At 43.1% G+C, this 72,089-nt stretch overlaps 1 protein-coding gene across 2 annotated transcripts; it reads left to right on the top strand.

Moving 5' to 3' along the window:
• Positions 1-20,903: 20,903 nt before the first annotated feature.
• NAF1 (nuclear assembly factor 1 ribonucleoprotein) lies at positions 20,904-46,754 on the top strand. 2 transcript variants are annotated; one of them, XM_066632583.1, is made up of 9 exons: positions 20,904-21,415; positions 21,709-21,841; positions 23,394-23,484; positions 37,379-37,461; positions 38,496-38,656; positions 41,053-41,104; positions 41,796-41,898; positions 44,875-44,930; positions 45,902-46,239. In XM_066632583.1, exons 1-9 carry the CDS (start codon positions 20,961-20,963, stop codon positions 46,148-46,150), a joined length of 1,383 nt encoding a protein of 460 aa, XP_066488680.1. In that variant the 5' UTR covers positions 20,904-20,960; the 3' UTR covers positions 46,151-46,239. The 2 variants fall into 2 exon arrangements, with proteins under 2 accessions (XP_066488680.1, XP_066488679.1); XM_066632582.1 differs by lacking the exon at positions 44,875-44,930 and having other exon boundaries at positions 45,902-46,754.
• Positions 46,755-72,089: the final 25,335 nt, after the last annotated feature.

Genomic DNA, 72,089 nt, shown 5'->3' with positions numbered 1-72,089 from the left:
CAAAGAGGAAGGGGTGAAACAGAGCTGGGGAGGGTGGTGACGGGCAAGCAGAATGGGGCAGGGAGAGGCGAAAGGTTAGGGGGAGTGTAAAGACAGCTGGAAAAGTCTTTGGAGCCCAGGTCTACCAACCCATATGGCATCAGTAGTGTCCCCAGCATCCTGTGCAAGCAATAAGTCTGAGTAGATAGGAAAACATAAGATCCCAGGATATTTCTGCCCCCCTCCTTTGGCTCATGGGCCCCCCTTCGGACCCTGGGCCTGGGTACAAAATACCCCCTTCACCCCCCTCTCCTAGGCCCTGAACCAATCACAAGGTTAAAGATGTCCCTGGCTGCTTCCAGATGTGTTCTTTGTAGTACAAGCCAGTTGTTTTTCTGACTATAGTCACTTGAGAAATTGCAATGCTTGTTCTACATCACAGTAGATATTAGGTGTTTTACAGCACAATTCTAACTTGCACTGGAACAGGCAGGCCAGTGGCCCTGTGCTTATCCAGCGCACGTTTGGGGCTGTCTGTGGATCAGCCAGGGGCAAGGGGAAACTTTTCCCCTTACCCCAGGGAGAGCTGCAGCAGCCCCAATGGGCCCGAAAGAGCTGAGCAGAACAGAGCAGCCTGGAGCTGTTCTGCACTGCCCGGGGCCTAGGATCTGTTGGTAGTGTTGATAAGTCACTTTGCCTACTGAATGAGAAGAGGTCTAGTCAAAAGAATTAAAGAAAAATACTCATGGATTTATTAGACATTGGTAGACAATATTTACTATACCACAGAATTACCGGCAACAATGGGAAATTGACTGTAGTATGAAAAAGGAAATCAAAAATAAGTATCAGTCTTTTCAGTCTGTGGTCTGTGAACAGGTCTGCAAAAGGGGTGGGTTTGGCAACAGTGGCAGCCACCAAATCCTAGCCTTCTTCCTGGATCCCATCCCGCGGTGCAGGTCCACATGAACCTGTGCCAGAGAATTCACACTACAGTCTGAGGAGACCCCTCCCTATGCTGCAGAGGTTTACCCCCAGGTAAGGGAATGGAAGGGAGATCTCAGCAACTGCCTTCCCCACAGGATGCAGTGGTAGACATTTTAGCGGTGGCCATTTTGGCGTTGCTGCAGCAGCAGGGGGATTGAGTTGTTAAATATGTCTAAAATGAATCTGGTATTTCTAGAAACTAAGCTAATTAGAAAATAATCTACTCTCATACACTGATCTCCTTGACCTGCTCTGAACCCTTGCCCTAATGGCTGATCTTTTGTGTCAGCAGAGTCAGCCCAAGATCTCCCAGCACCTGAAGCAGTGTGCCAAAAGTCACCCCTCTATACCTAATGGTGCACCAGGAGCTGACAGTCTTCGACACTGATAGAGATAAATTGGTTTTGGGTTCTTTAGCTAGGCAGGCGAAATAAGAATTGAGATCTGAGGCTGTTCTGCTTCATGCTTCATGCTTCAAGTGTAAATTCCCACTTACATTCATTTTACAACACTGCACAAACAAGACCCTTGACGAAACTTTGGCTTCAGTTACGGGATTTTCCATAACTTTCCATAACTCCTCTAACCATAGGTCACCATGCCCCAAACATTCTGACATACTTGTTCTACATCTTGACATATCTGTTCTTCCAGCAAAAGTCCCTGGCCTCCAGCTGACAGCCTTTCGGTCATAAACACATTTTTCTTACTTTATCTGTGTAGGCAGAGGACTGCAGGCTTCCAACCATGACGGTAGGCCCAACTATCAATTTACAGAGCAATGTTCATTTCTTAGGTTACATGATTACATATAGGATTACATAGAAAGATTATAAACCAGGTAAACCCTTAAAATTTCCCTCAACCCACTCCTGGATTCAAAAAGTAAGAGGAGACTGGCCTTTCCACTGCCTCTTTCATTCTATTTTCTGTTAGAGTTGCAACCCTTTGTCTGGTAAAGAGTTGTATGGAACCTTGGATGAGCAGGCACACAAAACAGCATCCACCAGCAGAGTTCTTTGAATGCAGTGGTTATATTTCAGAGCAAGGGTTATCACAGGTAGAGTAATCAGTAAACATTCCTAGTCAGCACAATGAGCAGTCAGTCCATAAACAACAAATCCAAATAAGTTTTCCAAGATACACAGTCAAAGTTCATTCCATGGTCAGTAACAACATGCATATACTCACATCCAGCCTCCCAAGTTACTGGCAGCAGTTCAGTAGTCTCCTACTACACTCCTACTGCTGCCCTGGAAGCTCAACAGACCAAACATTAAGTATTTGGAGTGGCCAATCAGTGTAGGCTAAGCCACACCCAGGGTGAGGCGTCACAGGTGTTTGCTGATCCTGCTGACTCCAGCAATCTGCACCTGTTCCTGAACCACCTTGTTGGCTGTGTTTCTGCCTTATCCAGAACATAGACCTGACATCTTCCTCTTCATTTTTTATTCTGAGAAGTGGGAGGAGAAATGATGGGCATTGGTGGGCAGAGAGAGGTGGCTGTCCCTGCCAACCTGCTGTTAGAGACAGGGTGACCAGACAGCTTCTTTCCAGGACATGTCCTTTTTAGCCTCATGTCCTAGAAAAGAAATTAAATGTCCTCCTTTTTCCTGTGAGGGGGCCCTGCAGGCAGCACATAGCCTTCTTGTCATTGATAAATTACACGTGATAAATTATATGTAATATAGTTTCAGATTCAGTAATAAGTAATATAATGTTTAAATTAACTACATGATATCAATATACGTGTGGTTTCAGCTTTTATTTTGTCATGGATTACATCTTTCTTGGGTGTCCTACATTTTGGAGTGCCTTGTCCTCTTTTGCAGTTATCACATCTGGTCACCCTGGCTGGAGACAACCACCTCAACTGATCTCTTGGGCCCTGCCTCACTGTCTGTTTGGTACACTCCTGGAGAAGGAAAGTTCTTGGAGGAATAGTTGTGCCGGCAAGACCTAGTTTGCTATTGAGGCAGGGCAAGGAAAGCCAGAGCAAATTCCAGCAGTTATAGTTCAGAAAACTGAGGATAGGATGGTGCTGTACTATAACGCACTTTGGCACTGGGAAGAATAATGTGCTTGATTTGTAATATACGCTGCTTGTCAATCTGTCTTTACATATATTTGTTTTTTTTCTAGTGACAGGTATTCATCTTGGTAGTTTTATAAAAGAATATTTCTGCAGCGCTTCTCGATGATTCAGAATTTATTCAGGGCAATGTGTGCATCCTTTTTTCATGGCAGTATAATTTTGCCTTTTTCTCGCTGTATGGTATGTGAGTAGACAACAAAAGAACTCATTACCGTAGGCTTCTGTTTCTCACAAGAAGGCATGCCATTACAGAAGCGGGCATGCTAGTTATCAACAATCAGTTGGTGTTTATCGTGAATACAAAAATGCCTGTTCTCCATGATGATGCTGATCAGTGCATGTGGATCTGTTAAACTCATTTCTTGATGAGAAATAACAACTTTGTGGTACTGAAATTCCAAGCAAAGCATTAACATGGGAAAATGTGTTGGAAATCTATTCTGCAAATGCTATAACCTCCAGGGTGCTTTTCCACCAATGGTCTTTCAATACCTTTGTAGGGCCAAACCAAAGAAGACCACAGAGATCTGGGTCACTTTAAATGTTGTAAAATAGCAGCTGAGGGAAGGGAGTCAGACTGGCACTCTCCCCCATAGCAGTTACTATTTAAAGACCAGATATCCATTTGTGCATTTCTGCTGGCTGGTCTTTTTGGCACCAAGTTAGAGCACAAGCCTATGCTTGTTTACTCAGAAGTAAGTCCCATTGTCTTCAGTGGAGTTTACTCTTAGGAAAGTGTGCACTGGATTCTAGGCTTAGGCATTTTCTCTAAACAGTCGATAAAGGAGCAGCCTGAGTACAATGTTAATGGAGGTCACATTTGGAAGACATGAACAGCTTATTTTGTATTTTGAATATCCCTAATATTGGCTAACAAACACTTCATGTTAACGCGACTGTTTCAGATGCTATTCTTTTGAAATCCCCAAAGCATGTTCAAGGGGCTGATTCATATGTGCATGTATAACATCTCTCAGTGTACCATCGCTTGATAACTTGCTACAAGTGAACATGTGAAATGCCACCATTATAAAGTACTGTATTATGTTTGAAGTGATATGAAAGTGGTGTTTAATCTGCAGTGCAAACCATCATGCATCAAGCCAACAAAGCATGAAAGTTTTGACAAAGGAAGATTTCACCTTAGCGGTCAACTTGTGTCTAGTTGGAGCAAGACAGTGGTCAAGTTGTACATATTAAAATCATGAAACATTTCATGGACATTTCTACTGTTCCAGACCGCCACCATAAAATGAATGTTGCTGTAAAGCTAATCATGGGCAGCAGCAATGTGTTCAGCGATTGTTTGCGGTGGGAGTGTCCCAGGAAGAAGAATGATGCTTTCCAGTTTGCCTTAAGGGTTTCGAAGATCCCAGCAGAGGAAGGGCATAGCAGTTGGAAACAATGCCATGATGGTGATGAGGAGGTGGTGGTTGGCTCGCATTTGCAAGCCAACAAAAATGAGTGAAGGAGATGAGGAGGAAGAGAAAAGTCCTGTTTCTCCAGCCCCACTCTTCTTTCCTTGAGGTCTTAAGATTAGATCACAGCAATAGCAGATCCAGTGTTTCCTTGGTCAGCGGTAAGCCCCTATGAACCAAGAGGGACTTGCTGGATAACTATGCCTAGATTCGGGATGCAACCTTCAGGGATGGGCAAGCCCAGTGCAGCTTGACTTAAGAACATAAGATAAGAACAGCCCCACTGGATCAGGCCATAGGCCCATCTAGTCCAGCTTCCTGTATCTCACAGCGGCCCACCAAATGCCCCAGGGAGCACACCAGATAACAAGAGACCTCATCCTGGTGCCCTCCCTTGCATCTGGCATTCTGACATAACCCATTTCTAAAATCAGGAGGTTGCGCATACACATCATGGCTTGTACCCCGTAATGGATTTTTCCTCCAGAAACTTGTCCAATCCCCTTTTAAAGGCGTCTAGGCTAGACGCCATCACCACATCCTGTGGCAAGAAGTTCCACAGACCGACCACACGCTGAGTAAAGAAATATTTTCTTTTGTCTGTCCTAACCTGCCCAACACTCAATTTTAGTGGATGTCCCCTGGTTCTGGTATTATGTGAGAGTGTAAAGAGCATCTCTCTATCCACTCTGTCCATCCCCTGCATAATTTTGTATGTCTCAATCATGTCCCCCCTCAGGCGTCTCTTTTCTAGGCTGAAGAGGCCCAAACGCCGTAGCCTTTCCTCATAAGGAAGGTGCCCCAGCCCAGTAATCATCTCAGTCGCTCTCTTTTGCACCTTTTCCATTTCCACTATGTCTTTTTTGAGATGCGGCGACCAGAACTGGACACAATACTCCAGGTGTGGCCTTACCATAGATTTGTACAACGGCATTATACTAGCCGTTTTGTTCTCTATACCCTTCTTAATGATCCCAAGCATAGAATTGGCCTTCTTCACTGCTGCCGCACATTGGGTCGACACTTTCATCAACCTGTCCACCACCACCCCAAGATCTCTCTCCTGATCTGTCACAGACAGCTCAGAACCCATCAGCCTATATCTAAAGTTTTGATTTTTTGCCCCATGTGCATGACTTTACACTTACTGACATTGAAGCGCATCTGCCAATTTGCTGCCCATTCTGCCAGTCTGGAGAGATCCTTCTGGAGCTCCTCACAATCACTTCTGGTCTTCACCACTCGGAAAAGTTTGGTGTCGTCTGCAAACTTAGCCACTTCACTGCTCAACCCTGTCTCCAGGTCATTTATGAAGAGGTTGAAAAGCACCGGTCCCAGGACAGATCCTTGGGGCACACCGCTTTTCACCTCTCTCCATTGTGAAAATTGCCCATTGACACCCACTCTCTGCTTCCTGGCCTCCAGCCAGTTCTCAATCCATGAGAGGACCTGTCCTCTAATTCCCTGACTGTGGAGTTTTTTCAGTAGCCTTTGGTGAGGGACCATGTCAAATGCCTTCTGAAAGTCCAGATATATAATGTCCACAGGTTCTCCCGCATCCACATGCCTGTTGACCTTTTCAAAGAATTCTATAAGGTTCGTGAGGCAAGACTTACCCTTACAGAAGCCATGCTGACTCTCCCTCAGCAAGGCCTGTTCGTCTATGTGTTTTGAGATCCTATCTTTGATGAGGCATTCCACCATCTTACCCGGTATGGATGTTAGGCTGACCGGCCTATAGTTTCCCGGGTCCCCCCTCTTTCCCTTTTTAAAAATAGGCGTGACATTTGCTATCCTCCAATCTTCTGGCACCGTGGCCGTTTTGAGGGACAAGTTGCATACCTTAGTCAAGAGGTCTGCAACTTCATTCTTCAATTCCTTAATAACTCTTGAGTGGATGCCATCAGGGCCCGGTGACTTATTGATCTTTAATTTATCAATGAGGTCTGAAACATCTGCTCTTTTAACCTCTATCTGACTTAACTCCTCGGTCAGGTGGGGCCGTTCGGGCAGCAGTATCTGCCCGAGGTCTTCTGCCGTGAAGACAGATGCAAAGAACTCATTTAATTTCTCTGCCATCTCTAAGTCTCCTTTTATCTCCCCTTTCCCTCCCTCACCATCCAGAGGGCCAACCGCTTCTCTGGTGGGCTTCCTGCTTCTAACATATTTGAAGCTTTTATTATTCCCCTTAATGTTGCTGGCCATGCGTTCCTCATAGTCTCGCTTGGCCTCCAGTATCACCTTCTTACATTTCTTTTGCCACAGTTTATGTTCCTTTTTATTCTCCTCATTAGGGCAAGACTTCCATTTACGGAAGGAAGCTTCCTTGCCCTTCACAGCCTCTCTAACTTGGCTGGTTAGCCATGCGGGCACCCTCCTGGATTTAGTGGAACCCTTCTTTCTTTGCGGTATACACCTCTGCTGGGCCTCTATTACTGTTGTTTTAAGCAGCCTCCATGCACTCTAGAGAGATTGGACTCTTTTTACCCTCCCTTTCAACCTCCTTCTAACCAGCCTCCTCATTTGAGGGAAGTCCGCCCATCGGAAGTCAAGGGTTTTTGTTAGAGATTTGCCTGGTATTCTTCCCCCAACTTAAGTTAAGTCACAAGTCTCCAATCCCTGTGACTCAGCTCAAAAACAAGTCATAACTGGGGCACTTTCTGAGTCAAACTGGAGCATTTTCACAACTCAAAAAGACTCGAGTCACAAGTCTTTTTGATACATGTGACAGGCACAGGGGAAAAAATGGTGTCTGTGTGGGTGGGTGCTGAGTCCCAAGTCAGTGGCCTCAGACCTGAGTCAATTCCTGAGCCATTGGCACAGCTGACCATCCCTGGCAACCTTCAACACACTTAAGTGAACCAAACGCATGTGCACACAGGATCCAGCTGAATAATGAATGTAGGCACACTTGGAGAGTCTGGTGGAAAGTGTTTTACTTTTTGTGCTGTAATGGCAACTTACAAGAAAAGAAAGCTTCTGACCCACTCTGTTACAGAAGGTAGACAGAGTGTAGTATTGCAGCTCTCGACTTGGTAGAAACCAGATGATTTCATTCTTATTGTTGGGGGCAATAAGGTTCTTCTTGTTCTCAGCCCTTTGGCCTAAAAGCAGACTCGAACTTAGCCAGAGCCATGCCTACTTTCTTCCAGGCCAAAAGCCCTGACATTTGCTCAAGATGGCTAGTAAATTCCAAGTCATGCCTAAATTTAGAATCTCTACAGGTCAGCCAAGGCCAGCCTTTGGGCAGTTTGACAATTTGGATCCCATGCCTGGAGGGGGTGGTGAGCAAACTGGGGTGGTGAGCAAAACTCTCGCAGCCTTGCTCTGTAGCTGACATTCTGGCATGGAAGATTGCCAAGAGAGTACAGAGCATTGCCACTGGAAAACCTTACCTCCTGCCAACCCCTGGGTCCAACTGGCTTGAAATCAGCCCCCTATAAACAGTTGGCAGTGACACCACTGCTGGTGGGTGCCTTGCCACTACTGCTCATCTCTGTGAGTAGTAAGACCCTGTGGGGTGGGGCCCAGCAGCTCCTAAGGATAGCAGCAGATCCCAATGATCAGCAATGTTGGGCTGAGTAGCAACTTTCTGCTTAAATATACTATCCTGATAAAGGTGCATTATTTATCATATTAGCTTTATGGATTTTAAAATATGAAATGGCAATTAAAAGACAAAATTTTGAAGTTGAGGGTGGAGACACCTCCAAGCAGTATTTTTCTAAGACCCCTGGTTTGACACCATGGAAGTGTCTTCCATATGTTTGGTGCTGACCCTGCAGACAACCACTCAAGGCACAAAGGTCTCAGGGGGTGGGGGTGGATAGTGCTCACAGCTGCTAGGAGAGGGCAGCCATGGCAAGCTGACATACTCCCATTCCTCCTCTCTGCACATAATGAACATAGGAGATCATAACTGAATTAATAAATTTAACTGATCTAGTGCAGAACAGGGACAACTGGATTAAAAAACATAGGGCTTTAATCCTAAATTAATTTACAAGGGAATAAGTCCCATTTAACTCAGCTGAACTTACTTCTGAGTAAATGTACACAGGGTCACACTGTAAGCAAGCATGAAGCACTATTATATATGGTGGTAAATGTGATATTTTACTCTGAAATGTAATGCCATGTTAAATAGCACATATCTGCTTTGCAGCTTAGAAGTATATTTATCCACTATTGTATGGTTCAGAATCCAAATCCCCAATAAACATAGAAAAGAGTGTGCTGGCTTTAGTGGTCATGCTCTCCAGCTGCTGCTTCAAACAGAGTGGAACTGAAGATGTGAGGCTTTCCTGTGCTCCCAGGAGGCAAAACTGGGTTTTATTTCCTGCAGATGCTGCATCCAATATGAGAAGCAATCTCACTGCAGTTTTGCTCTGTCATCCATCTTGACACAGCTGTGATTATTTACTTGCTCTTCTCTCTGCTGAGAGCAGTGGGAAGTAATTTAGTAATTTAACCTTTACATAGACTTAGACAAACATCAGGGAATAAAATTACATCAGGGTGGATAGAGATGTGATTAACGTTGTTGGGGAATAAAGAAGAGTTATGTGAAAGGATAAACTGATTGGATGCTTTCTTGTTCCTTATGTATACCTGTAAGAGATACATACTACTACACAGGAAAAATGGCTTCTTTCACATTTATGAACTATTGATTTTTTAAAAATTATTAATAAGGCTGTCCCCCTATTGAAGACATTTTCCTTGATTAATTGTATGGCTTTTAACTGAGAAACTGACTGATCAATCAAATCTGCATGCACACACGTTTTGATTAAAAAATATAGCCAGTATTCTCTGATTCAGAGGCTTGTGCATAGCGTTCTTGTTTCCATAGAAATTAGTGGAGTGGCTCAGTGGGAGGGTATTCATTGTGAACATCAGAGACCTCACAAGAGGTCACTGGATGAGGGTCTACTCTATTTCAATGCTATGGCATATTTAAGTTTTTAAATTAATAGATCTGTCACTTAAGAAAATGTAGTTAATTAACTGTACATCTTAGTCAATCCAGGGGTTCCCAAACTGTGCAAATTTATAGGGGCACCTCAGAATGTCTCTGCAGCCTATTCTTTCCAGCTCTCCCAGACACCACCATCTGGCTTGTGCAAGATCTCACACGATTCTTGCGTAATCCAAGATTGCTGCACCTGGTGTGCTGGGAAGAAGAGGCTGCAGTGAAAGAAGTGCACCATGATCACAGTAAATTTGGGGACCACTGAACAAATCAGTTGAATCTACATAAATGTGCATATAGGCCCAGTCTCCTGGCACCAGAAGCAGCATGATCCTCTTGTGCCATAGCCTGCCATGCAAATGCCATCTGCCCCCTTATCCAGCAGCATACCAGCTACTGCCTTTGCTATTCTTCCTACTCCATGAATTTAAGCCATTTCTGCCCAACGGTGCATATACACAACAGGGTCAAATGTGTACCTGTGGGCTGGGCAGAAATGGGTTAAAAAAGGAAACAGAGCAAAAAAAGGAAGTGTGGAGGAAAGGAGAGTGGAACGTGTGGAGGAAAGAGTGCCTTGGACACTTTATTACTTTTGTCCCCACTTCTGTCCTGTGAAGGAGAGTTCAAGACACTCTAGCCATCTCCTCTGCTCCACAGTTGTCTCACAAAACAATCCTATGCACATTACTCAGAAGTAGTCCCCCTGTGTTCAATAGGCTTTACTCCCAGGTAAGTCTGCTTAGGATTGCAGCCTTAGGGCATGATCCTATCCAATTTTCCAGTGCTGGTGCAGTTGTGCCAATGGGGTATGCACTGCATCCTGCAGTAGGAAGGCAGCCACAGAGGCCTCTTCAAGGTATGGGAACATTTGTTCACTTACCTCAGGGCTGCATTGCGGCTGCACCTGTGTTGGAAAGTTGGATAGGATTGGGCCCTTAGTCATGTTTCTCCCCCTCCCCATGTCACCTTTTCCCAAGCTAAAAAAATCCTTAAAATGGTAGCCTTTCCTTGTAAGGTGAATCCTCCAGCCCTCTGTCTATGACAGTCATCCTCTTTTACCAGAATAGGCAGGCTTATAAAGTGGAAGTTCCCAGGTGCCAAGCCTAGCAAGGTTACAGCAAGTGATTACAGGCAAACCTTAAAACAAGACAAGTTCCTTAAGCATCTATCTCATTGATCCCTATACACTGTGGCCCAAATCCTAACCAACTTTCCAGCACTGGCATAGCTGTCCCAATGAGATGTGTGTTGCATCCTGCAGTTGAGTGGCACTCACGGAAGCCTCCTCAAAATAATACAATATTTGTTCTCTTACCTCAGAGCAATGCTAGAAAATAGGTTAGGATTGCGCTCTCCCTTTTAAGTACAGGTTGAGTTCTAGAGATCTGTGCTTGTCAAAACATCCAGTTCTTGCTCTCCCAGTACTATTGTGCCTACCCAAAAATGCTGATACAGCTGTCCATAACTCGGAGTCCAAAAGCAGATGTTAAGTTCAGTGACACCCCATTACATCTCTATCTCTAAGAGACAGGTGGATCTAAGAGAGAACAGGTGAACTGCAGAGAAAGTAATATTGAAGTCTTAGGTGGGGAAAAAAGGGGCATTCCAACATCACATGGCTGTCAGAATTGCTGTTGCTTTGGACCCAAAGAGTCTTCTACTTAACATGTTCCTTCATACAAGAGCAACATAACTAGATCCAAGACTCATGATTTTCAACCTCTGAGTGTGGTTTCAGTTTATGAAACAACCTGGTTGTCAAGGGAACAGAAAACAAAGCCAGACTGTGCTTCTTATGTTTACTCAGAAAAAAAATTCCACAGATTTTAATGAAACTTGATCCTCAATTACTGTGTACAGGATTGTCGCTTCAGTCTGCAAAACCTTTGAGTAACCTTTGCATATTTACATAGGCATACACCTTTCAAACCTAACTCAAGAAATCCCTCTCTAGACTGGTGCAGCCTTGCCAAAATGGGCAAGGGGGTGGATTGGGATGCTTTGGAGGGGAAAGGGGGTTTAAATCCCTTTAAAACTTTGTAAGCCTCCCTCTCTGCAAGGGATCTCCTTGGACCTGTGCCAGCTCTTTAGCTGGTACAAGTAGGAGGAGAGAAAGAGGGCAGGAAGGCTGCCCACAGAGGGGAGGCACACCCCATCACTTCTGGATCACCCCTCCTCCCTGCAACCCATTCTACTCCCTCCCTGCCCCTGTTCCACCCTCCCCCATCTTCCCTGCCTCAGTGCACTCCTCTAGTGAGCACAGGAAGGCTCCAGCCTTTTTGCTGGCATTCCAGCTGTGTGCCACCCTGCAGGCTGCCAGAGTGCCCTTTATGACTGCTCTACAGCAGTCATTGCCAGTGGAACATGCATTCAGCTGGTGAATGGGCCCCAATAGGGCATGCTTTTGCCCTAAAAGCATGAAAGAACAATTTAAGTGAACTCAGGCAGGTATAGCAAATGTGCTTGCTAAGACGTGTGTACTTCTGCCAAGGCCTACATTTCCAGTCTGATCTATCTAAGCTAAATTCCAAAATGTATAACACAGCTTTTGAGGCCCCAAAGTCCCAACTTCCATCAGACTAACCTTATTGCTTTTAGTAAAATCAAGCAGCTCTTTACCATTGTGTGTAGTTATGCTTTTGGCTATTAGAGTTACAGTTTGGGGTCAAAGGTCACTGTGCCTCACAATGAAATTTATACATGTGCAAAAGTGATGCTATTTCCTCCCCACAAACATTTTACAGCATTGCTGAAAAATCAACATGTGGCAACCTGATTTGTTTTATCAGCAGGGGCTAGGTTAACATTGAATAATTATGGTTTGAGGTCCTCAAGCAGATATCATTTTCAGTCAGCTGGGCTAACTAGCCAGAATGACACCACTCTGACCATATGAAAAGGAGTATGGTAGACAGAACTGCATGTTCTGTTCAAATGCATAGTTGGGGAAAAATTTTAAGATGCTATGGGCCAGATAAAATATTGTGGTATGCCAAAATGTGGTCCCTGGGCTGTAGTTTGGACACCATTGTTCTAGTGATTCAGTGCCCAGTCCTATCCAAATTTCCAGCACCGTTGCCCCGAGGTAAGGGAATAAATGTTTCCTTAACTTGAGGAGCCCTCTACGACTACCTCCCCACCACAGGAAGCAGTGCATGCCCCATTGGCACAGCTGCACCAGCACTGGAAAATTGGATAGGATTGGGCCCTCAGAGGAGTAATTTCAAGAGACTCTGGCCATAACCAGATACCAATGGGCTTTAAGCAAGAGTGCCCTGCTGGAGAACGGATATGATTATTTTAATGGCTGAAACCTTATTGCTTACTTGGAAGTGAACTTCACAGAATTTAGGTGAACTTAACTCCTGTTCACATGTTCCTTTTTTAAATTTTATTTTATTATATTAAAAACAAACAGACAGAAAAAATTAAAAAATAAAGCTATTACCGGTTGTGTAGCAAATGTGGAAATCTCAAACTACATTTCTTTGTTCTGCTATAAAATCATACAAAAACAATTAGTTATCAATTCTTATTATTAAAAAGTACATTTTCAACACAAAAAATAAAACACAAAAGTCACAGCATACACTCGCCCATAAGTTGATCTCACAGATAAGTCGAGGGCAGGTTTTGAGCCAACAATCATGGAATTTTCTATGATCCTTGGATAAGTCAGGGGTTAAACTTAGGGGGGTGTCTGACTATAGTTTTGTCTGATTTTACTTGAGGCCAGATCCTGAAAAATAACCCACCACTAATTGTTATCCAAGAACTGTAGTCTCTAATTTATTAAAAACATAGTAAAAGATCATAAGATACATTTTTATTCTTTTTAAATTCTGGTCTTCATCACCTTTTTGTAAGCACTATCAGAGTAAGTGCACTGTAAACAACATACCAGTAAAACAGTGGTTCCCAACCTGGGATTCATGTACTCCCAGGGACACTCAACAGGACCTTTAGGGGCACTTGAGGAATAATGGTCAAAAAAGGCAGGTCATGCTCCAGAATGCCTTGCAAGACAGGAATGCCTTGCAAGGACCAGCAAGGCAGGAAGGGAAGTAGCTAGTTGGCTGTGAAAGCCCCACCAATAGCTAGTTTTTGGTCATCAATTCATGTATGAACCAGTGATTGAAAACCAGCACAGTAAAAACACTGAAACATAATATGGAAAGTGATCAATCACCCAGAATTTCTCAGCACACTTCTGGGCAAAACAGTGCAGAGGCAGTGCTGCACGGCGAATCAGTGTTCAAGAACAATCTCAGCAGACTTAGAATTGTGGTTATCTTCAAGCTTTATTCATTGCCAGCAATGGGCTTCTCTTGGTGGTTCAAAATGGGAGACACAGAGTGCTGTGGTAACTCTCAGTGCCTCCAGAGAATAGCAACCTTTCAATAGGTGTCCATTGTTTAAATAGTATTTTGGCCTCTTTGTTTCAAAATCCCACACTCTCATTTGCTAGAAATTATGGCATCAGAGTTAGCTCATTTTACAGACATCTGGTTGGCTAGGTTTAACTGACCAATAAGAAAAATAGAAATTTGCATTAAACATGTCCAGAGGCAGCACTGTTCACCCAATTATTACTGTCTTTGCCTATCTCTGCTTATTCTTCTTTTGGCCTGACCTTGACTTCATCTCTTTAACATTCTTAGTACCAGGCTTCTTAGGGCTGTATGCCAGCATTGTTTAAACTAAGTTTTCTCTTATATGTGTACTTTAAGAGATGTTAGTAAGGTATAGTAGTAAACATATATTTATTCTGTACAGGGAAACTTTTAAATAAAGATTTCCCTTTTTAGAACTCTTTTCTTATTTATTTTAATTAAACTTAACTTTTTCTGTCAGCTTTTAGAGGCTTCATTAATGTTTTGCTGACCAGTGGACTTTCAAGAATGTTGGCCAATTAGACAACTTCATAGACAATTTATTACCTCATTATTTTGTTCTTATGCAGGTGTTTCTTTTATCTTAGGGACTCAGTGTTAGTCAGCTGAACTTGATTTACAAGTGTCCTCATTAGTCCAGTCTTGTTAGACAAGATTAATGGCTGCTTAGCTCAGACTTCTTTAAAATGATTTAAGTTATGTCTCTTTATTTTACACATTGTGGTGCTAAGAGATAAGTTCTTTAATTATCTCATTTCCTGGCCAGGTGCATCTTTGACTTCTCATTATTTTCAAATCTCCTTATGAGTTATGTTTCAGTTAAAACATCAAACAAGACTTTGAATCTTACAGAATTGGAATGTACTCCAACTAACTTTTATTCTTACAATTAACCTATTAAAATTCACTTAAACTACCATACTTGTATCAACTATACTTTAAAGAATAGCTTCAATAATTATTAAAGCTATTTTCCTGGTTTAATTATGTCCTTTTGTCCAGCTTGAATTTCAAGCTTTTGGGGGCGTAATTTCTGTTCAGCCTGGCTCCAATTATCAATTCAATTAACTTTTGACAGCTGGATATTCTGAACTCATCATTCTGGCAGGCTGCCAAGAGCAACACCCTTCAGGACTGCCTGACCAGCTTCCACTCTCTGTCCTCTGAGCATCCCCCTAAATTTGCCTTTGTTTATTTGTGAAATGCTTAAACACTCAGGCTTCTAGCATTTGAAATGTTCTAAGCATAACTGTAATCTTTGTTTATTTGGCTAAAAAGGGAAAACTTGTTGAATCACATTCTAACATTCAACTTAGCTTTTCCTATTGCATCCTTTTTAGAAAGGAAAGCCTATTAAAAATGTACAAAATACAACTTTTGCTAATTAGCCACTCATTTTGACATATCAGTTCCTTTGGCAGTTTGCCTGGACATTCCTTAAAACTGACATTCCTTAGGCAGTGCCTGCTTGAAGCTGGGACCTAGCATTTGATTTTTTCCCTATCATATTACCAATAATTAATCCATTTGTGTATTTAATCCTAGAGAAGCCTAAATGAATTTTATTTCAAACCTTTTCTTCTCCCTGGGTCAAGAGAATTCTCCTGCATTTTAGCTGGGGTCCTCTCTAATTCCTTCAAAATAACATTTGCTGGCTGTCAAATAACACTTTAATTGGGCTTATTTATGGCTAGCTGTACCTTTGGCCTACTTCAAACTGTCTCAAACTGAGAGAGGGTAGAAGTGAATCCTTGCAAGTTTGTCTTATGGGAACATATATATAAGCCTAACTAATTTACCCATAACATTGCATGAACAAGCATTTGCATAAATGATTAGTTTCAGCATAAGTAAACATGAGTAAACATAAAACATAAGTTGCTTACATTGGCCTGTTGCACAAACAGACCCTCTCAGAGAGAAAGAGAGAGCAAAGTTGCTTTTCTGGGCCTGCTTGAGCAACCAAACAGAAGGCTGCTTCTGAGCAAACATACATTTTGGCTTACTTTGGGCATGCTGGACTCTTTAAACATACATCTTCTCCTTACATAACATAACATTTGGTTCATAAGCACTATTCAGCATTGATACATCTTGGCATCATACATACCAAACAAAACATCATGACATTTTACTGTATTTCCTTCTGGCCTTGCCTTAGCAGAGTCTTCTGTTCTTCAAACAGATAAAAAGAGAAGACACTGTGATAAATACATGGCATCTGGGCTTTCATATGGAGGCGATGAGGGCTTGTATTATTAATTACAGACATTTTGCTAATATGAAGGGTACAATTTATGGAAATGGGCTGCCAAGGGACATGCAAGTGAAAAAGTTTGAACCATGAATCAAATCCACCTTTAAGGTGTCTGGTGTGTTAAGCCAGAAGCTCTACATACAACATACATTTGCAACCCTGTTTACTCAGAAGTAGACCCACTGCTTTCCATGGGTGTTATTCTTAAGAAAGGGTGCATTGAACTGTAGCCTGCTTCAAATGGAAAGGAGGATTCCCATCCTGGTGTTTTAAAAAAACAGACCAGCTTTGCAAGCATTTGCAAAGCAGAACCAGGCTGCAACAGAAGGAAGGAGAATAAAAGGTTAACAAATTGCTTCTAAGGAGCTGTGCCTGCCTGTCTGCTGCTTGAGAAACTTGGCACCTGTCTGCCCTTGAGAAAGGAAACTTTTCAGAGTTGAAAGGCTCTGCCCTCTGATTAACCTGGAGATAAGGCAAAGGGATAAGTTGAGCTTGATTACTTGGCAAAAATTTCAGGTACTATAGGTGACTATGGTAAATCCCCTATCTACTGATCAAATCCATAGATTTATCCCATTATATCGAACTACATTTCTTTATTCTACTATAAAATCATTTAAAAAAAATTATCTGATCTTAAACAGTCTAAACTAAAAATTCACACAAGAAAAATGAGAAACATGAAAATTAGCTCCCCTATCTACTCATCAAATCTATAGGTTATTTAGCCCATTTTTCCCTCAGTACACAGTAAGTCCATGAATGGTTTCCAATTATCCATAAAATTTTTACTGACTTGTCTTTAATAACAGTTGTAAGTTTATCCATTATCCATCAAAACCTCTTCTTCCTGACATTGATCCTGTTGTATATCTTCTGTTCTTCCCTCTTGCCCTCCTAAATCCTCCAGTTCTTTAAATTTCTGCATAAAGTTTCTTGCCTTTTGAACCATATCCAGCCATCCTGTCCACATGTTCTGAATGAGCACCCATACTGCAAGACTATAAGAATATAGTCACTGTAGTTGATATTCTAATTTGTTCACAAACCAAAGTTCCACATTCAGGTAAAATGGAGAACTGGAAAGACAGAAGCTTTTGGTCTCCTGTTTTATGAGGAAGGAGCATGTGAGCCCAGTGGGAGGACAAGCTCATTCATGATAGTCTCTATGCCATAGTCTAAATAATCTAACAGTGGAGAACTTGAAGCACTTCAGTGGACCATGGAAAACTATCACTTGTACCATGCAAGTTTATATTTTAGAGCAGTGCTTCCCAAACTTTTTAGCACCAGGACCCACTTTTTAAAATGATAATCCGTCATGATCTACATAGCTTTACTAGATCAAAAAAGTGATATAGAAAAAAATATTTTTATTTATTAATAATTATGAATAAAGTATTAATAATAATCAGGGTCCTGTGATTCCAAGGTTGCTAAAGACTTTACACATAGTATGTGTGCACTGACATTTGCTAGACCCTAGTAGTTCAAGGACTGTTCCTCAAACCTTTACAGTCATTCCAGGGTACCCAGAAGGCTGAACTGGAGAGCAAGATGTGAACTTAGGGACTTCCAGGCCAGACAAAACTGGGTTCACACTAATTAGTAACTAATTAGCAACTGGGTTCACACTAATTAGTAAAGAAAACGTGACATTTTAATTTGGGGGTATGAAGTCCAGCCACAAGAGTGGTCTTTCCGTCTGGATTGCCTGCTGTTTCAGTTTTCTTCTGCCAACCAGGCAAGGGTGCTTGCAAAGATAAAAAAAATTTCAGAAACTTTTTGCAACCCACCAAAAATCGGCTCATGACCCACTGATGGGTCCCAACCCACAGTTTGGGAAATACTGCTTTAGAAAACTGCTCTCTCCCCATTAGCAAATTTTTCTGTTCAATTCTATTTTTTAACTTAGAGTTTGGAATACTTACTGTGATTTTTCAATGGTTTATTTCAGTGGTTCTCAAACTGGTGGGTCACGACCCATTAGTTTGTGTAAAGGTTCCCCCGTCCCTTTAAGGGGCAGGGGAAGGGGAGAGGAAGGGAAGCAATCCCTAGGATCATGCCTGTATGGGGGGGTGAGGGGGTGCTTGTGACTTTATGAAGTCAGGGCTGCAGCAGGCTACAGGAAGTGTAGGGAGCCCTGCACAGCCCTCTGCAGCACTCCCTGAGGCTTGGAGCAATCGGAGCAAGTGGGCGCAAAAGCACCTCCTGCAAAACGGAAATGCTTTCCGCCCACTTTCTCTGAATGCTCTAAGCCTCAGCGAGTGCTACAGAGGGCTGCGCAGGGCTCCCTACACTTCCTGTAGCCTGCTGCAGCCCTGACTTCATAAAGTAAGTCACAAGCACCCCCTCCATACAGGTGCGATCCTGGGGACTGCATTGTTGCCCTAGCCCCTCCCCCACAAGAACTTACTGAGGGAGTAAAGCTCCCTCAAAGTTTGAGAACCACTGGTTTATTATATTAATATTGTATTAATAAGGATAAAATACATAGACATTTGTTATAGCATATTTGTGCAGAACAGTAACAGTGAAAACACTGATTAAAATAAGTTAACTAACTGCTTAAATAAATGATGAAACACAGCAAACATTTAAATAAGAAATCAATTAAGCAAACATATTTTGAAATATGATAAAAATATTCATATTGGTAGAGGAAATTAGAGTCTGAAATAGCTAAAGGATAAACAAGCAACAGCTGTATATTTGCCCAATAGATGATTAATTGTTGCATTTTTCTTAATTTAACTTTTTAAAAAGATAACTTATTTGCATAAAGCATTCAATATTGCACAGCAACAGATCACAAGGCCACTGTACCTTTTGTGTAGAAAGGTAATTCTGACCCAGCTGTGGGAACTTCTGCCTGTCACTGCAGCATTGTGACCACGCAAAAGGGGGAGAGTGGTGGTGATGATGGTCTGAATTTTACATATTTGATATGGACTATTACTATTATTAAGAATATGTCTATATTTTTCCCTTGTAAGACTCAGTCTGAGGCCTGTAGAGGCTACAGTATACATGTGCCAACCTCTGCCCCATGGGGGCCCCCACAGATTCCAGATCTTAGCCCCACTCCCCAGATAAATAAGTTCCACAAATACAGGCCCCCTGTAGTTCATAAAGCAGAATACATAATAAACTAGCCAAACAACTCTTGGACATCACACTACAGTAAGCCTCCATTTTGCCAAATTCCCAGTTCAAGCTTCACCTAGAGCACTTATACCCCCTTTAAGCTAATTATTTCCTCTTGTCATTAAAAATAATCCTAGTTCTGCAGAAAGCACTGCTGGGTTCTACCCCACACCACCAGGCATAGGGTTCACCTGTTCAACCTGCAGAGGTCTGTCTGTCTGTCTGTCTGTCTGTCTTCCTTCCCTCTCCCACTAGCAGCTTCACTGGCAGCTGCCACCACACCTTGGTCCTCAGCAGCTCTTAAGCATGGCAACCACACAGTAATTTCTGTTCTCATAGTCTTCCTTCATCCTAGTCTCTCCAAACTCCTTCCTTTTACACCCCCCCCCCCATTACTTCAGGTGCTGCTTTTATCCCTTTAATGACCTGGTTGACTCTAGCAGCTGCAGCTGTGCAGCAAACCCACTGCTAGTTAGAGCCCTGGGGTTAAGCCTATACTTGCCTGCCAGAGCAAGAGGCCACTGTTGACACCACACCGTATCTCCTCAGGGATCTTTTTTATTTCCATTAAAGGTTGCACTTACCTCTTTGCATTACCTATGCACACTTATATGGGAATAAGGCTGCAATCCTATCCACAGTTATCTGGAAGTGACTATACTATAATGGGGTTTACTTCTGAGTAGACATGTTTAGGATTGAGTTCTTAATCCCATTGAATTTAATAATGTTACTTCTGAGTAAATATACATAAGATTGCACCATAAGGCCATACAGTATATGCCAGTGTTTCTCAAACTGTGGGTCCGGAGCCAATATCAGGTGGGTCCCCATTCATTTCAATATTTTATTTTTAATATGTTAAGACTTGATGGTATGTGACTTCATGGTATGTGACTTCATTTGGGGAAATGTTACAGACCTGTACTTTTAACAAGCTACTATGTATATTCTTTTAGCAATGATTTTAAATGGGACTTACTCCTGGGTAAGTGTGGCCTCCTGGGTAAGATTGTAGCCTAGAATTGTTAAAAATGTTCTTGCTGCAAGAGCTGCAAGATGACATCACTTCCGTTGGGTCCTGACAGATTCTCATTCTAAAAAGTGGGTCCTGGTGCTAAATGTGTGAGAACTGCTGGTATATGCTATACAGAGCCCATGTATAGCTACTTAGAAGTCCCATTATGTTCAGTTGGGCTTACTCTCATGCAAGTGTGCATAGGACTGTAGCCATAGGCACTTAGAGTCTAATCAGAAGTAGGTCCCAGTATATACTCAGAAGTAGGTCCCAGTATAGTCAGTGCAGCTTACTCCCATGCAAGTGAGCACAGGACTGCAGCCACAGACACCTACATGGGAGTGACACCCCCACTCCCTTAAACAGGACTAGTCTCTTAGAAGGCACGCCCAGGATTCTAATACATCCCACCACAACTATGCAGAGACCAGAAAAGGCAGAGCTGGCGCATGCGCAATAAGCACCAGACGGAAGGAGTTGTTGGCGCATGCGCACCACGCACGAGACGGACTACAGAACCGGCGCATGCGCACTAACCACCAGGCGAGCACACAGTTGGCGCATGCGCAGACTAACCGCCTAAAGCCTCATAAACTTGCGCGCTCGCCGTTTCCGTTTGAAAGGAAACGAGACCGGAAGTGTGGTTGTGTCGCGTGTCGGCGGTTGTTGTCGCTCGGTGCATGCGGGGACATGGAGGAGGTGCCGGTGACGGAGCGGCTGCAGACGCTGAGCGTGGCCTGTCGGTCGGGGGACGGGGAGAGCCCAAGCGCGGCCCCTGAGCCGGGCCTGCGGGGAGGAGAGTCGCCGCGCCGCGTGGAGGGTCCCGCTGCCGAGGCCGAGCCTCCGCTCGAAGGGGGCGCCACCGGGGCGGCCCCAGGGCGAGGCGACGGCCGCCAGCAGCCGGAGGCCCCCGTGGAAGGAGAGTACGAGCCGTCCCCAGTCCCCTGCCCGGAAGGAGGGACGGAGCCTCCGGCCTCGCTCGGCTGCGCCCCTCGTCCTCTGCCCCTCAGCGGCGGCGCTGCGAGCGGGGGGCCGGCAGTCAGAGGGGCCCCCGAAGGCACTGAGGGGCGCGTGCCGCAGGCTGGGCTGCCGGGCAGGGAAGACTCCACGATGGAAGGCGGGGGCAGCTCCTCAGAAGCCGACAGGTGGGTAACGAGCTGCCGCCTCGCATGTGCGGCGGTGGCGTAGCTGGAGAGGGGTGGAGCGCTTAGCCCGGGAGGGAGGTGGGCGAGCGGCCTTTCCCTTCGGAGCCATTCCCGGCGGGGGGGGGGAGCAAAACGGAGGGTTTCGTTGAGGATGGGGCCCCCTGTTGCCCTGTTAAGCATCACGTGGGGTCTGCGGTGCTCTGCAGCTTGTGTATCTTCTGAACAGCTAAAGTTCCCTAATCTTTGTAAGAGGTGTTAAACTTTTGTTTTTCTAAACGTTTGCTTTCTTGCAGTGATGCTGATACAGACAGTTCATCTTCTGTCTCCTCCTCTTCCTCTGGTCTTCCCATGCTGTCGGATGAAGATGCTGATCAACAACATAAGAATGAAAGCGACCATGTTAAAGAAAAAGATGAATTGTCTGGGGTAAGTGTGTCTGAGACACTTTTTGTATAGTTACTTTGGAGCGGAACTAGATGATTTCTCAGAAGATACCTAATCCTATTGTTGCTTTTGTCAACATAATGAGAATGTGTCAGAAAAAGGAGCAGCAGAAACTAAGAAATTGAACCCTTGTGTTGGTTCCTCAATTTCCCAGGCTATTTTTCTCTTGACTTATCTCATTCAGGTTTTGAAACCTGCCTTGGAAAAGTGCAGTTAAACAGGCTTGATGATGAGCGTTTGTAAGGGAGAATTAGTCTGTAAAGATTATTTTAGGGCAGGGGTCTCCAAACTTTTTGGCAGGAGGACTGTGTCAAATATCTGGCAGTGTTGAGGGCTGGAAAACATAAAGTTTAAATTTGAATAAATTTCAGTACTCTTGAATTTGAAAAAAATCTGGAAGGCCAGAAGCTCCACAGATCTGGTTCCGTGATTTCTCCCAACATAAAAATTTATTCCTGAACCACAGAAATTAATTCTTAAAAAAAAAATCTCTGAAGGGCCAGAAGCACCACAGACCGTTTCCATGATTTATTGCAATGGGCAAGTTTGCAGAAATCCTGTTCTGTGCCCCCACCACATGCTCCAACTGGCCTCCTCCATGCTCTGGCCAGAGCTTCAGAGGCAAGGGGAGCTCTGCTCTGTCCACAGCAAGCCTCCAAATCCTTTGAGCCTCCAGCTCTTTAGAGGCTCCCAACCTTGGTGTTGGGGTCTTGTAATCCTCTGGAGGTGAGGGAAACTCTGCTTCCCTTTCCTCCAGAGGGTGTTCTGAAGGCTGGGGAGGCTGCGCACCACCTCCCAGAGGCTTTAGAAGGTCACTTCTGGTTTTTCCGAAGTCCTTAAAAGGCCTTCAGAGGCTTCCTGAGGGTTTCCCTGGCCCTCCAAAGGCCTTTTAAGACCTTAAAATGTCACTTCTGGTTTTTCAAAAAAAAACTGGAAGTGACCTTCTTAGGCCTCCAAAAGGCGTGGACTCCCCAACCCTCCTTAGAACACCTTCCGGAGGATTACAGGGCCCCAACACCAAGGTCTGGGGCCTCTGAAGGGTCGGAGGGTCACCGCGGCCAGATGGAGGCTCACTGCAGGCTGTTCCTGTCTGAGAGGCCAGGGTTTGGAGATCCCCGCTTTAGGGCTTCTTATTGTTGCATCTGTATTAAACGTTATAGCAGAAACATTGGGTAAGAAACTCTCCCTCCTAATGTCTAATTGCTGTCCTTGAACTGCATTACAAATTCTATGCATAGCTACCTATGATTCTAATTTCTGTTTTGCAAAGGTACAAGTAATTTACTTGCTCCTAATTCTACACAAAGGCTGAAGGGTCTTTTCTTATAAAACAGGAACCTTTTAAAAGTACTGTTTCTGTAGAGACACTGTCTCTTTGCTTTTCCTCCCCCACCCTTTAGATACATCCTACATGTGGGCATATATCAGGAATTATTTGAGCTGTGTCTAATATTGTGGATTAACACAAAAATAAGTGGTTTATTTGGATAGGTGGCAGTAGAATCTGTATCTCATGAAACATTTTTTTATCTAGCAAAAGCCTGTTGAAGATGTCAAAATAATTCTGCCAGAATTTGTTAAACTGGTGTCTTTTGGGAAAGTATCCAGTGTCATTGAACATCTAGGTAAGCAAGGGACTTAAACGTTGTTCTTATTGTTTATTTGTGAAAATAGCATTTTTTCACTTTAACATGGTGATTGGTTGCTAAGGGTTTGGAACAGTTTGTGCATTATTCCTAATTGTATGGGTACGGGAGATGTAGTATAGTTTGGTGCAATAGGATAGACAAAATCTTTGCCTAGAAGAGTCATGCATCAACTGTAAGGCACTATCCTTGCATACCTACTCTAAACTTACACTCATACCCTTCACATGAGGGTTGTCCAAACCCAAATCTGGCCCTTGGGAAGATTTTATCTGGCTTCCAAGGATCTCCAGCCTCTCAGGGCTAAAAATAACTCAGAAGATGAGACCAGGAAAATCCTGCTTTACATATTTGTACATGTGAAGTTACTTTATATTGACATTTCATTACTATAGTTCAATTTTGTCTATACTGTTTGGAAATGACTTAAGAATTTCAAAGAAGGTTCATTACCAATCTTACCTAGAGATGCTAGAACTCGAACATGGAACCTTCTGCATATAAAGTTTTTGATGTATTTTAAGTGAATTGTTGGCATCCTTTCGTTCTGTTGAGGCAGGGGATAAATATTTTAATAAATATTCTGTGCCACTGAGTTAGGGGTCCTTCCTTACATCCACAACTCCCTGTTCTACAACCATCTCAAAATGCTCTGCATTTTCTTCTTGTGCTTAACTCATTTTTGCCTGGCCCACAGGTATACTCATTTGGTCCCTGTTGTGTATATGCAACACTGGGCAGAAATGGCTTAAATCTCCTACTTTCGTGAGTGATTGCATCCAAGCTTGATTAAGTTTCTCCCATTCATTAATGGAGCCTGTCCCTTTTCAGTGCCAATTATTTTCTCTCTATGCTCTAGCAAGGCCACACTACCAACAACACACTGTTTCCTTGAATTCCAGGCATTTCTTCCTGATGCCAGTGCTAAAAATACGTGTGCTGGGTAGTTATCCATTAATCCACCAGTTGGACCTCTCTTGACGCCTTAAACCTGAGGTATTCAGTCTGTGCGGCGGGAACTCCCTAGTGAGACGTTGTGAGGCATCTGGGGGAGAGAGGTGCTGCTCAGCTGAGCTGCACATGCTGCCTCCCTACTTACTGCTTTTCAGTGGCTGTGAATGAGGTGGGTGGGGCAGTGTGAGTTGGGGAGGGCTGTGAAACGTGGTGGGGGGAGGTGGGAGAGAAGGCTGGCTGGGCATCTCATCAGCACAGGGTGTGCTCCTGGCAGGCTTCAAACTGGGGGGGGGGAAGAGTAAGTACAGGCAGCGCAGCGCTTTCCTCTGCTTGGGAAGGAGGGAGCCCAGACTACTCTTAGTAGAGGGGTGTCCAAATGCCCCAGCCTGCATTTCTCCGTCTTGCCTGGGGGGTTCTGCATGTTGGGGTGTATGTGTGTGAGCATGCACCCATTTGCTTTGGGGGTGAGTTGTAATCTTGCTCTCTGTGGCTGCAATCCTATCCACACTTTCCTGGGAGTAAGCCCCATTGACTCAAATGGGACTTACTTTTGAGTAGACCTACATAGGCTTGGGGTCTGTGTCAGCTTAACCTTCACCTTTCTCTTTTTCCTCCCCCTTCAGAAAAGAAAAAAGGTACTCTTGATGGCTTTGTCTCCAAAAATTGATTAAAAAATAAAAACACCCATTCCTTTTCAGCAATCCCCCTTTTTCCTCCTGCCTCCTTGGGGGGGGGGAACTTCCCATGTTGGGTGCTATTTGAAGATAAAAGGCACAATCCTAGCTAGGTCTACTCAGAAGTAAGTCCTATTGTGTTCAGTGGGACTTACTCTCAGGAAAGTGAGGTTAGGATTCCAGCCAAACAGTTTCTGAATCTCAGTGTCATGTCAGTTTGCAATTAGCAGATACACACAAAACAGTCTTCCCCTCCCCCAGCAAATTCATCACTTCTTCCCCCTCCCTTTCCAAAATCCTCCAGGTGTGCTGCTAACAAACTCAGGGCACAATCCTAACCAGGTCTTCTCAGAAGTAAGTCCTGTTTTGTTCAGTGGGGCTTACTCTCAGGTAAGTGTGGTTAGAATTGCAGCCTCAGAGTGCTAGCAGCTGTTTTTTTGTTTCTAGTGTATAATTATAATACTTTCATCCCCATTTGGGGGATAACTGAGGTGATGTAATGGGGGGCCGTGGCCAATGGCCACAAGGATCAGGGGAACCGCGGGCCGGAAAAGTTCGAGAACCACTGTCTTAAAAGAGTGGTACTATGAAAATCTGAAAGTTGAACGGATAAAATATTGTGAGATGTATACTATAGAAGGGACTGAATATGAACTTTGAGAAAGGTTCCTGTAGCTTTGTGTGTGGATAGTATAGAGAATTCAGTATGTGGGTTACTTAATTGGGGAGTAATTGATAATGGTAGCAAGTTACGTAACCTTGGTTTGAAAAAATAAAACACAAACTCGTAGAAAACCAAACATGCCAGCAAAGATGCTGAAATGGAGAGATACAGAACAATCCTAAGAGTGTCAGTTCATGCATGTCTGCTTGGAAATAAGCCCCACTGATTTTATATACTTCCAGTTACATGGCTAGGATTGCAGCTTAGGTAATGCCATGTTGGTAATGTCAACATTTGTGTAATAAATGTGGACATTTTGTGTATGAACATATTTTAGTTGTTGGGTTTGGAACAGCTAGAATTGAGGAACAGACAGTGTGATGTTGATAGAGGTAAAGGATAGAATTGACCTGAAGATCCTGTCCAAAGATGGGATCCTATAACTTGTGTTAATCTCCAAATTAAAGTATTCCTTACCTTTGTTGGACATGAAGGTTGAACACAGTTCTCTGTGCCAAAGATGGCTGAATGATTCAGTGTTAAAACAAAACTAGCTGGCTCCTCGGCCTTTGAATTATTTTTGTTTGGTAGGTATTTTGCTGCAACCTAAGGTCTACTTTTCACTGAAGTGGTAAACCTGTGTCTTCTACCTGTTCTACCACTTCTACCTGTGAAGTGGTAGAACACTACTTCTGGTTTCCCTCCAGAAATTGGAAGCAGTATTTTTGGGCTTTTTGACCATTTTGAAGACCACAGAGGCCACGGGTGAATACACACAACCACTACGGGATTCAGAAAGCCTTCTGAAGGTGACCAGAGCACAGCTCCAGTCGCCTTTAGAGGGTTTAAAGGGGCTGAAACTGCAGATTTCATTATCTGTTGTTTTCTGTATCTGCTGGGGGTCTGAGAAAGGATAAAACCTGTAGTACATAGGAAAAAAAAATACTGATGCAGAAACAGTTAATATTGTTTTGATATTTTTTGAGTTATTCTTAAATGGTTGTAGTATCTCATATAAAGGGTGAGAAGGAAACTTTGAAATGAGAAGATGTTTGAATATACTTAATCCGTTTAAAGGAGATATTTTGATGTGAGCAAGAGAAAAGGTTCTGCTGCCTCACAGTTGCTGCCACAGATTGTTAAGCCATTTCTGCCCAGCATTGCATATATGCAACAGGGATCAAATGTGTGTGCCTGTGGACCAGGCAAAAATGTGTTAACAGCTTTGCTGCATTGCCATGGTGTAGAATATAGAATCAAGATTTGGGGGGAGGGGGGTGAATTGATGTGTGGCTTAGAAATGTAGGGTTGAGAAGGGAGGAGGGCCATTTTCAGACCTTTGTTGCCCATCCTCAGTTTCTCAGTGTAGCCTTGGGCTGGCTAGAAACTAGCAAGAGGGTTTCCTTTTGCCATCTTGTTGCTTCAAAAGGTGCCTTTCTAATAGGGATTAGATTAGGTCTGCTCCTCCTGTATATTTATATTGGCAACCTTCAGTCTCGAAAGACTATGGTATCGCGCTCTGAAAGGTGGTTCTGGCACAGCGTCTAGTGTGGCTGAAAAGGCCAATCTGGGAGTGACAATCCCTTCCACACCAGGAGCAAGTGCAGTCTGTCCCTGGTCTGTCTCCCTGGCTATGGGCCTTCCTTCTTTGCCTCTTAGCCTCAGACTGTTGGCAAAGTGTCTCTTCAAACTGGGAAAGGCCATGCTGCACAGCCTGCCTCCAAGCAGGCCACTCAGAGGCCAGGGTTTCCCACTTGTTGAGGTCCACTCCTAAGGCCTTCAGATCCCTCTTGCAGATGTCCTTGTATCACAGCTGTGGTCTACCTGTAGGGCGCTTTCCTTGCACGAGTTCTCCATAGAGGAGATCCTTTGAGATCCGTCCATCACCCATTCTCACATGACCGAGCCAACGCAGGCGTCTCTGTTTCAGCAGTGTTTTCACTACCGACGCGTTTGTTTAGCTGTTTGTTTGTTGAGTGTCGGAGATCGTTGAGCCAAGGTACACAAAGTCATGGACAACCTCCAGTTCATGCACAGAGATTGTAATGCTGGGAGGTGAGTCCACATCCTGAACCATGACCTGTGTTTTCTTTAAGCTGATCGTCAGTCCAAAATCTTGGCAGGCCTTGCTAAAACGATCCATGAGCTGCTGGAGATCTTTGGCAGAGTGGGCAGTGACAGCTGCATCGTCGGCAAAGAGAAATTCACGCAGACATTTCAGCTGGACTTTGGACTTTGCTCTCAGTCTGGAGAGGTTGAAGAGCTTTCCGCCAGATCCAGTCTGGAGATAGATGCCTTCTGTTGCAGTTCCAAAGGCCTGCTTCAGCATGACAGCGAAGAAAATCCCAAACAAGGTTGGTGCAAGAACACAGCCCTGCTTCACGCCACTTCGGATGTCAAAGGGGTCTGATGTGGAGCCATCGAAGACAACAGTGCCCTTCATGTCCTTGTGGAAGGATCTGATGATGCTGAGGAGCCTGGGTGGACATCCGATCTTGGGGAGAATCTTGAAGAGGCCGTCCCTGCTGACCAGGTCGAAAGCCTTTGTGAGATCTATGAAGGCTATAAAGAGTGGCTATCGTTGTTCCCTGCATTTCTCCTGCAGTTGTCTAAGGGAGAATACCATATCAGTGGTGGACCTGTTGGCTCGGAATCCGCACTGCGATTCTGGATAGACGCTCTCTGCAAGTACCTGGAGCCTCTTTAGTACAACTCGGGCAAACAACTTTCCTACAAAGCTAAGGAGAGAGATGCCACGGTAGTTGTTGCAGTCATCCCTGTCACCTTTGTTCTTGTACAGCGTGATGATGTTTGCATCCCTCATGTCTTGAGGTACTCCACCTTCTCTCCAGCAGAGACAGAGGATTTCATGCAGCTCAGTGACGATGATCTCTTTGCAGCACTTTAGGACTTCAACAAGGATGCTGTCTTTTCCTGGTGCCTTGCCAAAGGCAAGGGAGTCCAGGGCCACGTGAAGTTCTTCTAGGGTTGGTTCACTGTCAAGCTCCTCCAACACAGGCAGACACTCAATGTTGTTCAGCGCTTCTTCGGTGACTACATTATCTCTGGAATATAGCTCAGAGTAGTGCTGCACCCAGCATTCCATCTGCTGCGCCCGATCCTGGATGATCTCGCCTGTTGAAGACTTCAGAGGGGCAATTTTCTTCTGTGTTGGACCTAGGGCCTGCTTGATACCATCATACATCCCCTTGATGTTGCCCATGTCAGCTGCTATCTGTATCTCGGAACAGAGCTGGAGCCAGTAGTCGTTAGCACATCTCCTGGCAGCCTGCTGGACTTTGCTGCGAGCAGCTCAGAGGACCTGCAGGATTGGAGTAAATAGGAAGGAAATGTATGAATGTGAATGTTATGCTGCCCTATAAATAGGTACAGCCAGTTTTTTAATGCGAATTTGCTATCTGCTAATTCTCTTATCTGCAAGGGGCAGAACTGCCACCTCACTCACCTTATCTGTGACTCTGTTCTTGTTATCAGCTAATACTGTGCTGGTGCTCTTGGGGTGGGGGCTCAGTGTACCTACAAGCAGGCAGATGGACACAAGAGAGTTTATGGGAGGAGAAGGGGGAGAAGAGACAGTGTCCTCCATGAGCAGAAGGCAGCGCCAGTAGTGTACAGGGAAGGGGAAGAGACACCTATACAGTGTGTGGCTGATGGGCGGCGGGGGGGGGGGTTGTGGTGATTGCATCCAACCAATTGTATTCCTCATTTTTTAGAAAGTTGTCTGGATTGGGTCTTTTTTCCATATCAAATAGGCATTGGTATTGGTCTGTGGAGAATTGTCAGACACGTTTGTGTCCACTTCCAGACTTGCCCCACTATCTTGGGGACTCCAGCTGAACCTTGGCAATGATGGGAGGCTGATGATGAGACGTCTCTGGAAAGCTGTCTGAACGGTGCTCTGGGGCAAGCAAGAGACAGGTGGAGGAGGCAGAAGGGTGAAGCAACTGCTTCTCCATTGCTGAACTCTGAGGCTTAATTGCTGGGCCAGCAACCTTCAATGAGCTGAGGGATATCCAGCGCAGAGGAGGAAGCATCAGGTATTGCAGATGTTGATGAACCATCACTATCATCCAACCCCTTATACTTCAAAGTAAGATTCAGGTTCACAGAGTTCATAGAGTGTATGGTGAAGAGGATCTCCTGGAACCTAACCCCATAGGCTCATTAATTCACTACCCAACAGGTTTTTCAAGAAGCTAACCCTAGCAGATAAGAACTGACTGTAACTTTCTTCCAGGAAATTGATTTCTAGTAATAAGTGTTATGAACACATCTTCTTGCTTTTTCAGCAATGAATATTAGATTTTTTCTGGATAATAGGAGTAATTTACATTATACTTGAATCTGTGTAATTTTTTTTTCTGCAGATGATTTTGTTTAAATATTTACCCTGCACATGCCCAATCTCGTCTGATCTCGGAAGCTAAGCAGGGTCAGGCCTGGTTAGTACTTGGATAGGAGACTGCCTGGGAATACTGGGTGCTGTAGGCTTATACCATAGTCTTTCCAGACTGAAGGTTCCCAACCAACCAATGTTGCATGCACTTCACATGCTATGCTTAAAGTCTAGTTGTCAGAACAGTACATGATGGGTAGGCAAGATAGGTAACAGTTTAGCATGACATTATGCACCTTTCATTACATTGCTACCTACTTCTATAACAAAGTGTCATAATAGTGCAGATAATATGCTTTTCTTGCAGCTGCTGATCTGCGACTCTTCAATTATACCATCCTAGTTATATGTCATCCTTAATGGAGAGTTGTAGTTGATAGAAATCTAACTTTGCAGTTTTAGTAGGAGTTATCTGTGGAAACAGCTTTCTAATTTATAATAAGGAACAATGTGGGAGTCCCCCATGCTTGCCCCCATGCCCCCTCTGAATGCAGTTGGAACTGTGCTCCAGTCATGTCTGGAAGGTGTTCTGAGGGCTGGGAAGGCTGCGTGTGGCCTCCCCGACCCTCGGAATGCCTTCTGTGGGGCCAAAAATAGCCACTTCTGGGTTTTTGGCCAAAAACCAGAAGTGATGGTTTTTGGCCCTCAGAAGGCCTTAGAAGGGGGTCCTCCAACTGCAGGCTTGTAACCTGTGGTGTGTCAAATCTGCAAGTTCCAAATCCGTGAATAAGGAGGACCCACTATGTACAAACAATAGTTCACATTAAAGGGCATTCCATTGTTGACTTGGCCAGGAAACAACCCTGAGTTGAATGCAATAGAAAATTTGTGGCACTGTTTGAAAAACTTTTTGCAAATGAGGTGTCCATTAAACAAAAGGCAATTAATGGAGGCTATAACTGCTTCCTGGCACCATATAATAGCAAAGGTAGAACTTTAAACATTTGTTTTCTCAATGAGACATTGCTATACTGCTGTTCTAAACAGTAAAGGCTACCCTACTAAATACTGTTAGTATAGATTTGTCAAGATTGTGGTATTCACAGCATAATCTTTTTTGTACTGCAGATATTTGAGTTGAATTAATCATTAAATTCTCTTTCGATGTAAACATTTGCATTTAGTGAAATGACACATTTCTTGCAAACCTGCAGTGTTGCGAAACATGAAATTTTCTAAAAGTGTCTGCACTTTTGGACACCACTGGTAGAAGGGGATCATGGAAGGCTGTTGCATTAAAGTCTAATTAGCTACATTCAAGGACACCAGAATTTAGTTATGAATATGTTGTCCTACAGGTTAATCATGTGTAAGTGAAATAAAAATGCATATTGGGGTCCTGGTAGCCAGGCAGTTGTGATGTGTCATGTGGACATCCAAGAGAGAGTGGAAATAAGGTACAATCATTTACTATGATGGTGATATATACAAATAGTATGTATTTGTATATTTGCATCATGACTGATTTTTTTTCATTGCTGAAAATAGACTTGAGTGACTTGTAATGATGTAAATTGTAATGATGTATTATGCACTGTGCTCTGTTGTGCTGTTGTAAGGTTTTCTTGTTGTCAGGGAAAAGACTTGGGAAAGGTTTCACCTGGGACAATGAATACAAAATTTTGGGCATTTTGGGCAGTGTCCTGCCTGTCTGAAATTAAGCCAGTTGTCTTCAAAACAGTATGGAATGTACATGGCTTGAGAGTGCTTCATCAGACACATTCATTCAAAGTTTCAGGATGGAAAGGTGAGGGGGTAAAAAGGCGACTACTGGGAATAAGAATTGAGCTCTACTGAAGCTGAGTGGAAACTGGAGTAAAGATTGTCTCAGGAGAATCTTTTGCTCTTAAAAAGGGCAGGTTAGAGTAGGAATTTATTTTTTTTAATGACAATTAAATCCTGTTGCTCAGGTAAACTGAACTATAGTACTGTGAAAGACAGACTGAGGTCCTCCTGCTAGGTACATAATTCTATGGTGATTTTTAAAGTCCAGCTGTAAGTGATATTTTAAATGGAAGTCTGGTGAAATAAACAAAAGTAAATGCTCTCAAATAGGCTGCCTGAATTGGTGACAGTCTAGCTCTCAAGCAGTTAGATCATTGCTGTCGATGCTGAAGCCCTCTGTGCCCAGTAAGAAGCCATAGTTTTGAAGCATGCTCAAGTTTTTAAGAAATGGTAACCATATAAGCCAAGGGTGTCAAACTCGTTTCATGCTGAGGGCTGAAGTAAGCATTCTTGATGCTTACGCTGTGGCTGAAAATAACGTAATCTCACAGGAAATGGCATCATTTAGCAGATGATGGTCAGAAATAAGCATTTTATTTTTGCATTAAAACTCATTAGCGGCAAATGACAGAAGAAAATGTGCAAATTTTGTTCATATTTCATAAGAACAGCCCCACTGGATCAGGCCATAGGCCCATCTAGTCCAGCTTCCTGTATCTCACAGCGGCCCCACCAAATGCCCCAGGGAGCACACCTGATAACAAGAGATCTGCATCCTGGTGCCCTCCCTCGCATCTGACATAGCCCATTTCTAAAATCAGGAGGTTGCACATACACATCATGCCTTGTAACCCGTAATGGATTTTTCTTCCAGAAACTTGTCCAATCCCCTTTTAAAGGCATCCAGGCCAGATGCCATCACCACATCCTGTGACAAGGAGTTCCACAGACCAACCACATGCTGAGTAAAGAAATATTTTCTTTTGTCTGACCTAACTCTCCCAACACTCAATTTTAGTGGATGTCCCCTGGTTCTGGTGTTATGTGAGAGTGTAAAGAGCATCTCTCTATCCACTTTATCCTTCCCATGCATAATTTTGTATGTTTCAAAAATGTCCCCCCTCAGGCGTCTCTTTTCTAGGCTGAAGAGGCCCAAACACCGTAGCCTTTCCTCATAGGGAAGGTGCCCCAGCCCAGTAATCATCTTAGTCGCCCTCTTTTGCACCTTTTCCATTTCCACTCTATCCTTTTTGAGATGCGGCAACCAGAACTGGACACAATACTCCAGGTGTGGCCTTACCATCGATTTGTACAACGGCATTATAATATTAGCCATTTTGTTCTCAATACCTTTTCTAATGATCCCAAGCATAGAATTGGCCTTCTTTACTGCTGCTGCACATTGGGTCGACACTTTCATCAACCTGTCCACCACCACTCCAAGATCTCTCTCCTGATCTGTCACAGACGGCTCAAAACCCATTAGCCCATATGTGAAGTTTTGATTTTTTTCCCCCAGTGTGCATGACTTTACACTCACTGAAACTGAAACGCATCTGCCATTTTGCTGCCCATTCTGCCAGTTTGGAGAGATCCTTCTGGAGCTCCTCACAATCACTTCTGGTCTTCAGCACTCGGAAAAGTTTGGTGTCGTCTGCAAACTTAGCCACCTCACTGCTCAACCTTGTCTCCAGGTCATTTATGAAGAGGTTGAAGAGCACCTGTCCCAGGACAGATCCTTGGTGCACACCGCTTTTCACCTCTCTCCACTGTGAAAATTGCCCATTGACACCCACTCTCTGCTTCCTGGCCTCCAACCAGTTCTCAATCCACGAGATGACCTGTCCTCTAATTCCCTGACTGTGGAGTTTTTTCAGTAGCCTTTGGTGAGGGACCATGTCAAATGCCTTCTGAAAGTCCAGATATATAATGTCCACAGGTTCTCCCGCATCCACATGCCTGTTGACCTTTTCAAAGAATTCTATAAGGTTCGTGAGGCAAGACTTACCCTTACAGAAGCCATGCTGACTCTCCCTCACCAAGGCCTGTTCGTCTATGTGTTTTGAGATCCTATCTTTGATGAGGCATTCCACCATCTTACCCGGTATGGATGTTAGGCTGACCGGCCTATAGTTTCCCGGGTCCCCCCTCTTTCCCTTTTTAAAGATAGGCGTGACATTTGCTATCCTCCAATCTTCTGGCACCATGGCCAAGTTGCATACCTTAGTCAAGAGATCTGCAACTTCATTCTTTAATTCCTTAATATCTCTTGGGTGGATACCATCAGGGCCCGGTGACTTATTGATCTTTAATTTATCAATGAGGTCTAAAACATCTTCTCTTTTAACCTCTATCTGACTTAACTCCTCGGTTAGGAGGGGCCGTTCAGGCAGCGGTATCTGCCCGAAGTCTTCTGCCGTGAAGACAGATGCAAAGAACTCATTTAATTTCTCTGCCATCTCTAAGTCTCCTTTTATCTCCCCTTTCCCTCCCTCACCATCCAGAGGGCCAACCGCCTCTCTGGTGGGTTTCCTGCTTCTAACATATTTGAAGAAGCTTTTATTATTTCCCTGAATGCTGCTGGCCATGCGTTCCTCTCTTGGCCTCCAGTATCACCTTCTTACATTTCTTTTGCCACAGTTTATGTTCCTTTTTATTCTCCTCATTACGGCAAGACTTCCATTTACGGAAGGAAGCTTCCTTGCCCTTTACAGCCTCTCTAACTTGACTGGCTAGCCATGCGGGTACTCTCCTGGACTTAGTCGAGCCCTTCTTCCTTTGCGGTATACACTTCCGCTAGGCCTCTACTACTGTTGATTTGAGCAACCTCCATGCTCTCTGTAGAGACTGGACTCTTTTTACCTTCTCTTTCAACCTCCTTCTAACCAGCCTCCTCATTTGAGGGAAGTCCACTCTTAGGAAGTCAAGGGTTTTTGTGAGAGATTTGCCCAGTATTCTTCCCCCAACGTGCATGTCGAAACGGATCGCAGCATGATCACTGTTCCCCAATGGCTCAGTAACATTGACATCTCTAACCAGGTCCTGAGTACCGCACAGTATTAAATCCAGAGCCACCTGTCCTCTGGTGGGCTCCATGACTAGCTGCTCTAAGGCACAGTCATTTAACATGTCAAGGAATCCGGTCTCCTTTTTGTGACCAGAACACAAATTGACCCAGTCAATATGAGGAAAATTGAAGTCCCCCATGATTACAACCCTGTCCCTCCTTGTCACCTCCCTGATCTGTTTCCTCATTTCAAGGTCCCCTTCCGGTTTCTGGTCTGGAGGACTATAGTACGCCCCCAGTATTACATCACTCCTCGGGCCTGGTAATTTAACCAATAGAGATTCTATGAAGTCGAACCCACCTTCAATCTCTACTTTGCTGGATTCTATTCCTTCCTTAACATAAACGGCCATCCCACCTCCAACACGCCCCTCCCTGTCCCTCCTGTAGAGTTTATAGCCCGGGATTGCAGTATCCCACTGATTCTCCACATTCCACCAGGTTTCCATTATGCCCACTATGTCAATGTTTTCCCTTGTCGCCAGACATTCCAGTTCTCCCATCTTTGCTCAGAGACTTCGGGCATTTGCATTAAAGCATTTGTACATGGAATGCCCCAGGATGGACTGCTTATTAGCTCCTTTATACCTGAATCCTCTCATTGTGCCAAACCGTCTATCACATCCCATCACGCTACCTTTCCCAATTTCTTCTCCTACTCTGCCTTTACCTTGTTGTTCTCTAACCTCCGCGTCCTCATCCCATAGGGATGAGGAGTCCCGAACCGGATGCCCCATGGCTCCTCTCGGCTTTCCCCCAGGGATCAGTTTAAAAGCTGCTCTGCCGCCTTTTTAATGTTATGCGCCAGCAGTCTGGTTCCATTCTGGTTCAAGTGAAGCCTGTCCCTCTTGTACAAGCCCCGCTTGTCCCAAAATGTTCCCCAGTGCCTAACGAATCTAAACCCCCCCTCCCTACACCACAGTCTCATCCACGCATTGAGACCCCTGATCTCTGCCTGCCTAGCTGGCCCTGCATGTGGAACAGGTAGCACTTCAGAGAACGCTACATTTGAGGTCCTGTCTTTCAGCTTCCTACCTATTAACCTAAATTTGACCTCCAGGACCTCCTGGCTACGCTTGCCCACGTCGTTGGTGCCGACATGCACCACAACCGCTACCTCCTCCCCAGCACTTTCTACCAGCTTGTCTAGAGAAGTGATATCCGATTTCCAAGATAGGAGAGCCCAATAATTAAGCTGGAATTGCCCAATTATAATTGGGGCCAGATAAATTGTTTCTGGGGGATGCATTTAGCCCATGGTCCTTAAGTTTGACACCCCTTATATCTACACCTCCCCCCACCCATTTCCAGGAAGACAATAACACTACATTTTTATTCTAAGCAGGACTCTGTGTATTCTTGCTGGGTTGTATTCTCAAACACAGTACTTAGTGTCTGTTCTGCACTGACCTTTAAACCCTCAGAATAAATCCACATCCAATATGTATAGTATACTCTATTAGAATACACATTTTATAATTATTGCTATTATACTGCATTTTGGCAGGCAGAAAGGGTTGGTCCCTGATTCTACAAATCCCTATCACAGTGGATCAGTCCTGGGCAAGAACTGCTGCAGGAGGGGAGGGAGCCCTGCTGGACAGGGAATGAAGATGGCAGAGAGGAGCCAGGCAAGTGCTGAGAGTCAGTATTTATCTGCTGTAAAAATAATACAGCAAATCCATAGCCTTGCCCTGATCTCCCTGCACTCATGCTGCTAGAACAAGCTGAAAAGCCTGCAGGTGAGGGAGAGAGGTCTTACCGGTGGTTGGTATAACCACCACTAGCATGTGGTTCAGTGGAAGTGAAAGTGCTCACATGCTGTGCTTAACATTTGTATAGTGCTTAGAGTGCGAAGTGCTTCATGTGTATTTTCTTGATATAGTCCTTCCAAATGACTCTGAAAGGCAAATCAGTATTTTCTTCCCCCATATTTCACTTGAGAAGCTGAGGCTAAGAGGGCTGTAAGCTTCCTGAAGGCCACCTAGTGAGGACATGGTAGACATAAGACTCAAGCCAGGGAAGTTAACAAATTGCATATGCGAAACAATATTACCATTGGAGATGTTCATCTTCTGCATGAAAACTTGGGAATCCCTTGGGCAGCGATAACCAGTGAATTGTATATTATCCAGCATGTTTGTAAGAAAACAATTTGATGAATTTAGTATTGCCGTATCTTAGAGCTATTCCATTTGTAACTGAGATAAGAGTTAAAATTTAAACACACTTAAAATGCTTGCTTGAATCTTGCCTCATTTTTTGAAAACTAGTTCTAACGATCAGTTGTACATTTCACCTATTAATGTAGTCTATAGTGACTCTTCTGGACATATTAGCACCAAAATTCTGTTTTCAAATTCTGTCTTTAGTAATTATTGAGTCACTGAAAGGGCTGCAACCAGTGAATGAAGATACTGTGCTTTTCAGAGAAGATCGTCATTCGATAGGAAAAGTGAGTAAATCTTAGATTGTTTTTCTGTATTTATCTGGAATCCATTAACTTTTCATACTCTCTTCATGATATGTTTTTGCTTATTTCTGGAGTGTGAGATGGATTTTTTTAGCAAATTGACATAAATTTGTTACTAGCATAATTCTTTATTGAAATACATGAATATTTAATATTGTGAAAGATGCTTTATGTGTTTATCTGACTTATAAAAGTGGTTTGCCACAGGGTCTTGCGGTTCACACAAAATGTAGGTCAGGAGCTTTTTGTCTGCATTAGATGAAGCTTGCCGGTAAGAGCTTTGTGGCTCTTTATGGAGCACTTTGTCATATTCAGATAGGAACTTGAGTTGCTTTTCTAAACAGATCAAATACTCAAGGGAACATGCAGGAAATAAAAACGGATAAACAGAGAAACATATAAAACTGATAGTTGATGTTAAGCATAAATAAGAGCAGCAGCATGACTGTAAAAACAGCAGAAATGTGTACAATTAAAATTAAATGGTTTAAAAATTAAACTGCTTATGATATCAAAATGCCTTAACAAGTCAGCAGAAAGAAACAAGGTCGGAAACCAGACAGCCATTCCTGGGTTGTCGATGCCTTACCAGTTATTATGGGCTTCCAGGAACTAGCTGTTTTGGCTGAACTTGCTCTTGGCCTCAGACTTTAGTGGCACATTTGAGACAAATATTAGTCCCTGGAGCAGTGGCAGAACTAATAGATTTGAGACTGTTATTGCAGAACAAGGAGAATCCTTAAGGGCAGACCTCCTTATAAGTTGCACAGCTCTGAACAAAGATCCACCCACGAACCCCATATGCATTATGGAGCTCACTTGATGATGTTGACGTCATCACTGAGCACAGCTGCCCCTTTGTGGCCACTGTGGGGCTCAGTGCATTCAAGGGGAAAATTAGAGAGAACACTGCTTATGGATTATGTTTTTGGCCTCTTAGAGCAAATTTTCTTCTCAAAAGTGGTAATGTAATACTGAACACTTCATAGTTGAAGTTATAACCTTATTTTTTACAGGTATTTGAAGTATTTGGTCCTGTGTCACATCCCTTTTATGTGCTGCAGTTTAATAGTCCTGAGCATATTGAAACTAAAGGTATTAAAGTTCACGATATTGTGTATTTTGCTCCATCGGTTGAAAACTTCACCCAATATATATTTCCAGAAAAATTAAAACAGTAAGTTTTTACTAAATGTGTTTTATCTGATAAGTTCCAACATTCTGAAGAGATTTAAAGTTCCATTGCTTATACAGAGTTCCTTCATTCTTATAGCGTTGGATACTGCTTAGTTGTTACATTCTTCCAGTTACCTATCAATTGTTATGAAACTCTGTGTATACAGTTCCTCCTTGGTTGCATCTGAGAGGTCTTCTGAGGCCCTCCACAATGGGCTTGCAATCTGCTGGGAGCCAAATACGCATATCGCAAACCCATGGAAAATGGCGGTGGATCTATATGTGTATAGATTTCCTGTTTGAAGGGTTCACTAGTTAGGTATAATGTAGTCTGAGAGTCTTCAGTTCTCTTGTGAGAGTCTCCTACCTAAAAGCATCTAACTCACAAGTAATTAAGGAAGAACCTCCTTTGTGCAGCTCTGTTGTTGATTATTCAGATGTTGTTAAATTTGATGATGATGGCTCAGGAACTTGCTATATAGAAAAATATACAATGTATGTTTTCTCTTAAAAAAACTGAGGTCCTGATACAATTTGATTTTGAAGATGAAAAATCTGCATGGGGATTTCCAGATCAGTTTTTGCAGTTCATATTTTCTCCTCCCTGCCCATGTCAAAACATACACATTGGTGACTGCACAGTAGTCTCAAGGGGTCACAGCAGAGAATGAGAGGCCTATATGCTCTTTCTGTGTCTCCATCTTGATGTCACGTCCAGAAATACTTGGCTGGTTCACCATGGGAAAGCTTGATAGGTATATCAAAAGCACATGGGGACCAGTGGTGTACCCGGGAAGGGGCAAGGGGTGCAAATGTCTGGGGTGCCAGGCTCTGGGTGGGCAGTTCCGTGACCTGCACCCCTGCCACCAGTGGTTCTGTGCTGATCTAAGGGCTGCTTTTCCTCCTCCCTTTCTTTAAAGGGGAGAGAGGAGGGCGGCCCTCAGAACAGTAGGGAACTGTGCCTAGAGTGGCTGCGCTCCTGCAGCCACTGTCGGCACAGTTCCCAACCATGTCTAAGGTCTGCCCTCCTCTCTGTCCCTTTAAAGAAAGGGGGGGGAGGAGAAGAGGTTGGCTCTCAGAGTGTCCGGTTAGCTGGCCAGAATCAGCACACTTCTCTGATTTTGGAGGAGGCGTTCCAAAGGAGCCTTTTGCTAAGCAGTGGAGCCCTTTCTCATTGCTTCCAGGAGGTGGGTGGCACTCGCCTCCTGGGCACTTTTCAGTGGCATGAAAAAGCTATGATGGAGCCTTCCACACTGCTAGTAGAGGCATGAACAACTCCACTGGAGCCTGGGCTACTTCCTCCTTTTTTTCAAAGTAGGAATGGTGGAGATGGTGGGGTGGAAGTAATTGTGATGATAATGATGATGCCACCTCAATTATTTCTGGTTTAGGTGTGGCAAATGGGGGGGGGGGTGGCCCCTGGCAGAAAAACCACCAGGACCATCGCTGATGGGGACCTCCCATTCCCTGCAGTGGCCTATTGTCCTACATATGGAAATGGGGACAAGAAAAAAGGGACTCTGACTCATGTGGATTTTGTGACCGTGCTTAGATTGAATTGGGAAGTGATCCGTGAGGTATGAGGGGGAGAAGATTATCTGCAATCACTTTTAGCGACTCACTGAAAGTGCTTCCTCCCTAGTAGTCTCTAGGAGAGTGCTTGCTCAGTAGATGCTTCCCCACAGACCACCAGAGAGTGCGGAGATCAGACTACTTGCAGCTTTAACTGACACTGAAGTGTCAGCTGCAGCTTTGGGCGGTCCATTCTCCACCCTTTCTAGTAGTCTGGGGAAGCGCTTGCTCAAGACCCTTCCTTGTGGACCACCAAAGGGCAGAGAACAACCGGCAAAAAGAAGTAACTCACAAATATTGTTCATAAATAAACCTTCTCAAAAATACATATTGTATTTTTGTGTGCAGGGCGGTGGGGGTTGCACGTGGGCCATAATGATTCCAGTTTTTGCCTTGGTGGACTGCAGGCTTCTAAAGGTTGGGAACCACTGGTCTATATACAGTTTATTTGTCAGTTATGGCTTTGTGTACACATGCTTTTATTGTGCAGTGTGATAGCAATATCAGTTTTTCTGCATAGAAGATCATGTGAAAAACTTGAATACAGTATTTAATTCCTTTTTATGGTGTTATAACTGGTCACAGTTTTGTTAATGTTTATTATAAACTGTTTTGGACATTTTAAAATGGAAATTGGGATAATGGTTTAAAATCAACACCTAAAATAAGATACGTTTGGCCCTGTGCTTCTTTGGTTGCATGTAGTATGGGGCTTGTGGTGCTCTCTTCTCCCAAGTAGGTAGCAGTAACCCACATATGTAGTTAATGCCCTGTACAGTTGTACTATAGATTTTTGGGTTTTTTCAATTTTGTCTCTTCTTTTAGATATAAAGGATCTGATGCATCATGGGAAAATGATGAAGAACCACCCCCTGAGGCAAGTTTATTCTCTGTATCCATATTCCTTACTTGAATGCTTATAAGTGGTTCCACTTTTAATGGATGTACTTTAAATAAAACGTGGAAATAGTATGAGCATATCAAATTGTTTAAGCAGTATATGTGACTTTAGATTCAATTTTTAATTTCAGAAAATTATCTTGAAGTATCTTGGCATTTTGCCATTTGATCAATCTTTCAATTGCTCTCTTCACTTCTTGCTATGAATTTTTTTTGAAACGTCAGCAGAGATACAGCAAAAACCACTGATATTTTTAACATAGACTTTTTAAACTCGTATTTTTCATCATTCTCTTAAGTTCAGTTATCTTTGATAAGGAGTTACATGGATCGTAATTTGTCATGAGGAATATGATTTTTGGTTTTTTATCCTCTTAATGAACCTAAATATAGTATCATATGAAATTTGATCACCATTCAGACTACTTCTCTCTGAGTAAATGGGAAATGAAGAATTTTTTTGACCTGAGGGCTTCTAGTATCAGAGCTATTCTGTCTGGGGGATGATAAGTACATATTGATACCTTTGTCTTCTCTTCTTATAAGTGGCAAAGAGGATAGCATGAATGAACCTTCAGTTGTCCTGATATTTTCACTTGACAGCTTGAAGCCACATACAGTGTTTAAATTTGAAAGTAAATCTTTAACTTAAAACCTTTTTTATATAGGCATTAGATTTTAGTGATGATGAAAAAGAGAGTGCAGCAAAGCATCAGAAGAAAAAGTCTCAGAACTTAAGGAAGAAGCTCAGAGCACAGCAAGGAGAATCTAGTAAGTAACTGCTGTTATGGATACTTAATATTGAACCCTCAACACAAATCTGAGTACCAGAGCTCAAAAGACCTACTTCATGTGGATTATTGTATCAAATACTCAAATGTCAGTGTAATTCCTTGCAAACCTTCATACAAGATTTCTGTGTGTATCTTTAAATTAGTGGGTTGCATCTAAGTTTAGATTCTCATGGCTAAGCACCATTGGAGTCAATGGAACTCATGGCAAAATCCTGTGTGTGTCTACTCAGAAGTAAATTCCATTGTGTTCAAGATTGCAACCTTAGTCATGACTCGCTTAATTTAGTCATGACTCACTAAACTTAGGTTCAAGTAAAGAATTGATTGATGTTGGGAAAATAAAATCTCTTTGGTTAGGGTCAGGCATTGTTTGGATTAAAAGTTCCTGGATTCTGAAAATAGAAAGGCAAGGGTGTTTGAAAGTGTTTGAAAGTGTTTGAAAGTGATGTTTGAAAGGGAATGACAACTGGATACAGTTACCTTGTTTTTGTACTCCCAGAGTTATCTGTATCTGACATACAGGAAGCTGGACTAGATGGGTTCTTGGCCTGATCCAGCAGGGCTGTTCTTATGAGGTACAAAGAATGAAGGGGCATGCGGCTAAAAATAGGAAAAGGCAGCAGTGACCTCAATATTAATGTGGTTATCTTGAGGCTAGGAGCCATGCTGGGACACTACCCTTTCCATCCACCTGGTTTTCATTTGGAAGCCACTGTTGACTTCACTCTGTTTCATGGTAGTCTGGAGTAACTTCCATCACAGTAGTATATTGGTGTGAACATCCAAAATGCTGAACGCAAGTTTGAGCATGCATACTGTGAGATAAAGACAGGCCAACATGTGAGAACACAGTCCTGCTGAAATACTTGGATTGTAGTTGTTTGTTGACTTGTTAAGTAATTTCAGTTGAACATAAGAACATAAGAACAGCCCCACTGGATCAGGCCATAGGCCCATCTAGTCCAGCTTCCTGTATCTCACAGCGGCCCACCAAATGCCCCAGGGAGCACACCAGGTAACAAGAGACCTCATCCTGGTGCTCTCCCCTACATCTGGCATTCTGACTTAACCCATTCCTAAAATCAGGAGGTTGCGCATACACATCATCGCTTGTACCCCATAATGGATTTTTCCTCCAGAAACTCGTCCAATCCCCTTTTAAAGGCGTCTAGGCTAGATGCCAGCACCACATCCTGTGGCAAGGAGTTCCACAGACCGACCACGCGCTGAGTAAAGAAATATTTTCTTTTGTCTGTCCTAACCCGCCCAACACTCAATTTTAGTGGATGTCCCCTGGTTCTGATATTATGTGAGAGTGTAAAGAGCATCTCCCTATCCACTCTGTCCATCCCCTGCATAATTTTGTATGTCTCAATCATGTCCCCCCTCAAGCGTCGCTTTTCTAGGCTGAAGAGGCCCAAACGCCGTAGCCTTTCCTCATAAGGAAGGTGCCCCAGCCCCGTAATCATCTTAGTCGCTCTCTTTTGCACCTTTTCCATTTCCACTATGTCTTTTTTGAGATGCGGCGACCAGAACTGGACACAATACTCCAGGTGTGGCCTTACCATAGATTTGTACAATGGCATTATAATACTAACCGTTTTGTTCTCAATACCCTTCCTAATGATCCCAAGCATAGAATTGGCCTTCTTCACTGCCACCGCACATTGGGTCGACACTTTCATCGACCTGTCCACCACCACCCCAAGATCTCTCTCCTGATCTGTCACAGACAGCTCAGAACCCATCAGCCTATATCGAAAGTTTTGATTTTTTGCCCCAATGTGCATGACTTTACACTTACTGACATTGAAGCGCATCTGCCATTTTGCTGCCCATTCTGCCAGTCTGGAGAGATCCTTCTGGAGCTCCTCACAATCACTTCTGGTCTTTACCACTCGGAAAAGTTTGGTGTCATCTGCAAACTTAGCCACTTCACTGCTCAACCCTGTCTCCAGGTCATTTATGAAGAGGTTGAAAAGCACCGGTCCCAGGACAGATCCTTGGGGCACACCGCTTTTCACCTCTCTCCATTGTGAAAATTGCCCATTGACACCCACTCTCTGCTTCCTGGCCTCCAACCAGTTCTCAATCCACGAGAGGACCTGTCCTCTAATTCCCTGACTGTGGAGTTTTTTCAGTAGCCTTTGGTGAGGGACCGTGTCAAACGCCTTCTGAAAGTCCAGATATATAATGTCCACGGGTTCTCCCGCATCCACATGCCTGTTGACCTTTTCAAAGAATTCTATAAGGTTCGTGAGGCAAGACTTACCCTTACAGAAGCCATGCTGACTCTCCCTCAGCAAGGCCTGTTCGTCTATGTGTTTTGAGATCCTATCTTTGATAAGGCATTCCACCATCTTACCCGGTATAGATGTTAGGCTGACCGGCCTATAGTTTCCCGGGTCCCCCCTCTTTCCCTTTTTAAAAATAGGCGTGACATTTGCTATCCTCCAATCTTCTGGCACCGTGGCCGTTTTGAGGGACAAGTTGCATACCTTAGTCAAGAGATCTGCAACTTCATTCTTCAATTCCTTAATAACCCTTGGGTGTATGCCATCAGGGCCCGGTGACTTATTGATCTTTAATTTATCAATGAGGTCTGAAACATCTTCTCTTTTAACCTCTATCTGACTTAACTCCTCGGTCAGGAGGGGCCGTTCGGGCAGCGGTATCTGCCCGAGGTCTTCTGCCGTGAAGACAGATGCAAAGAACTCATTTAATTTCTCTGCCATCTCTAAGTCTCCTTTTATCTCCCCTTTCCCTCCCTCACCATCCAGAGGGCCAACCGCTTCTCTGGCGGGTTTCCTGCTTCTAACATATTTGAAGAAGCTTTTATTATTCCCCTTAATGTTGCTGGCCATGCGTTCCTCATAGTCTCGCTTGGCCTCCCCTATCACCTTCTTACATTTCTTTTGCCACAGTTTATGTTCCTTTTTATTCTCTTCATTAGGGCAAGATTTGATTTCCCTTCTTCATCTTGCTTTGGCACTGAATACCAATTCCAAGGTGACCTGGAGCTTGATGCTGAGTGGTTTTCAATATACTTTTTGCAAAACAAGTCAAGTGTGTGCGAAGTATTAAGTACATTTTGTCTACAGAGATTTAGCAAGCATTTTGCTGATTATGTGAAAAGTGTGCATTTGTTTGTTCCTTCTTTTAAGTTTAAAGCTTTAGTAGTACTGGTGTTCAGCAGTTCAGAAATTTACCTAGTTATATATTGCCACAGAGAAACCCAGCAAGCCTGAACTTTGTAGTAGGCTGGTATTTTGAAAGTACTATGAAAAAAAGCTAAACTGAATTGATACACTATTGTATCATGTTATACTTCATATGAAAGAAACTGATAACCTAGATTGTGGAATACATTTATGATTTTTCAAGACATACTGGATATATACATAGGAGTACATGAAGACTTAAGGCTGATGTTGAATTAGTTCTGACCCTTGGATAGTTTATTTGTCATACACTTGTTTGGCAATCTGCAGTGATGATCCGTGTGATATTAAAACTATGCTGGTAATACGAGTAAGTTTTGAGCTAAGCCACAGTCATTTCTTCCAGAATTCACCTATGAATCTCCAAACATCATCAACAGTCCTGACATTTGCTGTCATGCTGTGTACAACTTTCTCTTACTTCCACTGCTTGTGTGGCTTCACTGATTTTTGTGGGACCGCCCTGCAAAATAGTTTGTCTCCTGAATGACTCCTAAATATTACAGGTGGCAGACTGTAATATTTAATGGGAGAAGGAGGAGGAAGTTTTAGGAATTAAAAGCACAATATGTGCACACTTCATTGAGAACATAGCCATTTGGCAATAAAGTGGTAGGCTGAAAGCAGTGGTTTATAATTTAGAGAATTTGCTATGGCATATTCTTATGGGAGGTTTGGATTAAGCAAGTCCCTATTGCCAACAGATTAGTCCTTTACCCCAAAGACCATGAATAATCAAGTGTTTTTTTTCTTCTTCAGATGAGAGTGGAACTTATCATCCAAGAAGACAATATCCTTCAGATGGTTCAAGGGGATGCCGTAGGGGAGAACGTAATGCCAGTTTCTCAAGGGGATGCCATAGGGGAGAACATAATCCTAGTTTTTCAAGAGGATGTCATAGGGGAGAACATAATCAAAGTTTTTCTGGGGGATGCCATAGGGGAGAATATAATCCCAGGAACAGATTTCCTCATTCATCTAGTCATTGTTTCTTGGGACAGCCAGTAATGCCTCCACAGTATTGTATCTCTGACTCAACTGAACCTCAGAAGTTTTCAGCTTGCTATCCACATCAGAGTCAGGGTGGTCTTGGGAGTTATCAATACTCCTTTCCTCCCCCATCATTTGAAACTGTTAGTTATGAGGCAAATCACTTTCCACCTCCACCTGCAACTTGGGGGTGGCCTAGTCTGTATACTCAGAATGTATATGACCCATTGTTATCATTGCTATCTCTGCCACCGCCTCCACCTCCTCCATCACCACCTCCGTCACCTGCTCCTTTGTAACAATGTGGCTTTAGGTTAGGCCAAACTTTTCCAGTGACCTGGAAAATGTAAAACTTACATTTTTTTTTACAAACCATGAAAGACTTCTGATTATGCACAAAATACAGAATCTGTATTTGTGTGAGAACTTTCCAGTAGTTTTTATTATTGTGGAGAACTTGACAATTGAATAGTAGTTTAAATATATCTGGCAAACTTAAAGTTTCATTGAAGTACTTTTGATGTAAACATTTCTTTCATTATCTTGTAAGTACAGTATACAGTTCCAAGTTATTGGAAACAATTGATGAACATTATTTTTATAAATCACTATTTTACATAAAATTGCTACATTTCTAGCAGTTTTAACTAATGTATGTATATAAATTGTCAATACAAGGAAGCTGTGTGTGTGACTTTTTCTTGAAGAATTTTTAGGGATCAGACTTGCAAAAATTCAAATTACCAGTATATATTCTGAATACATTGCACCATGCAGGAGTTATGTTTTCTAAATGAATGTCAGTTAAAGAAAAACATTGAGTCCATTCAAAGTGATGCATGTACTGAACTTTATATTGATGGGATCTCACAGTGTTTAATTTGGAACTCGGTAGATTATAATAGCTGAAATAACCAATTTAACCGCTTTTTGGGATAGTACTTGGATTTAATTGACTTCAGAGTTGGCATCATCATTATGTAGAAATCTGCTGGACTAATGTGAATTAATATTTCTGTGCTACATTTTAAGTTTACATATGGAGTTGGTGCTTTGACATAGAGTTCACTGATATGTTCAGTTAAGGCTGAGGTATTCAATCTGTGCATTCCGCCTCCCTAGGGAGGCGTGGCTAGCTGACAGGGGCGTGGTGAGGCATCTGGGGAGAGAGGTAGCCACAGCTGCTCTGCTCAGCTGCAGGTGCTACCTCCTGATTTGCTGCTTTTCTGAGGCTGAGAATGAGGTGGGTGGGTCAGTGTGAAACATGGTGGGGGGAGGTTGGAGAGAAGGCTGGCTTGGTAGCTATGGAGGTGCCGCATCTCATCATAGAGCTCACTCCATGTGCAACCTTGCCCCAAGGACTACATTTCCCAGTATGCCCCACACCCTGGGCATCCTGGGATTGGTCAGGGTTGGAGGAGAGGAGAAGAGTGTGGAGGTGCTGCATCTCATCAGCACAGGGCGCACTCCTGGCAGGCTTCAAACGGGGAGGGTAGAGTAAGTTTTGTTCCCAGGAATGTCCTGAAGCATCTGGGGGAGAGAGGTGGGCACAGCTGCTCAACTTTTCTGTGACTGTGAACGAGGCGGGTGGGGCAGCATGGGGTGGGCATGTGAAACATGCTGGGGGGAGGTTGTGAAACAAGGCTGACTGGGCAGCAGTTGGAGGTGCTGCATTTCATCAGCACAGGGTGTGCTCCTGACAGGCTTCAAACTGGGAGGGAGCCAGCCTGCTCTTAGTGGGGGGGGGGTGTCCAAATGCCCCAACCTGCATTCCTCCGTCTTGCCTGGGGGGAATGGGGTGGCATCTGCATGCTGGGTGTATGTGTGTGAGCAGCCCCCATCTACTTTGGGGTGAGTTGTAATCTTGCTCTGTGTGGCTGCATTCCTTTCCACACTTTCCTGGGAGTAAGCCCCATTGACTCAAATGGGACTTACTTCTGAGCAGACCTACATAGGCTTGAGTGTGTTAGCTTAACAAAGGATCCTCACCTTTCTCTTTTTCCTCCCCCTTCAAAAAAGAAAAAAACCCACTCTTGATGGCTTTGTCTCCAAAAACTGATTAAAAATAAAAATCCCCATTCCTTTTCAGCCATCCCCTTTTTCCTCCTGCCTCCTTGGGGTGGGGGTGGGGGGTGTTACTCTGTTGGCTACTATTGTAAGACAAAAGGCACAATCCTAGCTAGGTCTACTCAGAAGTCCTATTGTGTTCAATGGAACTTACTCCCAGGAAAGTGAGGTTAGGATTGCAGCCAAATAGTCTCTAGGTCTCAATTTGCATCAGTTTGCAATTAGCACATACAAAGTCTTCCCCTCCCCCAGTAAATTCATCACTTCCCCCTCCCTTTCCCAAACCCTGCAGGTGTGCTGCTGACAAACTCAGGGCACGATCCTAACCAGATCTACTCAGAAGTAAGTCCTGTTTTGTTCAGTGGGGCTTACTCTCAGGTAAGTGTGGTTAGGATTGCAGCCTCAGAGTGCTGGCAGCTGTTTTTTTGTTTCTAGTGTATAACACCTTCACCCCCATTTTGGGGGTAACTAAGGTGAGATATTGTAATGGGGAGCCGTGGCCAATGGCCGCAAGGATCAGGGGAGGTGCAAGCTGGAAAAGTTCGAGAACCACTGAGTTAAGGTTATTAGAAAAGTTTCACTTTGGATTTCAAAGCTGATATTACTATTAATTTAGGGAACATGTTTGTAGCACTACCCTAAGCGTGTGTCTGCTAAGGTGTTTATCAGTCACATTAAGGCTGCAATGTTAAAGGGAGAAACTTGACATTCCGTAAGGAGAAAAGTTGCAACAAATTAGTGCAGAGCTGAAGTGTAGATACTTTGCTGAAGTTGAGTGTTGAACAAAGCTCAACAATGTCTTTAACTTGAGTTTCAAAAGTGAAGCATAATTGAGTCACAGGCAGTTTAAAATATATAGAAAATTCTTGTTGCTTATGATGTGTCCAATGAACTCTTAGAATTTTCATCTTTATCAATTGGTTGGATATATATATTGTCATGCAGGCACTGCTTAAAATCATATCAATTTGGAGTTGCAATGAAATCTTTTCCGGGTCACTTCCTCTGAACTTTGAACCTCCTGGAAGTACTTCTGGAAAACTGAACAGAATGTAAATATTTCATATAGACATAATGCAAGTGCCTAATGAAGATAATGCAACCCTAGCATATTCCTTTAAATTCAGTGGGTCTTAATTCCAGGAATGTGTGAGTAGGATTGCAGACTTAGGGCAACAATCTGTCCTTCTATTCTTCCTTTCTATAATAATCTTCTGAAGAAGTGTGCTTCAGTTTTAAATTATTTTTTCTCAGGGTTTTTAAAATGATGGTAGTTTTTTAACACTTAGTGGCAATGGAAAATTAGGTCTTGCTTTGATGCAGCACTAATAGAAGAATTGCCTGATTGCAGCATCAGTGTGCCGCAAAAATGAGACTTGCTGAACTTTGTGCCTTGAAGGGTTGATCAGCTTCATAGAAACAGTACATAAAAAGTAGGTCAGCACAATATCTGGCAAGTCAAAGAAAGTTCTGAAGAAATGCTCAAAACCCAGAAGGCTAGGTTTGGATCTGTTGGTTGCCTTCAGATGGGCTTGGCACAAGACTTGCCTCTCATTGCCTACTGCCCCATCTCTGTCTGTATTCTCAATTCATTTCAAGATGGGAACTAGTGTGTAAGAATCTGTCATCTCATTTGAAATAAATGTACCACTGGTATACATAATGAAGTGTTATCATGGTGCTTCAATTGTTAACTGACCCTACCCTAACCTAGCCACACAGTTGTATACTGCTGGCAACTACATTACAGAACTGGGTTATAAACTCCATCTTAATCTGGCAGAATTCAAAACAGAAGCACCTATTTAGGGTTGCAGATGAGCAATTGAGGGCCATCAAGTCATTAAGGAATATTCCTTGAATCCTTCAACCCACAAAAGATCCCTTAAATTCCCATGTTCGTGCATTTATTTCACTGGTGCTACATGAAATGCTCCCATTTCCTCCACTACTCATGAATTCATGGCACATTTTCTAGAAAGGAACAAGCAATACTATAATATGGGACAAATATAATACCAGCCCCTGGCACATTGGAAAAAAATATTACTTATCTGCCACATCAGATAGTTTGAGAAGCACTGCTCTACAATGTATTCTATGATCTGCCTTGGTGACCATGAAGTGCACTTATGAACACAAAAGTAGAAATTACTTTTAAGGCCTGAGACAATTGGTTTATAACTGAGGTAAAACCATCAAGACATTTGAAGCTACTGCTATAATTATAGATGATTTTTAAATAAGCTAGCCTGAATTAGTGGCTTTCACAAGACTTTGAATGAGCATAACTTGTCATTTGCTGGTATTATGCTGTTTAAAAAACTATTCCATAAATATCCAAAATTTCAGTACTCTTTATGAACAAGTCTTGTTCTGGAAGCTAATGAATTTTTTTTCGTGCACTGTTAGTGGCTTGATTAATTTAATTATACTCTTTACAAAATTTGAACAATTTTGTGTTTATCTGACTTTTGATGTTAATTTTGATGTGAGGATTTCAAAAATGCTGTTTTTTGGCATAGCGTCAATAGTTTAGTCACCATTTGCTATGCAGTTGTATTATATGGTGTGCACTAGGCAATAGGATAGATAAAAACACAAAAGGTTTTTATGATACAGAAAACTAAGATTACTACTGGAATAGCGCCTCTGATTGTACAAAAAACATTAAAAATGCAACAAATTATGTGTTAGAAAGTGTTATTCTTAGTTTATAACAATCTCCATGCTAAAAGTTTTGTACATTCAGAAAGTACCATACAAGTGGTTAAATGTAGTATTATCAAAAACATGATACAGCTTTGCCTCAATTTGAATCTCTAGGCCCTGGTAAAGAGTGCCCTCCTCTGCCATCCTTGAAACTGCTCATCCATTCTCTGCATATCCTGGAAGCTTACTCAGTGGCCTTGGCTTAGACACTCTTATTCATTCTAATCTACCTCACAGGGTTGTTGTAAGAATTTAAGGGGATAAGGATAACTTTGTATGCTGTCCTGAGGAAGATGGGACAGCTGTAATAAAGGCTTTTGACATGCATCTTTCAGGAAGTTAAAGTCAAGATACAATTTCCATTGAGTTTGAAATTCAAAGGATTTGATTGTTTGAACATGAACTTTTCAAAGCAAATAGTTTGATTTTTACAAAAAATTTAGACCTTTCTTTTTGTGGATTCTCAAAACATTTTTGAAACTTCATAGGAGCTATGAAAAGACAGACAAGGGTGAATTCAACTGAAACAAAAGGAATACAGATGGATGCATTGCAGTGGAAGCACTTCCTAAGGCTAGGAATTGTGTTTAAATGTCAGTGCTGAGACTGAATGTGAAAATTTTCAGAAATATCTAAATACCTTAAACTGATGTTTTGATAATGCTTGTCAACCATGTTCAAAATGTGGCAGATAACAGAAGCTAGATTGAGTCTCTTTCTGAATCTATACAATTATCTAAATCCACAAAACACATCTAACTCAAAGTGAGTTGTAATCTCATTTCTCCAGATGTTTAGTTCTTCAGATCTTTTGTATGTTCCTCAGCTCTTTTGAGTATATCAGTAGTTGTGTGAATCCATTTCCGTACTACCAGGGTTAGATAAACTTGCTCTTGGGAGCTCTTTGATCAGCAGTGTCTTCTAGCTACTGTGTAGAACAATTGATATACTACTCCTAAACCTAGCATTGCAAAATAGCATAACTCATGGCCCAGTTGTATTGGGCATTTATGACAGTGGATCTTGGCATTTATTGTATTGGGCATTTATGACAGTGGACAGTGTAGAGCCAGGGTGGTGTAGTGGTTTGGGAGGTGGACTTAGACCTTGAATGATCCAGGTTCAAATCCCCCCTCAGCCACAAAGCATCCTGGGTGACCTTGGGCCAGTCACTTTCTCTCAGCCTCACCTACCTCACAGGGTTGTTGTGAGGACAAGAAAGAGGGGAGGAGCAGCTCTGTAAACCACCCTGAGCTCTTTGGAGGAAGGGTGGTATAAAATGTAAAAAAAATAAATAAATCTTATGATCTGCTGCTGTAAGTGCTGCTAAGGTGCTGTAAATGTCACATGGAGTCACAGGTGCAAACAGCCTGAGGCTCCACATACCTGCCAGAGACAGACCCTGTCTGTGCAGGAGTATCTAAGGTGCCGACGGGTGGGTTGTAAGCAGTTCAGGTGAGAATGGGGCTGGGATCAGGGGTGGGAGGGGTTGGATCTTGGTGACAGCAGCACATGCCTGCATCCTATCCCTGTTCTTGCCTAACATGCACCCCGCCTCTCCTTAATAAAATAGCTGGTGTAGCTTTGAGGAAACCCAGTGACAGCCAGAGAGATTATCTCTGGCTCTTTCATTATGGAGAGGCAAGTAAATAATATTTGTGTCTCCCAGGCCAACTGATCATCCCTTCTCCCCCACAGTGTGCAGCAAGTGCTCTGTCAGCACAGCTGCTTAGTGTAAAATGGTGGGGTATAGGGCTGCCTGTCACATGGTATAGCATTACTCACTCAAACATAATTCAGTGTTTAGGTTTAATATATCAGTTATGTTGCCCAACAGCAAGAAGGCACTTTTGATCATAGAAGTCCTGAGAGCAAGCTCACTCAACTCAGCTGCTGTAATGTATTGAATTTGGTGTCATGAATCAATAACCTGTTATGTGCACATTAGACACAAAACAGGACTTATCATAGCAGGCACATCCCTCCCCTCATTTTTAGTCTTTTCATGAATTTGGTATGTCATCAAGCAACTATCTCCAAATCAATTGCAATCTCCCTTTAAGGTTCATTGCCCTGCATTTGGCATGAAATTACAACAGACAAGCTATTATGGGTTGAGAACCCCACTCTTCAACACTCTTATATTTTAAAATGATCATAGAATAGCTCCAGACCTCCCACCCTGCATGTTAGTCCCACTGACAGCACTGCAGTTTCATTACCAAACAATAACTTATGTACTGCACTTATTCTTTTCTATGGAGTATATGCAGGAGAACTGTGGATTTGTCACAGTGCTAGGAATTGCATAAGTAGTATAAAAGTAGAATGGAATGTACATTTTCTGTTTCAGCCGAGTTATTTCTTGGTTTTGATTATTTGGCATACACTGTGCTTTGAGGCTCAACATATTGTGGTGGAAGGGATACAAATGTAGTACTAGCTGTTAGAATTGGAGATTTCCTTCAGTTTGCATTTACAATTTCCTTTCTCAGTGCTGTGTGTTGAAATGAAGAGCTATTGTCAAACATAATGAGACAAAGAAACATTCATTTACAGCAGGATTGTCCAGTTCCAATGAGTTGGAAGGCCACCCAGCTGCCTTGGGCCATCAATATTTTTTTTCCACTGAAAGATACCAGTTCCACCTGAATTCTCAATCGTCATTGTTCCAATGGACTAAGCTGCACTCTAGTTGACTTCCTACACTTCAAGGACTATGGTAACTTGACACTATCAGTTTGGAGAAGGAGAGTGATCTGATGGTAAAAATTATTGGTTTGAAGATGTTCAATAATTAATCTGTGTAGTGAATGGAAAGGGAATCCCAAAAGGGGAATTTATTTTTATTTTAATCCCGTTAAATAAGGGGAATCCCCTTAAGGTTTTCAGGTCTCAGATTGTATTCTATAGGCCAGATGTGTCTAATATAAAGGTTGACAATAACATACACTGGCATTGTAAATAATACAGTTTTACCTATGCAGGGTCCAGGTACATCATGTAGTTATGGGAACTGACCTCCTTCTATAATTGAGGCACTGATCCTCTTTACTTGCCTTTTGGATAGGTTGTGAACTTCATGCCAATAAAGGTGGAATGAAAAAAAATAGGTTGTAAACTTGGTCTTCATGATTTCCCATTTGAAGCTGGTTGATTGGCTGGTGTATGTATCCAGTGTGCGCTGCTCTGAACACACTGACAATACAACTTATTCATTTTAGATAAATATTCATGCAGCCATTGAGAACATTCTCTGTGCCTTTTGCCTTTATACATATGCAAATCAGGAGTGACATTAGCTCAGTTATTATTTCACTTTTCAGTCTTCAATGCTATACTGATTTAATAAATGGGACTTGCCTCTAAATACATGTTTGGCAGATAACATCTTTCCTGTCCTTATATTTATGGCTCTATATTGATATGGTTCTACCCTTCTGACTGCACAATGAAGCACCTTTCTGAGTGGTTGTTCTCTTTATTTAGCAGGGGGATATTGTTAACTTCCACCATTCCACACATCATAGTATTTCTCCTAGTGGCTGTTTGTTGTATCTCTCTTGCATCTTTTTCCAGAGCCCCTAGGAAGCAGGAAAACATTGTTCCCCTATTTCTTTTGCTAAACTGCTTTGTCAACTGTTTTGTTGAAAAATATTCTTAACAATATTGCAATTGACTCAGCTCAATCCCTTTGTGCAGCTATTAGGTTTCTCAGAAATGGTCTCAGATGAAGCAGGCAAACCACATTTGAGGGTACTGAAACTGAGTCTTTGGCTTGCCAAACTCTCGAATTTAAGGCTCAGGGTCAAAAAACACAAAATGGCCGCCAACCCACAATGCTGATGGCCATAACTTCTAATCTGTTTGTCTACTTATCAAAACCCATTAATGCAATTAAAATGCCAGAGAAAGTATACGTCTTTTTTTTCCTAGAGGAAATATGTTTTTAACAAGATTGTAGTTAGAAATGTGTTGGAAGAAAATATGCTTTTTATTAGAATCTATTTGTTTTGAGATGATTTCTGTCCTAAGACATGCAAATACAATTAAGCAAAGTATTAGGTTTCAATATACTAAAATTGTTTGCAAAAAGTAGTTTGCAAGCTACAGCCTCATAGCTATGTTAAATGAAGTTAACTCTTCAATGCAGTAAGAATCTATTGTTCTTATTAAGGCCTGTCACAACGGTACACAAATCTGACATCTGAATAGCCATATCTAAAACTAGTAGAACATTTTAACATGCCTGGACATTTTCCTGCAGATCTTATAGTGACAAGTTAACAGAAAAACCTTGAAGAGAGATTAGACAGAGGAAAATTATGAGTCATAGTTTATAATGAGACTTGACACTGTCTTGGCAGGCCTTAATGTGATTTTTTTATCACATTACCTAGTTAATTAGCATTGCTATGAGGTTATCACTAATTGTGAACTGTAACCATGGTTCTCACAAGACCAGGCCATTTTCATATCCTATCATCTGGCTTCAATTTTTCCCCCATGCATCTGTGTGTATGTACACACCACTCTCTCCTGGATTTTGAGGATTTAACTTTGTTCATTTGATAGACTACAGTTCACAAAAGCATAACTATGCCTATTGCTTCTAATGCACGCATGGGGTAATTCTTCAGTTTCTCAAACAATTCTGGTTTCACTTTCCTGAATTTATATTCCCTTATAGGAGTGGTATCCAAAGTCGCAACATGGTCTTATGAAATTGTGGTCCCCCTCCAGACCACAGCTTTTGTTCCACCCTTGTGCTGCTCATCCTTCTGGCAGACCTGGGCACCAGGATGCTCTGGGAAGTTGTGTCTGCCTGGCGTCCCAGAGGGCTGTGCGATAGGATGTCCAGGCACACGTGACTGCCCGGAACATCCTGGTACCCAGATCTACCCAGAAGAGGTCTGCTCCCCTGGTGGACAGATCTGGCCAGACCCAGCCCTGCTTTATAGCTTCCACAATACATTTGTTTGTTTGTTTGTTTATAAGCTTCCTGGGTGAGGTTGGGTCAGTCACTTTCTCTCAGCCTCACCTATGTCACAGGGTTGTGAGGAAAAAAGGACAGGAGCAGCTGTGTACACTGCCCTGAGCTCTTTGGAGGAAGGGTGGTATAAAAATGTGATAAATTTATTTATTTATGCACACTAAAAATTGTGGAGTTTGCAAACTACTTTTTCTACACAACTTTGCTATGCTGAAGCCTCATTGCTTGAATAATTCTGTTTGCATTTTTCTGGACATGAATTGCACATGAACAAAGACTGGTCATATGAAGACTGGAATATGAACAAATTGAAGACCATATTCAAGCTAAATGTTTGCACCACAAAAAAAGGATATACAATAACCTTTTTTTTCTGACATGTTAATTGTGTTTGTGATGTTTTCACCATCCACTGTAGATGCAAAAATCATGTCATTGTCATTCTCCATTTTAGATATTATGGCCAATATGAGTTGGTGGCCAGTTTTGTTTTTTTTTAGAATTTTGACCTTTCAAAAATACAATTTGACTTTTTCTCAATAATACCTGAAGCACGTTTTCTGTAAATTGTCCTAGTCTATATGTGAATATGGGGGGGGGGGAGTCCTTTCAAATATTTTTTAAATAATCTATTCACATACAGACTAGGACAATTATGTAAATAGACTTCAAAAAATATATTTGAAGAGACTCCCTAAGATGGTTCAACAATATTTAAAATACACCAATAAAATAATCATAAAACAATTCCAATGCTCAAGAAACCCAACTGAACTGAAAGATCAACTAGAAACACCGCAAAAATACACAAAAATTGAAGTATTAACCAAATGTCTGCTTAAACAAATACATCTTTGCTAGCTGGCAGTGTTTGCTAGCTCACCAATGAGTGCCCATATAATTTGTCTGTGCCTTCAGCTAATTACTTGGCAGAATGCTATTAACAAAGGTCAGCACGATGTAAATTATTGGAACAGAAAGCATTAGCTCTATTTTCACTGTTGTTATACTACTGAAAAAGTGGGGGGGTGTGTGTGCAAAATTACAGGAGAATGTTTTTAAGTGCCCAGCATTCAATGCACCTGGGATTAACCCATCCTGGGATTGTGGCAATTCCTGTTTGTCCAAATAGTAGACCATATGCTGGCAGGATTACTGTTGGTCCACAACAGTAACTCTTGTACAAGGTCCCATGTTGGTTGTGACCTCTCTCTTGCAGTACTGCTTCCCCCAATTAGTTACCACAGAACACTTGAAGCCATGGGCAAAACTACCAGGGTTGGCCCATGACAATTTGGTGCCTGAAGCAGAGTGCCAAATGACATCCACCCTTTCCTTAAGTTGTTTTGCTCTTGTATTCACACTCTCAGTTCCTTCCTTCCTTATAGATATTTCCTCATTCTTTCCTTTGCCGTTAGGAAGGTGAGAGGAGAAGCTGTGTGGTGCCATTTCCCCTTACTTTGTTGCAGGCTATCCATGGAAGGGGCTAGGTGTGCTGCTGTGCTGGACCTGAGAGTTGCTTCCCAGTCTCCTGCCTGGAGCAGCCGGCTTCATAAGCTGGCCCTAGCAACTGGAGTCTGGGCAACTCCTACATATCATAACGGAGCCAATGAGCCTTATTTCTAAAGCAGTGAAACTAATTACGTGGCAAACTAAGACATGGAACTTTCCAGTGGTATACATTTATCACAACCAGATTCATGCAACAGATTTTCCCTAATAGGCAATAAAATTGTCTGGCAACTGATACAAATGCCTGGATGTTAAAAACTAAGCCATTTCTGATTAATGCCATCTTCCTAGATTATTAGCATGTCAAACTGTCAACAACAATCAAGAGGTAATAAGCAGATGGATCTTGGTATTTATTGCTGCTGTGTTCAACGGATTGATTGCATATTTATAGTGCATCATTGGCTTCATATTTATATAGCATCATTCTATCCGAATATATTACGGTATCTTAATGTTATTAGTGTTGTGATTATAAATGGAGGCAGCTGAATTAGTGAAGCAGTCCTGCACCTCTCATGTGATTTCTTTTGATGACAAGCGAGGGGGCACATTGTGAGAAGTTTCTTCTCCACTTCCAATTCAGAATGAAGCTGGCGTTGTTTATCTTCACTTCCAAAAAGACTGGATTTAATAATTTTCTATATTCATAAATATAGTCTTGTCATTGTTCTACAGTGTGTTTTTGCTGTTGACTTCTAAGCCAAAACTGTCATACATTTAAATGCAAGAAAACATCAAACCTCTCACAGATCTTTGTCTGTTGAATGACAGCATAATTATTCCCAAACGTTTTTCATTTCTCAGAGCTCTTGGAGTGTGTCCTCATTCTTAACGAGGCAGTGGCACTATTAGCATAGAAAGTTGTTGCTATGCTCTTCCCAAATAATAAGGAATGCCAAGTAAGTTTGACAGTAAACTTAGGTGATGAGCAAGAAATAAACCGGGCATGAATACTGAATGAGTAGAGAATCAGGCTGTGCTGCGTGAACTTTGGAAATAATAGCAGTTGAGGAGAAAATGTTAGGTTAATGGTCAGCAACTTGGTTGGCCAGTAGATCACTCAATGGCAGCACAATGGTTAAGAATCAAGTCCTTTCTCACATACTAATTGAAAGTCACAGAGTAATGTGTCTGTCTGTAGGACTCAGAGAGTCTACAAGAAAGTGGGAAGATCTGCTCATAGTTTCTTTCCTGAAGGAGGGAGCTGATTCTTTCTGCCATTGCTTCACGATGGCTAAATTTGAATGTTAATTTTTCATGGGATAAAAATTCTGTCAGTTGACTTAATGTCATTTTTGTGCAGTGACCATTTCCATTTGAATGGCTGCTTGTAATGGAATTTGCCATCTAGAGGAACTGAAACAGGTTTGCCATCATAAATGCTTCATATTGATAGGGCAGGTGCATATACTCCATCTGCCTCCCCCCCCCCCACAAAACTAGGAAGTGGTAAATAACAGGATTCCTCAGGCCTTACCTAATGCATAGGACAGCCATTTTTGACCACTGTGCCATGGCACACTGGTGTGCCGCGAGTGGTCCCCAGGTGTGCCGTGGGAATTTGGGAGAGCATCGTTTATCAATAGGACCATTGGGAGATGTGAGCCCCCATTGATAGCACAGTCAATTGTCAAAAAGCTGATCGTGTGCCTTGACCATTTTAGTGCCTTGCCAGTGTGCTGCAGGAAAAGGTTGAAAATCACTGGCATAGGACTAAAGTTCAGCATTCATGCTAGAACAGATAGTTGGGGTTCAAAAATAAATAACCCCAATCCTATCCAACTTTCCAGCACCGATGCAAGGGCAATACAGCCCTGAAGTAAGGGAAGAAATGTTCCCTGACCTTGAGGCCACTGGGTGTTCCCCCATCAAAAGATGCAGCACGTGTCCCACTGGCATGGCTGCATCAGATTATTCAACTGGAAAGTCGGATAGGATTGGGCCCAAAATATCACCTGCATATAAAATTTTAAATTCATTAGATTTGTATTTAAAACCATATATATTTTTGTTTTGTTCTAATAACACATGCTAAAGATTCCAAACACAGATAAAAAATAAGAGGCAAAAGTGAGTGTTTACTCACTCAAGGTGTTGAGTGAGTAAAGCAGAAGCCCAGCTGCTCCCTTTAGCACCCAAGAATAAAGAGGATGATGGACAAACGCTTCCTTCAGTGCCACTCAGGGAACAGCACATGCTCCCATTCCTGGTAGTGCTAAAGGGCAATGTGCAGGCAGTGGGCACAGTGGGGGAGCATGGTGTGGGGCCCAGTGGAAGGCTTTACCTCCAGTTCACCCTCTAACTTGCACCAACCCTGACTGAATAGCAGAATACAGAGGGATGACCCAATTTCCCAGGCAATGGAGACATTGGGTTGAAAAGGAGTTTGGAGCCTGCGAGGTAACGGAATGCATTTTAGGAGTAGCAAGTGTTTCTGCAAGTAGGCAGAAGCTGAGTTTCCAACAGTTTTGGTCTGAGTAGAAGGGAGAGGCAGGGTGGGGTGGGGGGAACAGGAGGTTTAGAAAAGCAGAGCCCCTTCTAAATGGCAGCTGCAAATCAGTGTCCTGATGCTGATTTAGGAGTCGCCTATTGGCTTCAGCATTCTGCAAGTGCTGCATATTTATTATTTATTTATACAGGTATTTCTATACCGCCTTTCTTGGTCCTCAGATTTCTCCTTAGACTTTATTCAAGGCGGTTTACATAGGCAGGCAATTTAAATCCCCGTAGGGATTTTTACAATTTGAAAGAAGGTTTCTATCTTTCAAGAAACCACAACATTCAGATGTTTCTTTCTTGATCTGGTCGCACATTCTGGCCTCCATCCTCCCACGCTCAGAGCAGATAGAATAGCTCGGCTCAGCTTGTCAGCTGCTTCAAGGTCACACGGTGCCGGTGGCCTCGAACTGGCGACCTTCGGATGTTATCTTCAGGCAAATGGAGGCTCAACCCTCTAGACCAGACCTCCTGCCATATACCAAAGGCAGGCTTTAAGAGCCTGATGGAGGAAGGAGCAAAGTGAGAAGAAAGCTTGGAGCCAGTTGCTGTGCTCTGAGGATTGGCACGCAGTTGTCCTGCCTGTTTACCTGTCTCTTCCTTCTCCATGGGCCATTGAAGCTAAACTGGAAGGGCTGAGCACTCTGGGCTCACTCCCAGCGTGCTTTCCATTTCCTGCTTTGATTCAAGAGCCCAGTGGAGGAAAGGGCAAGATTGCTCTTTCCTTTGTGTGGCTCCTTGATCAAAGCAGGAAATGCTGAGTGTGCTGGGAGCAATACCAGCATGCCCCACATTTCCTGCTTTGATTCAATGAGGAGTGTAAGGGCTGCAGAGCCCAAGGTGGGAGTGGCAGCACTGGCAGGGGGTGGCGGTGCTCTTGGGCTGCCCCGGGCAATCCAATAGCTTCATCCAGCTCTGGGCAACCCAGTTTCATTACACATATGTATTCGCAAGTGGGTATGTTTTATAAATGACCCAAGGGTGCAAAGAAAGTCAGGTTTGTAAAGGTGCACCCTGACTAATGCCATTCTTCAGATCAACCAGACTTCCTTGGAGGGCAGCCAGCCGAATCCTAATGGTTATGAATAATTCACAGGCAAGCACAGGTTCATCTGTATTTGGAAATTTGCTTACCATGCTACAATGCTTCATTCGCTGCCAGCAACAATCACTTCAGTTTTCTGGTTCTATTTTTGCCTCCTATCTTAGCAAATCACATTTGAGTTGCATCGAGGAAGTTAAAATCCGCTCACACTCTATTTAATAAAACTTGAAGGCTAATAGAGGTACGAATTGTGGCCTCTTGGCACACATTACATTAGCTGTGAAGCATTATTGCTATATATGAATTTCCTTTTTAATGTTGTCAGTAGTGCAATTTCAAGAAGCTAGTAGTGAGCTAAAGAGGGAGAGCTTCAAGTGATTGTGTGCAGCTCTTTAGTGGCCCAGTCCTATTCTGATGCTGAGCTGATGTGTCATGGATGCCAGCATGACATCTGCCATATCCTAAAACCACCCAGGCATCAAAGGTGCACCACAGACTGTGCAACAAGGGTCAATATTCAAAGCTCTTCAGCAAAGCAATGCTGGGACAGCCCTTCCAAGTATCCCCCACCCTTCCAAGGAAACACTGACATATCCTGGCAGTGGTGCTGTATTGAGGGTGAGAGCATGGTGGACCAAGCTTAGAATTTGGCCCTTGTTGCACTGTCTGTGTTGTGCCTTTCCATCTCCTGGGGTGGGGGGGCACAGTTGTTCCACCCCCTGTAGAATTAGTGCAGTCCTGAAAAACAAAAGGGGTTTTATGAGTGCTTAGCCAGCACCAGCAATGGCTGGCGCCTTTGGCACTCACCAAATGGAACAGACATACCTCCTCTTAGCTGCTGCAAAAAGAAGGGATAATTTAGATCACAGCTGGTAGCAGAGTCTCATGTGATAATCCTGAGGGTTCCTGAAGTGGGGAGTAGAGACAGAGATGCAGTATCAACACACTGTGGTATGGAATCCCCCCCCCCCATTTTGCTTACCTGTGTGGAATGCATTGTGGTTGCTTCCCCTGTTGGGATGGCGAGTAGAGATTTCAGTTGGGTGCCTGTCTATGGAGTCCTCCCAGGTCAGAGTCCCTGCAGTAAGAATTCTGAGAAGACAAGTGTTAACCAAATATTTTGCCATAGTGTTTGTGAGGGACAAGTGGTGTTTCGTCCATGTGCTCTGTTTTTGCTCCAAGTGTTCTTTCACCATGGTTCCCCTTTGAGGGACCAGGGAAGTATAGCCTTATGCTATGCATCTCTGAATCTGAGATGTAGTCTCCCTGGCAGGGACTTTAGTGCTGGGGTGGGTGTGATGTGATTTGTCTGCTGAATGTATTCTGTATGCTATCGCCCATTGTAGCATACAATGCCAAGTGGGTGGGGCAGGGGTGGCCCTTCCTCATTGTTCCTTATAGGGTTACTCCTACCTATGCCAGCTCTGTCACTGGCATAGCATTTTTTGGCATTGGTGGTGTGTCTGTTGTCTGAAGGAAGATTAGAATATGGTGCACATCAACTCCTACTTGTCCAGCCCACATCCCTCTCATGACATGGCCCCACTTCCTTCCTGTTTTGGCATCTCCGCCGGCAGAGTTGTTCTGGCATCCAAATGACATCCAAGCTACATTGGCACAGATTTTTCCCCCGGATATTGCGCTCTCATCTCATCCATCAGCAGAAGAGTGTCAGTACTGATGGGGCTGTTGTTGAGCCAGCATACGTGGAAACACACTGGCATATCTTGAGGATACAATTTAATCTCATACACAAGAGGATGATTCTGTGCATTTCTGAATAGTTAAAACACAATTGCAGAATATGATAGCTTAGCTGTGTCTTGGGAGTGCATTTCTGAGTGTTGAAAAGCAAGCTTTTTGCTTTTCTGCTTCTTCCTATGTACAGTTTGTTGATTTACTTAATAAGCTGAAAGACTGACAGTCCAATCCTATGCATATCTACTTGGAAATAAGCCCCAATTTGTTCAATGGAGCTTACTCTCAGGTAAATGTGCGTGTGTGTGTGTGTGTGTGTGTATATATGTATACTGGCTAAAGGTGACAATCTGATAAATGGCAGAAATTCTGGTTGTTTAAAAAGTGATGAAGTTGATGGTTCCTGATGAAGCTCTTTGATTGTCAGCTATTAGGAATGTCCCCTTGATCACTAATTGTACTGGTCCTTCCCTTTTTTTGATTTAGATTTAGAACATGATCATGCATGGTCTAATTGGTGGAGTGGCTTCTTAATGAAGCGACATGAGGCAGTTGTCTCAAGTGGCAAATTATCAGGTGGCAGCATGAGCCTCTGAAAGGAGAAGAGGGATGGAATGAAAGGGGAAGGAGAGTGGGGGGCTGGGGAGATGCTCTAGCCCACCAGTCTCATCTCCACCACTTCCTCTACTGTTCCATCTCTCTTCTCATTTTCAAATGCTGCAGTGGTGGGCAAGTGAAGCAGGTGTTGCAGATCATGCTGCTGCTTTGCTAGAAGGAGGAAGGCAGCATTTGCCACTGCCCCCTCCCACTCCCTCAAGCTAACAAGAGAGATCTGGTCGCCACATCTCAAAAAAGACATAGTGGAAATGGAAAAGGTGCAACAGAGAGTGACTAAGATGATTACTGGGCTCGGGCACCGTCCTTATGAGGAAAGGCTATGCCGTTTGGGCCTCTTCAGCCTAGAAAAGAGACACCTGAGGGGGGACATGATTGAGACATACAAAACTATGCATGGGAAGGATAAAGTGGATAGAGAGATGCTCTTTACACTCTCACATAACACCAGAACCAGGGGACATCCACTGAAATTGAGTGTTGGGAGAGTTAGAACAGAAAAAAGAAAATATCTCTTTACTCAGCGTGTGGTCGGTCTGTGGAACTCCTTGCCACAGGATGTGGTGATGGCGTCTGGCCTGGATGCCTTTAAAAGGGGATTGGACAAGTTTCTGGAGGAAAAATCCATTACGGGTTACAAGCCATGATGTGTACGTGCAACCTCCTGATTTTAGAAATGGGCTATGTCAGAATGCCAGATGCAAGGGAGGGCACCAGGATGAGGTCTCTTGTTATCTGGTGTGCTCCCTGGGGCATTTGGTGGGCCACTGTGAGATACAGGAAGCTGGACTAGATGGGCCTTTGGCCTGATCCAGTGGGGCTGTTCTTATGTTCTTAGATCTGCCAAAGCACTTTTGGCTTCAGAAAGGGCATCATTCAGAGAATGACAATTTTAGAAGCTCTACTAATGCCCTGTCCTTCCTCCTCCTTTTCATTTGTAACTGAACAGATGTGTACAAAGACATCCTGAATCCTAAATGCTTTCTCCTCTGAAGGTCAATGACTGTGTAGAAGTGGTCCACAAGTACCCCTTTTTTGAGGAAGAGAAAAACAGAAAATGTTATTTACTGTTCAAATTATTAGTGTGGTTTTTATATGGGTCCCTTCTTTGTCATTGATGCTGTAGACAAGATTTCCCTTCAATGTCAATGAATACTGTGGTCTTTCCAGGCTATACTTAATTTCAAGAACTAGCCAAGCAGCAAATTGCATATTGACTTTGTCCTTCACCCACTCAAATGTGACACTTCCTATATTCTCTACACTGAGACCTCTGTCCTGGAAACACAACATGTTGCATCTTTATCCCATTTGTAGAAGTTCTTACAAAACTCAGGTTTTAAGTTTGCTGTAATAAATCCCCAACTTTCCAGGCAGTCCAGCAGAATGCAACCAATCTGGCATTAAGGTGGGGGCTTCCTTTGCATGGCCCTGCCCTGCGTGAGACTGGACAGAGATGGGCAGCACCTGATTGGGGTGCTGACCATGTGCCGTGGAGCCTGAGCAGCAGTTTTGCTGTGCTTTTCCTCCAGCATGCCATGAACACACGGTGTCCCATTCCACTCATCCTTTGGACAATCTGAGATTAGCTAGCTGCCCTTTGGAGGCTGGGTAGCAATTTTTTGCTTTCTACCTCATTGGTGCTTGGTGGTAAGCTTTCTCACTTTTCTCAGACCGTTTCCTTGATATGTGAGTAAATTTTGGCAGGGTTGCTACTTCTGGCAAGTGTAATGGGAGTAGGAATCCAGTGTGCTTCCTAAGGGAAGCGAGGGCCAAAGGTGGAGCCAGTACCAATCTCAATGTCTGCCTTGGCCTTCCTGGCCAAGTGACCCATTCAGCTTAAATGGCAAAATCCATTTTAGAGGTTGTCTGGCTTGTGATGAACAGAGTAATTTGGCTGCCTTGACCCCATTTCCAGGGATTGGTGGGGAGGTTGACAAGAGGCAAATCCAGAGTACTAATACCCAAGGGGGAATTTAATATTTGCCACTGTCATAGGGTAGGTGCCCACACTACAGGAGGAGTTAATAGTCAGGAACCATTATAGGATTTACATTGTTTTTATAATCCATAGAGTGGCACATTCCAATCAGTGAGCTGACCTTGTCACATGTCATTCATGGGGGTGCCAGGGCAAGCAATAGCAATTGCATCCTGAGACCTTGTCGACACAATCAGATTTGTTGTTGTGAGATAACATGTGCAGTCTAAATACATGTAACCAGGGCTTTTTTTGTAATGGAACGCACCGGCACCTTTTTTTCCCCCTCCTCTCTGCCCCCACCTTTTTTCCCCCCTGCCTGCACCACCCCACCCCCTTTTTTCCCTCCTCCTTGCCCCCACCTTTTTTTCCCCTGCCTGCACCACCCCGCTCTGCACTGCTGCACTTTTTTTTTTTTTAAGTTCCAGTTAGGACTTAACCCACAGTTAAGCTCCTGGAGTGAGCCCCCTGCTGGAGGCTGTGGGTTAAGTCCTACCTGGGACTTAAAAAAAAAAAGAGTTAAAAAAAGAGCCTGCCTGGGACTGAACTTTGAGGAGTTTTGCAGCCTCAACTGGCCCCCCTTTTGGCAACTAGCAACCAACCTTTATATTTTGCAGCCATGGAGCACCTTCCCACCTTAAGAAAAAAAAAAAATTATTCCTCAGTGGGATTTGAACCCCAGGCCTCCAGCTCCACATATCTATAATTTAACCACTGAGCCACCAGAGGTCTTAAGTTCAAAGTGTTTGGAACTAACACTTGAGGCACTGATGGCCACCAGCTGGGCTGAAGACCTTATATATTTGTTCTGAACACTTTAACTACTGTATAGGCTTTCCTATAGCCCAATGGAGAGAGTTTCCTATAGCCCAATGGAGCACCTCCCCACCTAAAAAAAAATGGGGTGATTCACTCCAGCTGTGGCAGGAGTGCTTTTGCTACCAGGGATCTCACACGGGATGGACGTGTGTGTGTGCGCGCGCGCGCGCATGTATAAAAAATGGTTTAAAAATAAATAAATAAATAAAAAGTTGTGAGTTCCTGCACCTATTTTTTTTACAAAAAAAGCACTGCATGTAACACAAGCAATTCCAAGCCACAGCCTCTTGCTGTTTTGTGTCATTTGGATGTTAATGGGTTTCTCTGGTGAAGTGTCAACTCCACCAGAGAACAACCAGACCTGGCCTCCTTACTATTGAGAGTCCATTTTAATTCACTCTTCAAAAAAGTGAAAGAAGATCTTTACAGTGATTGCTGTCTGGAAAGATGTTCCAGTGAACTCACTGGAGCCTTTGCTTAACAGCACAGGCATTTCACAAAACAGAAACTGAATGAATCTCCAGGTTGTTTTCCCAGGATAATTGTTTTGTATAAAGTAGGCATAATATTCCATGAGAAAAATCAGCAAAACAAATTGTGTTCAAAGCTTTCTAACGAGGGCTTCACGCTATTGCTTGTGTCTTGCACATTATTTTTTGCATGTAGAATGAATAACCTCCAAATCTCTTCCCCCCCCCCATTCTTTCATTAGCCTAACTAGCCACTTGAAAAAAGAATTTATGTGAAAGGAATTCATTACAGGCTGTGTTTTCCTATTTGATTGTTGTTGTAGATGAATAGTCTGAAAAAAAATATGTCTGATTGTCTTTCTCTCAGCGGCATGGTATTTCTGAAATTTCACTTCAATGACCAATATGCTTGGTACATCTGTGCGGCAGCCCCAAGCTTTGCAGCTATATTTCTTTATGCTTTCTTTGAGAAGAAAAATATGCCTTCAGCCTTTAAAATAAAGTTTATTTTTATAAATTAGCCCGTTTTGATTTCTGGAGAGTAGTTGCTGCAGCTGTGCTTTTAAGACAAATGAAGTCGTTTGCATTTTGAAAATGGAGAATGTAGGATTTTGAATCAAAATTTTTCACATTGTCCATAATGATCAGAAGCTTTCAGGTAGGACAGTTCACTTTATTGCTTAATTTTGAAGTCAAAAAAGGGAGACACGTTCAATATGCTGGTGAAGCAAATTCATTCAATTCTTCATCCTCCAAAGAGTAGGTGGGCATCTAGCATTAGGACTTTCCTCTAGGCTGGGTAGCCAGATAGCATTGTCACGTTAGCCCCCATCCCCCAACCCTGAGGTTTCTGGGGGAAGGCTTGGTGATGTCACAGGATGAGGCCTGGTGTTCTTACAAGTCCACCAACACTAGGAAATGGAAAAAAAAATCTAATACCAGGACACAGTCTAGCAGTGACCCTAGTAAATGGCCTATTAACCTTTGTCATCTGTCCACCTGTGGAAAAAAAAGCAAAAAGCTGAATAAACCAGGTCATTTTATGCAAGCTGGCAACCCTCTCAGGTTTGTTAGTGAGAAGGAAGGAACTTTCCCCTCAAATACCTCTTCTTCCTCTCTGTAAGGAAGTAGGTTTTATGCAGGGCTTTGCTGTGCTCTCTGATTTTTTTTCTCCAACAGCTGCATTGAGAGACTTAGGGTCAGGGTCTCAGAGAGGGGTACAGGGGGTACATTGTATCTGGTTCCGGGGTCAAAAGGGGGCTCAGAAGCCAAAGGAGAGGAGCTGGAAATTTCCTGGGAACTCAGTTGGCCTCATAGGGAGTGAATATGTCAGTCAGGAAGCCAAGTTTACTTGGTGGGTAGACTTGGGCTCTACATTGGGAATTCCTATAGATCTGGGCTTTGGAGACTTTTCCAGCAGTCACTGCATTGTTTTGCCCCCTCCCCACCCCCATTCTGCCTGCCACTGTGGCTGCCCTTCCTCTGCCCCATTTTACCCCTCCGCTCCCCCTTTGGGAAGGGGCCCAAAAGAAATTTTGAACCCCCTAATAAAATTCCTCCCAGAGGTCCTGTTTGGGGTTATTGGGCTGATTACACAGGTCAACACACATTTTGCTTCCTTAAACATTACACCAATTCCTGGGTATGTTTGGGGTGCGGATTCCACCCCAAAAATGACATCTGTTTTGCCCTATCACGTCTAGTTTTGGAGACATGGCATAGCCTCTTTAGTGAATGGTTCAAGCAGCTTCCTCATGAGGAAGCCTACACCATGGCTTTCTCATGAGGTAGCGGCTTGAAGCATTCACTAATGAGGCTATACTATATCTCCAAAACTAGACGTGATAGGGCAAAACAGATGCCATTTTTGGAATCAGCATCCCAAATTCATATCAAACCACCATAAAGTTTGGGAAAAACTTTTCTGACCTTCAATTTTGTAGGCCTGTGTTATTTTGAATAGGCAACTCCCAGGCTTTCACCCTGGGTTGTGTTGCTTTAATACTTTCCCATGCTAGAAGCAATTCTCGCCTTGATGGGAAAGGAAACTGGACTAATGGACTTGCCTGTGCCATTCTGATTCCTTAAGAAGACTAGGGGCCCAATCCTATCCAGTTTTCTAGTGCCAGTGTAGCTGTGCCAATGGGCTGTGAACTGCATCCTGTGTTGGGGAGGCAGCCACAGAGGCCTCCTCAACGTATGGAAGCATTTGTTCCCTTACCTCAAGGCTGTATTGTGGCTGCACTGGTGCTGGAAAGTTGGATAGGATTGGGCCCTAGGACATCTAAACCCACAACCTTCATGGTGCTGCTCCATTGCATGATTCTGCTCTTCATACTAATTAGGAATGGGTCACTTTGTCAGGGTTCAATATCCCCTATCCAACTTTCCTTTGCTCTCTATATTTTGTGATACTCTCTAGTTTGCTCAGTGTTGCAGGAGCTTGATTACATTTTTTGTGCTTTTGTTGCAGACCCTTAGTTTTCCGTATCTGGGGATTTGAAGGGAAGCCCCTCTCTCTTTCTCTTACCACTGACTGCCTGTCTGGCATGGACAAGGAGCCTACTTTTAAGACTCCAAAAGTAGATGCCCTCCTGCCTTTGAAATGAACAGAAATTCACAGGAAAGCCCAGAATGTCCCTGTTGCAATCAATTTATATATCTTTATTGCTGCTTGTAGCTACACAACTGTAACTGTGCCTCAGAAGTATTTTTTACTTGGTAATTGTCCATGCTTTACTTCCTTCAGCAAATAATTAGGTGAATGAGTTAGTTCTCAGTAGAAAGAAATACAGACAGGAAAACCTCCCTGACTGAGGCCTATGATGCAAGCAATTTCAGTTACAAATGAAGTTCTCTTGGTTATAGCAATTCTTGGATGCTAATACATCTATTGCCTTCTTCTAATGAAAAAGAATGTGAAGAAATGAAATGAAGTTTGTACTAGAGATTTATGCAGCCCTTAGTCTTTCAAGGCAATAGAATGCTGAATAGAAGAGAATTCACCCTTGCCTGTTGATTTATTAGGATTCAGATTCAAGCCATCACCGACCTAGCTATACAAAGCCTCCGCAGACCAAGCTGTGTAATTAAACTTCTAGTTTCATTTCTGACTTGGACATTTGATGCTGCAGCAATTGCAATTTGCTTCCACCGTAGATGTTTTTCATTTCCGTTAGTTTCAGGAATGTAGCTGGACTAGGAATGCCTTATACTGGATCAGACTTATACTGAGTATGAGAATGTCTTACAATGAGTCAGACCATTGGTTCAGACAGTTTAGTATTATTTATTTTCTGTATTTCTACCCCACTTTTCTACCCGAAGGGACCCAAGGTGACTACACACTATTGTCTACACAATATTGTCTACACAGCCTGGCAGGCTGCAGTCCAATGCTTCATGAAGGGATCATGTTCTATCTGGAAAAGCTAGGGAAAGCAGCTGGAACTTTCTGCTGGAGTGGTGAGGTTGGGCATTGGCCTAAGTGTATCAGAGGGACTATTTGGCCATGCTGACCCTCTAACTGACCAACCCTCTCTACTGACAGTGCCCAATTGACATTGGGGTGAGGCAGCGAACACCAAAGGAGGCCCAGTGCAGGGCTTTGCCCCAGGACCTCCAGCACTGACCTCCTCCATGTAAAACAAATGTTTTGCCACTGAGTTACAGCCTCTCCCCCAAATTATCAACATCTTATTAGTGGTACTGCTGTTGAATTTGCTTGAGGAAACAAATGGGGGAACTTATTCATTTAGTTCTCTTTCAGTGCAATCCTAGTCACATCTACTCAGAAGTAAATCCCATTGAGTTTAATGGAACTTACTCCCAGGTAACTGTGAATAGGATTGCAACTGTATACACATTTTCCCAGGAGTATGCCCCATTGAACACAGTGGGATTTACTTTTGAGTAAGCATACATAGGATATTGGACCTAGAATTTTAGGAATGTAATTTTTTTTATGTTGGGCTTCCAGTGTAGCATCCAGCCTTTACATAAACAATAATGGGTATGTATGGTGACAAAACTAAAAAAAATGGAGGAAGTGGGTCATTTTGTTTAAAACGAGTGAAGAATATATCTGCTGAAATTGTCTACCTTGCAAGATCTAAGATTTATTTATTTATTTGAGATAAAAAAGAAAGCGCTTGGTAGATGCCCATACTACCCAAATTGAGTTTGCTTCCTTCGAGCAATATAGGTCTTATGTCACTAGCAGTTGCTGGTTTTCTGGGATCTAAATAGATAACTGGCTTTCATTGGTTTGCTGATGAGATCTGGTGAAGTAGCTGCCCAGTGGTGTTCCCAGGGGGGGGCACAGTGCTATGTTTTGCAGGGCCCCTCAATGCACCATGGAAGTTGCCCCTCCCCCTTGAAACCATTCTGGGTGGCAAGAGTGAAACAGAGGAGACACCTCTGTGCTAGAGTAGAGAGCCAAGATGGAGAATGAAAAATAAGAAGGAAGTCGAAAACTCTGGTCAAGCTAGCAATACCTGCATAAAGCAGAAATTTAATTTCCCCAACAGTGGTGAATCACCAAGCTGCCTCAGGTGCACAGGGGCCTTGGGTTGTACAGCTGGCAGTATATTTAAATGTTCTTAGCAGTTGAAAGGAAGAAACCTGGTTCATTTCTGCAAAGGACGGAGCCTGACCCTGCAAGAGCAAATATGTCTGGAGGCCTGATATGGTACAGTTTTGCAACGTCAACTCTTGTGCTCGCCAGTCAAAATGCGCATCCAAATATCAAGAAACAACTTCAAAATCAAACTATCACATAATGCAGCTCTAGCTATTACAGAACTCCCATAGGTAATCATTCCTCAGGCTTGCTAGCTCACGTACCTTTCCTGAACATGGAAACAACTTGACAACTAGAAAATCCTATTTCATGGCTTAATACTTCAGTGTGAGGACACTAGGAAAGATCTGTATGGAACGGCAAAAGCTGCCACCCATGGTAAACAAAGCCATCATCCCAGAGGCACAGTCGCAACCACTGTCACCAAATGCAGAAATAGTAACTATACACAAAAGCAAGCTCAACCACATGTGGTTTGAGTACAAGAAAAGAGATTGTTTCCTAGTATGCAAAGGTAATGCTATAAAACACACAACTCTGTTCTATTTCCTTTCACATTTTCAGGCAACACTAATAATAATTTTGACAAGATTTTTCAGGTGAAAAGTACTTTCAAGCATTATGTCTTGAAATCTTACAAGGTGGGTCATTACTGTTTCCATGGGCAGACACAGAACCAAGGCTGAGAAATACCAAATTGCCTACAACTTCAAGATAATTTATGACTGAGGAGGGATTTGAACCAAGTTCTTTTGTAGCAGTTTAGCTGAAGGATTAAAAATTTGACCAGGATGCAATTGTCCAGGACACAAATACACAATACCATTTTATACTACAATACTCCTCAAAAACACCTGTTATTATGAGGTATACAGAAACAACAAGACTTTTCGAAAAGATACTTAGGGTTCCAAAATGTGGGGGGGAACCCTTCATACATTCCATGCTGCTTGTTGACAGCAAC

This window comes from Tiliqua scincoides, chromosome 6 (genome assembly GCF_035046505.1).
Source record: "Tiliqua scincoides isolate rTilSci1 chromosome 6, rTilSci1.hap2, whole genome shotgun sequence".
In the NCBI taxonomy this organism is placed as follows: Eukaryota; Metazoa; Chordata; class Lepidosauria; order Squamata; family Scincidae; genus Tiliqua; species Tiliqua scincoides.
The sequence above is the reverse complement of the archived record's forward strand: the minus strand, read 5'-3'. Positions and strand labels throughout refer to the sequence as shown.

Coding starts and splice junctions, on each gene's coding strand:
- NAF1 (XM_066632582.1), top strand. CDS start 20,961: ATGGAGGAGGTGCCGGTGACGGAGCGGCTGCAGACGCTGAGCGTGGCC. Junction 37,462..38,495: donor ATCGTCATTCGATAGGAAAA/GTGAGTAAATCT, acceptor TATTTTTTACAG/GTATTTGAAGTATTTGGTCC. Junction 41,899..45,901: donor AGCACAGCAAGGAGAATCTA/GTAAGTAACTGC, acceptor TTTCTTCTTCAG/ATGAGAGTGGAACTTATCAT.